This window comes from Silene latifolia, chromosome 10 (genome assembly GCF_048544455.1).
Source record: "Silene latifolia isolate original U9 population chromosome 10, ASM4854445v1, whole genome shotgun sequence".
NCBI lineage: Eukaryota > Viridiplantae > Streptophyta > Magnoliopsida > Caryophyllales > Caryophyllaceae > Silene > Silene latifolia.
Genome location: NC_133535.1, coordinates 140,134,796 through 140,206,884, shown reverse-complemented (window position 1 = coordinate 140,206,884; position 72,089 = coordinate 140,134,796). Strand labels below are relative to the sequence as shown.

The 72,089-nt window shown below is 37.3% G+C and overlaps 3 protein-coding genes across 3 annotated transcripts; all 3 read left to right on the top strand.

Annotated features, from left to right (window-relative positions):
- Positions 1 to 26,314: 26,314 nt before the first annotated feature.
- Positions 26,315 to 27,453, top strand: LOC141608356 (uncharacterized). Its single transcript, XM_074427718.1, has 2 exons — positions 26,315 to 27,036; positions 27,180 to 27,453. The coding sequence occupies exons 1-2, from the start codon at positions 26,315 to 26,317 to the stop codon at positions 27,451 to 27,453; spliced, it is 996 nt and encodes a 331-aa protein (XP_074283819.1).
- A 19,222-nt stretch (positions 27,454 to 46,675) lies between these two features.
- LOC141606040 (putative rRNA-processing protein EBP2 homolog) lies at positions 46,676 to 51,962 on the top strand. Its single transcript, XM_074425020.1, has 2 exons — positions 46,676 to 46,810; positions 50,643 to 51,962. The coding sequence occupies exon 2, from the start codon at positions 50,666 to 50,668 to the stop codon at positions 51,587 to 51,589; it is 924 nt and encodes a 307-aa protein (XP_074281121.1). The 5' UTR covers positions 46,676 to 46,810; positions 50,643 to 50,665; the 3' UTR covers positions 51,590 to 51,962.
- Positions 51,963 to 55,124: 3,162 nt separating this feature from the next.
- LOC141608355 (uncharacterized) lies at positions 55,125 to 57,326 on the top strand. The gene has a single exon (XM_074427717.1). It carries the CDS (start codon positions 55,125 to 55,127, stop codon positions 57,324 to 57,326), a length of 2,202 nt encoding a protein of 733 aa, XP_074283818.1.
- Positions 57,327 to 72,089: the final 14,763 nt, after the last annotated feature.

The following is a 72,089-nucleotide window of genomic DNA, read 5'->3' as shown; positions in this document are numbered from 1 at the left end:
ATTATTTGAATTTGAACCATCAAAACATTTTGTTGAAATATGATTCTGTTACATACATACCCCATATGTAAATATCATCAAAGTTTCTGATATGCTATATAACTTTAATATATGATTTTGTCGTCTCCACTTCAAATCCTAAGAGTCTTATCTTGTTCTTACATAGAAATTTGGTAAGCCTCCAACTATCACATTTGCCTCCCATCGATAATCAATAGATGGTAATTTCTGAAATTGTTTTATTTTTCAATTAATAGTACGCAAATGTATCATTCAGGCCATGTTCTTTCTGGCTTAATTTAAGCTCATTTTAGTTGAGCTCAGTTCAACTCATCTCTTCACAAATTAACTCTTAGTTCAGCCACATTCTATTCAGTTCAGTTCAACTCCATTTAATTCAGTTCAGTTCAACTCCATTCAATTCATTTCAATTCACTTCAGTCAATAAAAGTCTCCATTTTGCATTAGTGAGAGACTGAGAGTTGTTTTTTAGTCTTCAATTTTGAGGTTTTCATGTCATTCTAGGGTTTTGTTTCATTGGTTATTGTATAGAACACGAGTAGTTCGTTAGTGGTTCGTCGCTCATTTCTAAGATATTTGTCAATGATCTTTGAAAGTGGTAAATTATTACTTTTCTCTTATAATGAATTAAACGAAAGATCCCCTCAAAACCTGCATGAAGGACGTGTCGAATTGTTGGATTCTGATCGAGATCCTTAGTTTCCAAGAGAATTCTTATTCTTTGATTTCTATTAGATGTATTTTCAATTATACATATTCTTTTTAAATGTCGTAAGGCTATTAATGAATTCTTCTTCTCTTTCCAAAAAAAAAATACAAACAATATATACTTATAAAGCTTTATTTGGCAAAACTAGCTGAAAAGCTCAATTTGGCAAAACTGCCTACAACGCTAGCTGAAACATGAAAATTTAGATGAATGTGTTGAGCTAGAGGAAAACTTACCTTAAAATTAGGAGTTGATAAGCTAACTGATATTAAAATTACTTGGTATAATGATGTGAATGGATATTATTTTATTACGGTTGTAACAATTGGAAGGTAAAAAAGGAAGATTAAAAAGTATTACGTATCGGTTAGCTTTTTCTTACATATTATTTCATTGAATTTGTTATAACAGAAGCAAGAAAGAACAAATAAAGAACAATAAAAGACAAAATGCACAGATTTACGTGGCTCACTAACGATGTGTTAGCTACGTCCATAGGGCAGAAGGGAGAGAGTTTTATTGATATGTGAGGAGTTTTCAGGTTACAGATTCAAACGGTATGATAAGCATGACTGCTAAGTAAAGGCTTAAAAAGTTTATATAATACTCGTTAAAACCTAATACAGAATGACCTAATAAGGCCCAAGACAGACCTAGCCCAATAACAGATACGGATACCCTTTAAGTTTCGGGGGGCATAGTCGTTCGAAGCGGTGACTAACAAAATAAAGGCACAAACCCAACATAATTTTAGCTATTTTATTTGCAAAATAAGCTACTTCTCTCCCACACCTAATTAAGCTAATTGAAATTTTGGCCAAATAAACTAGATGAATTGTTGCCAAATATAGTCTAAAGCATAGTCTAGTTGCCTTAAAGATTTATGAATTTTAGGGTACTATATATAGATTATAACTAGGTTTGGTGTCCGGCTACGCCTGGGCTACCTTTATTTAACATTTAAATTTTATTTTCTATGAAATATGATTTCTCTATATTTAGTTAACACATACATTTACAATTTATATATTGAAATTATGATGAGAGGTAAATTAATCAACAAATTATGAGACACGTTTACCTCTCCCACTATTAATATTATTACTTTCACTACATCTCCTTTTAATACTCTTACGTTCACTACTTCTTCGGTTACTGTTGTTTGTTTTACTATTCCTGCTATTTTTACGGTTAACCCGTTAGTTTTGTCAAGCTCGTATATTTAAATAAATTAATATTTTCTTAAAATCGAATTGTTAATCAATTTTTCATACTCTTTCCGTTGTTCCTACTGTTACTTTCATTACATGTGTTGTGACTACTATTACTTTCACTTCTCCCGCCGTCATTATTTTTTCTTTCACTACTCCCGCATTTATTATTATTAAATTCACTACTCCCGTTGCTGCTAGTATGACTTTCACTACTCCCGTTGCTATATATTATTGTTGCTTTTACTACTCACATGGAAGGTTGCTATCATAATAGTTGATTACCTAGTTGTATTAGAGTTATATATTTAAATAAATCTGAAATATTAGATTAGAATATTATTTAAGAGCAATCATTATTATTTACTAATTAAATTACAAATCTAATGAATTATGGAATATTATATTTTTTGGAAATCTGAATTGATTTACTTACCTTTTAATAGTTTCCAAAATATAACATATATTTATATTATATTTATGTTTGTTAAATAATTTACATATTTATACTAATTAATATCATAAGTGGGGCCCGTTTATTTATGGAAAATCGCCATAATCTAATATTCTCTAAATTTATACTTTTAACCAAAACTATATAATATTTACATTGAAGTCCCTTGTTCAGGTCCTTCACACGGCGCTAGCGATTTAAACTATATAATATAATTAATGTGTATAGATTTATTTAATTACATGGAAGTCCCTTGGTTTCTGGAATTAATATATAGTATTAATTACGGTTTTTCTAACGCGGGCACACGTTAATAATTCATCATCCATCTAATTTCAGCACATCAATATATTATCAGCATTAGAATTAGGAGATAATTAGGAGATAATTATATTATCAGCATTAGAATTAGGAGATAATTAATTATCTACAATTTTTCTATTATAATTAGAAATATAATTTTCCTATTAAAAATGAGAATTAATTAATTATTTTACAATTTTCCTATTAGAAATAGGAAATAAATTAAAAATTTATGAAGGCCTTTTTTTCCTAATTATACTATTAGAATTAGGAGATAATAATTATTTAAAAATTTTATATTATAACTAGGAATATGATTTTCCTATTAAAAATGAGAATTAATTAATTATTTTACAATTTTATTATTCAAAATGATAATTAATAAATTAATTATCTACAATTTATTAATATTAAAAAATTATTCATTAGTATTTGTTCACTTCCGATTAAAAAAATGAGGTATTATGAGGCTAAAAGTGTAACACCCCCGCACACCAGAACGCCTTACCAAGGACCATTCCAGTGTATGACGGTGTCACCATCTCGGTTTCCCGAGGTAGTAGATCAAATTAGACAATACAAGGACAATATTACATTAATAGAATATCTGTCACAATACCATATTATTCAAGTCTCTAAAATAAAGTTCAACTACAATACTTGTGATTCTACATCTCTAGACCAGTAGCGTGATGACTCGTTCCCTCCAATCCCAGCAGCAGTATTCAACAATACCTGCTAAACCAACTGCTCACCATCCCCGAATGGATCACCGCAGATACCACAAAACAACACGGGGTCAGTACTGACTAATTAAATATAAGATAAGACAATAAAGTAAATAGCTGATCATCCACTATCCCAAACTCACCACCTCATACAAACACCGACTACACACGAAGTGTGTAGCCCTGCCAGATTACCCATCGCAACAGGTAATCCTCGCCGCCAGTGGGTGACCGCAGCCCATCCCCACCTAGTCCAGCTCCTCAACGAGCGACTAACAGTCCCTGTCCCTTAATGTGCACATCCCCTCCCGTGGCGGGTTCCACGGAGGGCGAACTAGGGTGTGAAGCCACTCCCGCAAGTGACTCCACCACAATCCCAATCACAGCATCGCAGCTGTCACATGACAACGCCATCATTACCACAACCACTACACTTCGATGATCAGCGGATAACAATGAATCACAATACAATCATAATCTCAAATCAATTAACAGTAGACTGAGTAGGAAACCCTACCTCATAGCAAAGCATGAAAGACTTCCATTTATAGCCACGCACGACTCCATTAAGCACCCTAACAATGATAACCATATCCTATTATACGACTATACTCAAAGAATCATTCAAGAGGACACAAAGTAGAACTCACCTAACCTTGTACATCGGTGCCCACATAGACAACCACCACCCACGTCCTCCTAGCTCCGCGAATCCCGACATTCCCATGGTAGGGGTTTAGGCTAGCTTCCTTAAGGTATGAAACTATGGAGTGATAGAGGAGGGAGATGGTTTAGGGTTAGAGAAAGAGAAACTGTCGAGGAAATGAGAAAAAAAAAATGAATCTTGCGAACTCGCATTTATAATAACGCGTCGACAGCAGCCATACTCGGTCGAGTATAGTAATACTCGGCCGAGTAGACTCCACTCGGTCGAGTATTGGTGATACTCGGCCGAGTGGTCTCCGCTAGGTCGAGTAACAACCCTATCCCTCTCCTATTACAAGTCTGATCCTACACCCATTCCTCCCTAAGGTCGGTTTGGTCAACAAGATAGGTCAATAACGTTCCTAAAGATCCTGGGTGTTACAATCTTCCCCCCTTAAAAGAACTTCGTCCCCGAAGTTCAGCCCACACGACACTCCCGCACGATTACGTACTATGACCCTAACCACCTTCACAAAGGTACACAAATTCACACTATCCATACATTACTACCAACCATCTTACTCAACAACAATCGCTTATCACAGCTACCTTTCCAAACAATAATTCATTCTCAAAACAGTATTCACCCCTATACTTACATAAGTATGCAACTGCGACACTTTACATAATGTAAGAAACCATACACAAATGTAAACTACCACGTTTCGTACGCTTATATTAAATATACAAATGCAAAGCGATACACCATCGTAAAGCAACACTCAAATTGGAAACACTACATAAATACACAATCACCACATTCCGAACACGCGATACATAAGTACACGATCACCACATTCCGAACACGCATACTAATTATTATCAATTGACTCGAATCTTTATATTACTTGACACCCGTGCACCATATAATTTCCATATTAATTGAATACGACATACATGCGGCTTAAAGAGAACATAACTGTACTCTAGTAATTCCGAATGTGAGCACACCTAACATACATATGATTCCAAATATTTCATAAAATTAAATACTTATACATGAGTAAGATACATCTTTCATAAATATAATACTTGTCATAAAAAAAATTTGAATTGAGACATCCGTGTATAGTATAATCTTCCTATTACCCGGATACAACATAGCTATCGCTTCAAGGAAACATAAACATGAATTCCAAATCATAGGTATAACTAAACACATATTTTACATATTTTTACATATTTTACATAATTAAATACTTGCTTCCGCGACATTACTCTACCCCTCTTAAAGGAACTTCGTCCTCGAAGTACACCACTAATCATATTCCCAACCCAACGCTAAAACATACTACATGACGGTGACATTACTCATAAACTCATGTAGCTCAACTTGTTTTACGATAATACATTCTTGTGACTTATAAAACCAAATACTTCAGCAACCAACATATATACTCTTATAGCGACATTTAACATATAGAATAATTGAAAAGGAACAACTCTATACGTAACCTCATTGAAACAATTATCATTGTAACCAAACATATACATACGTGTACGACTTCTTACAATGAGCACGTGGTATGACTAAATTATTACCTTCATATAATTTAAATGTCTAAGGTACTCCCCCCCTAAATCACCAACCTGTTTTATATAACAAAACATTCATAAATTTATAGTCGATACCAAAAATCAAAAATCCATGATGCCATAATGATTATCTGTGGGACGTCAACTAGTATAACATAGTAAAACAAGTATCTAACAAGCTTTATTATACGATTAGCACGTAATTATGAAATTCTCATAACAAATTTCCAATAACCTCTGAATCAGCAGTAATCGGCCGAGTATGAAGACATACTCGGTCGAGTAAGCTCTACTCGGTCGAGTATAGGAATACTCGGCCGAGTAAGCTCTACTCGGTCGAGTAGTAATCCATACTCGGTCGAGTGATGTCTGCAGAGAGCGTTCTGCCATTATTACTTAGCTATCACTAGCAACCTGCAACAATTCTTCACAATAGCTTACTACATAACAAATTTCTACCTGAAGTGACATGAAACACGTCTCCATACGTTAACCAAGTAACGGCCTTAAGGCCAAATACAATCATCCAACATAAGATACCCAATACCGATGACCATGTCCAAAGGAGAAACAATAATCCAACCAACAAAGTAAATCCATCACAACCAAGTAAATCCGACATAAACGAAATCAAAGCAAATAATCTAACAACATAAAATCAATGGCGAGGACCCTCCTCCATGCCATCATCTCCGTCAGCGCCAGAGGTACCTGCACCTGAACTCCCTGCTCCTGGAAAGCCCGCCGCTGCTGAGTAGTCCCCTCCTAGCTGACTGCCGGAGTTGGCTCCCCACGGTCCCGCGAGGTAGCCAAACTCAGTCTCCTCCGGAGGTCTCCAGTAACTCGGGTCCACCCCATAGCTGTGGAACACTCCCGTATCCACTCCCGGTCCTCTCCACCAGACAGCCGTGCTAACCGAGTCCCGATGCCCCGGTTAAGGGTCATCTCATGTAGGTTGCGAAGCACCAAAGTAGAAGAGATCCGCTCGGCCCGGCCTCATGAGGCCGCATCCTAGGGTCGTGCACCGTAGGGTACGACGTGTCGGTAGGGGTGGTAAGAGTAAGAGTCGGGGGGCAGATTATGAGGGCTCGACACAACCGGGTCTACCCTAGGTCGCCTAACCCCACGACGCTCCCTAGGGGGGGAGGTGCTGCGCCGTCCCTCGGGTGCGGTGACGGGCTCGGGTAAGTCCGGGAGAATCCGAGGGTCGATCGTAAGGCGGGGCTCGTGTCAGGAATGCCACAAGGCTCCCACTCGGCCAAATGATCAACAACGGGGAGGTGAGTCGGGTCCGGAAGCACCATCCACATAGTACCTCTCACCCTCCAAGCATACGACCCATCATCCATCTTCCTCAACCATCGGTTCGACGCCGATATTGAGCGTCCATGGTGGGTACAACCTCAACATACGCATTCCCCTCAGGAGGTGGGGCCTCAAAGTCGGTCAGTCGCTGAGCTAGGTGGGTCACTATGGCCCCGCAAGCAACAAATCGGGTCTCAGACTGTGCCATGCGCTCCAGACTAGAGCACACTATACCAGGAGCACTGTAGTAAAATGGTTTCCGGCGGTGGAGGTTAAGGTAGGACACAAGAAGCATGACTTCGTGAGAATTGAGCTTACTCACGTCCTCTCTCGAGTAAAGCAGACAGGTCAACATCCTTAGAAACATACGAAGGGAAACGTGTTGAATATCATTAATCAACATGGCACTGACGGTAGGGGCGGGGGTGCTCGGTCAAATAAGGAAGGTACCGAGGTGCACCACTTGTTCTTGGCCACGTCACTAAGGTAGTCATCATCCTCGGCCTCTAAACCCAAATGGTCAGCCAACTCATCAAGGGTAAGCTCATGGTCCTCATTCATGAGACGAAAAGAGACGGTCTTGCCCTTCCTATCATAAACAAAAGAGCTCAAAAACTCTAAGGTCAAGTGGGGGTATGATTTCTTTCTCAAGTGATACAACCCCTCCATGCCCAAAATCTTGAAAATGTGAACTATGTCTTCCTTAATCCCCAGAGTCTCAAGAATACTAGGGTTGACACAACGGGTGGGGCGAAAAGGGCGACGCATAAGAGCCACAAAAGCCTTACGATGATCGAAGTTAGCAAAAATTACCGATGGATGTGCCTCCACCGGCGGTACAACCGGTCCATCGCTACCTTGCCCAACCTCGAGTTGGACATTCCCGCGAGGTCTCTTGTTGGGTAAACCCCTAGTTTTCACCATGCTGCAAGAAAATCATTTTTAACAAAGGATTGACACTTGAAAGTTCTTAACACAAAAGACGGACTGTTTTACTTGTATATCGATTTTGGAATAAGCTTGGAAGATAAACTATCAGAAATCACCATGTATTTTACAATTCACCTAGTTCCAAGTTTTCAAATTGCTTCAAATCAGGAAATACTCATCAACAATAAGAAGAATTTCGTTTTTGCTAACCCTAGAATTCAGAAAGTGAATTTTACCTCATGAAATCAATCAACCAAAGATGTACACAAGTTCTATATGTGGTCAAATTCGAAAATCAATTAGTTTAAGACAAGATTCAGATTGTTTTTAACAAGAAATCGAAATATAGCATGTTGATACACAAAGTCTTTGAAAGCGATAAGGAATTTGAGTTTGGGTCTTACCTTAAACTGATTTTGGCAACTAAGGACAAGTGTGGCACCAAGATTTCACCCAAAAGCTTGAGAAAAGAGGAGTATGGAGTTTTAGAGAGAAGGAAAGATGAAGATGGGAGGCGGAAATAAGAAAGAAAGGCACGAATTTAGGGTTTTGTATAACCCGCATTGGCAATTGGCTCACACAAAGAACACTCGGTCGAGTGTTTGGAATACTCGGCCGAGTGTTCACTACTCGGTCGAGTGTTTAGGATACTCGGCCGAGTGTGCATTACTCGGTCGAGTACCTTTCTTACCCGGTCGAGTTTTGAAGAACAGAATAGATTATAATTCTAACAAAATGGGCACTCGGTTATGTAACTTGACACTCGGCCGAGTTTGGTCTACTCGGTCGAGTACTCGCATCTACTCGATCTAATTTTCGAAATAAAGAAGGAGTCGTAACTTTTACATTGTTCCGCAAAATCAAATAACATCGTTCGGAGTTCCGGAATTCCGGCTCGTCACAATTAAAGCTGATTCCTACCACGTAAACACACAACCGCACGTATATCTGTACATTCTTCTCCAAACAATCATCACTTCCGCTTTATCCCTCACTATACCAAGAAACTATTTTACTGTACCCATAAGGCACATGTCACAATCCAATTACGATAATTACCAAGTTTAGCTCTATATCACATCATTTCTACTTCCGCTAACCACCAGACACACGCCTTATTCACATTTGTAATACAATAATTTCACACCTAACACATTCCAAATAAAACAAATTGATTAAGTTGTCACTGATCACACATTGCAACGATTCCATATTCACTTCCACTTTTCTACACATCTAACTAACATATATCACTCTAGTAATAGATACGCACACAATAGATACACACAGCACACAACACTTAGCAATCCACGACTCACACTAGCTACCCTTTTCCCGTGTGCGGTTTAAGTCCGATGGGGCCATGATTTTGAAATGAGGGCGCCTACTCACCCAAAATCTAGCATCGGTTGGGGCTCCCAACGTACATACACCAGGTTCATTTTAATTGACACCCTATGTTCATTAATTACGTTGGTTCGGGTTCCAAAATCGTCGCTCTCGATACCACTTTTGTAACACCCCGCACACCGTAACGCCTTACCAAGGACCATTCCCGGTGTATGACGGTGTCACCATCTCGGTTTCCGAGGTAGTAGATCAAATTAGACAATACAAGGACAATATTACATTAATAGAATATATCACAATACCATATTATTCAAGTCTCTAAAATAAAGTTCAACTACAATACTTGTGATTCTACATCTCTAGACCCGAGCGTGATGACTCGTTCCCTCCAATCCCCAGCAGTATTCAACAATACCGCTAAACCAACCGCTCACCATCCCCGAATGGATCACCGCAGATACCACAAAACAACACGGGGTCAGGACTGACTAATTAAATATAAGATAAGACAATAAAGTAAATAGCTGATCATCCACTATCCCAAACTCACCACCTCATACAAACACCGACTACACACGAAGTGTGTAGCCCTGCCAGATTACCCATCGCAACAGGTAATCCTCGCCGCCAGTGGGTGACCGCAGCCCATCCCCACCTAGTCCAGCTCCTCAACGAGCGACTAACAGTCCCTGTCCCTTAATGTGCACATCCCCTCCCGTGGCGGGTTCCACGGAGGGCGAACTAGGGTGTGAAGCCACTCCCGCAAGTGACTCCACCACAATCCCAATCACAGCATCGCAGCTGTCACATGACAACGCCATCATTACCACAACCACTACACTTCGATGATCAGCGGATAACAATGAATCACAATACAATCATAATCTCAAATCAATTAACAGTAGACTGAGTAGGAAACCCTACCTCATAGCAAAGCATGAAAGACTTCCATTTATAGCCACGCACGACTCCATTAAGCACCCTAACAATGATAACCATATCCTATTATACGACTATACTCAAAGAATCATTCAAGAGGACACAAAGTAGAACTCACCTAACCTTGTACATCGGTGCCCACATAGACAACCACCACCCACGTCCTCCTAGCTCCGCGAATCCCGACATTCCCATGGTAGGGGTTTAGGCTAGCTTCCTTAAGGTATGAAACTATGGAGTGATAGAGGAGGGAGATGGTTTAGGGTTAGAGAAAGAGAAACTGTCGAGGAAATGAGAAAAAAAAAATGAATCTTGCGAACTCGCATTTATAATAACGCGTCGACAGCAGCCATACTCGGTCGAGTATAGTAATACTCGGCCGAGTAGACTCCACTCGGTCGAGTATTGGTGATACTCGGCCGAGTGGTCTCCGCTAGGTCGAGTAACAACCCTATCCCTCTCCTATTACAAGTCTGATCCTACACCCATTCCTCCCTAAGGTCGGTTTGGTCAACAAGATAGGTCAATAACGTTCCTAAAGATCCTGGGTGTTACAAAAAGGCCCTAGGCCGAACTGCGTTGTGACAAATGTGCATGCATAATACGTACTACATGGACTTTACTCATGTAAAGAGTAAAATGAACGCTGAAATATGCCCCTATGTCTTTTGTTATTGTTAATGTCATATTTAATTATACATAATACGAAGTTTATTTTTCAAATGTCATATGTATTTCTCCTACTAATTTTAAAGTTACTTCCCTCACAAATCACAATACACTTCAACTTCTATTGATAATTTATTATTATATTATTTACGTTCATTTGTCATTATATAAAAGTATATTAATCAAAATTTAAATAAGATATTCACAAATTATTGATAAGTACAAAGTTTGATACTCCCTCCATTCAACTCCACTTTGCATGTTTCTCTTTTGCACACTATTCACAATCGGACATTCAACTTCAATTTTCTCTCGATACATAAGTTAAAATAAATTCATGTGAGATCTTATTTGATTCGTCTTTAAGAGTACATTAAAAATATCTAACTTTTATAATTTTTGCAAATACGTAGCTAAAGATATTTACCGCGTAAAAGTCACGTTGGCAAACGTGATAAAGCAAACATGTAAAGTGGAGTTGAATGGAGGGAGTATCTATTTTTGAAGGAGTATTAAAAGGTAAAGAAAGTTAGTTGCTGTTAATTTGCAAATCGAAATATAATATTATGACAAATGAGTAAATGTATTGAAAAACTTTATTGTGCGATTGTTTTAAAATTTAAAGTAAAATGGTACCACGAGTAATAAAATAAATTTGAATGAGACTTGAAGGTAAATTAGATACACTTATTATAGAAATATGTATAAGGTTAAAATTCAATTCAAGCAACGATTAACATTAAAAAAAAGTAATAAAAAACACATAAAAGGATAAGAGTAGTTTTTCCCTAACATATTGAAGACCATCTCTCTCAAGCTTTTCTTCTGACAAATTTACATGCATAAAAAATGGTACTATTCAATTATATAGAGCAAACTAATTATTGTTGATGTTATATATATTTTTTTTTTTTTGTAAATTGAGCACATCATCACTATAATTTAGGGAGAGATACGAATTGGGAAAGGGTAAGACATATTCGTCATGCATAATACGATGCTTTAACCACCTTTGGGCAAAAATATAAAAAAAAAAAAAAAAAAATTAAACCTAAAAGGGAGTCACGTACTTCCCAAATCTTCTATAATTCTCTACCGCATTAATATTCTCATGAAGTTTATGACATTTATTTCATATTAATAAAAAAATGATTATACTGCTTCGTACAATTTGTGATTTATAACTTTTAGCTAACTTATTTGAACTTGCTTAAATTTATATATTTTAAGTGAAGAATATTAATTATAAATATGATAAAGATAAAGTTTGATCTTTAATTTTCTTAGAGATAAAAAAACTCTATTTTTATTTTCTTATAATATACTTCCTCCAAGTGATATGTATCTTCCCTTTCTCTAATATATGTGAGGAGTATTTTATTGAAAGAGGAAGATTGATAAAACTTGGAGGGAGTACTAATTAAATGTCATCATGTAAAACAGGAAATTACACCACAATCTACTAATTCAATATGTCGATGATCAACACTCAAAATAGCACATTTGTTATTTAAATAGTGTAAAAACTCTCAAAATGCTAAAAAAATGTTCAATCTGTCGTTATCAAACAAAACCTAAGTTTCTGCATTTTTTTTGTCATGTGCAATTTAATCTTTACAGGATGTAAAAATCATGAAGTCAGAAAGTAGCGGTTAGTTTTATTCTATTAAATTAGTTAGATGGACTTTTCAAGAGAGAGATAAAAGCTTTGCATTTTAAACCGTTTTATGTGTGAACCGAAGGGATTAAGTAGTGGGCTAAAGGTTGTTTCGAGTGGGAATGAGGTTGATTACGACGAGTTGGTTGACTAAAGATTTTCCTTACTAGATCTAGAAAAGGGATAATAATTATGAGATAATAAAATTTGAAGAAAAAAGGACAATAAAAATGAGATGGAGGTAGTAAGATTTATATATGCAAAATGAAATAAATAGCAAAGTTCGTGTATATATATAATATTCAAACTTATTCAGTTTACAAACATAGTACCCAAACACTTTGTTTGAGTATTTGGAATGGAGGTAGGGGAGGGGATGAGAAAAAGACTAAGAAAGGAAAGGAGAGAGATAAGAGGGAAGATTGTTTCTTAAACTTTTCTTTGTTGAAAGATAAATAAATTGTCTTCGATAAGGGAGACGAGGATCCATATATATCATCTAGAGTAAAGATTGGTGTTTTATGGAGGTGAATGTGATTTATGACTTCGATCTTAGATGTAAAACGTAGCAGAAAGGTAGTGATAGTGGTAGTGGATTGTAGGTTGTTTTAAGTAGTAAGAACTAATCACAGTGGCTGATGTTTTATTTTGCGGGTAAATTAGTGGGGGTGGAGGGAGGGTGCATTTATGCAAGGGTGATGAGTTTAACGAGGATAATGATAATAAATAAGGTTATTTATCAGCAAAATATCGCTTGCATTAAAACATATAGGTAACATGAATAATAACAAGAAACCTCAAAAGATCATACTGATAAACTTAATCTTGACCCCATTAATCCAAATTAAATTAAAATATTAATTCTAACAACATTGTCGAGAGCAAGGATTAGTTTTCATTGGATTGTGGATTTTTCTAGAAGTTGGGGTTTTGTTTTTCACTTGGTTGGATAAATTTGAGAGAAGTTTCGAAGACAAGGATCGATCTTTCAACGGATGAGATTGTTTTAGATCATGTATGTGAATAGGGAAGAAAAATAGGGGTCTGCGTGAAAGATTTTGTCTCAAATGAGAAGATGGGGGGGCAAGACTATTGTTATAGGAGAGTGTCATAAGTAGCCCCAGCCATGTAGTATTGCGTTGGAATTTGGTTCACATTCAAAGGTACGTCTATAGTTTGACCGGGAGATATAACATTTAACTACCTGTAAATGTTTTTACGTAACTACCATTTGACCCAACAATGATTATTGTTTTCCTTGACCAATTGAAAAAAAAAACAGGTATTAATGAACAAAATTTAAAAACTCTCAGTCCCAAGTATCATATATATAAACTTCATATTGGTTTTATTTTCTTAAAAAAACAATATTGTCGAGAGCAAGGGTTAGTTTACATTGGATGGTGGATTTTTCTAGAAGTAGGTCGGGGTTTAGTTTTTCACTTGGTTGGATAAATTTGAGATAAGTTTCGGAGATAAGGATCGATCTTTAAGGGATGAGATTGTTTTAGATCATGTGTGTGAATAGAGAGGAAAAATAGGGGTTTGCGTGAAAGATTTTGTTTCAAATGAGAAGATGTGGGCCAAGACTATTGCTATAGGGGGCATAAGCAGCCCTAGCCATGTAGTATTGCGTCGGAATTTGGTTCACATTCAAACGTACTTCTATAGTTTGACCGGGAGATATAACATTTTAACTACCTCTAAATGTTTTTACATAATTACAATTTGATCCAGCAATGATTAAATTATGGTTGTTATTCGAAAGAAGGAGATTTGTTGCATCATTTGAGTTGATTATGCAGAGTAGATATTATTGTTTTTCTTGATCAATTGAAAAACAAACAGGTATTAATGAACAAATTCTAAAAACTATCAGTCCATATTGGTTTTATTTTCCTAAAAAAAGTATTTTATTAATCAAACACTCTTTTATTCTTATGTCAATATTATGTTAACGAGAATTATTTGTTGGTCATGCGGCATACATAAAATCTTAGACATGAACGATGTACTATATGTTTATATTCCATTTTATTGTGAAATTTATCACACATTATTTTAATATCCGTGCAACGCACGAGCAAGAAAACTATTAATTAATTATTTTAGGAAGATTATTAAATATTTACATAATTAGATCATCTCTCTTTCCCAACCAATTAATTACCCTTTTTATATCTTATTTCTCTTTCTCCTCTTAAGCTTATTTCTATTCTCTTTCTTCTCTTATGCGTAAAACATTATTCATTCTCCATTAATTTAAACTGTTCGTTGTTCAATTTTATCATAGATTTCGTGATGGGTTAACAAAGGGCATAGAGTTAACTTTATTACAGCACCAGATATTGAAAGATGTGCCCTCTCTTTAGAGGTTTTTGTCAGTTTCGGAGCCTTAAATTTCCCCAAAGATGACTATTGATTGGTGTAGATTGTGAATGGACAATTGAATAATACAAATGATATCAGATGATTTCTTGATCTACACCAAACGAATAAGAATGATGCCTGGAGGTGGTTAGGAACAACTTCTCCGCCCAATTTCGAGTCGTGAGTCGGCATTTTGGGGAGGGCTGTTGGCGGGGATCGGTGGCCCATGTATACTTAGCCGTCGTTGCTTTATGTTATATGGTTTCGTTACTACTAACAATGATCGTTGGGGTGGAAGATAAAGATTGAGTGATTGAAAATCATTATTCAAATGGAAAGAGAGTTAATAGGGGAAAGATGTGAAATGAAATGAAACGTAAATAAGGATTTTTGGGAAAGTTTCCTATAACAATTATAAATAATTAATTATGTGCTGAAATTAGATGATGAGGAATTATTAACGTGTGCCCTTAGGGCACGCGTTAGAAAAACCGTTATAATTAAAGTTCACAAAAACGAAACTAGAGATTCAAGTTGGAGTTCACAAATAGAACTTTTACTTACAATAGCCGGGGAAAAAATAGTGAAAATTATGATACGAATGGTAAGACAAAAACTGAGCATATATAGATAAATAAAACGACTCCCTCCATCTCAATTTGTTGTTGCTTTTTTCAAAATTTATCTCAAAGTAACCGGTCTCATTTCTAAATTTAGTTGGTATTTACAATGCAAATCATTCATCCTTTTCAGTTCATTAAATTTTCTTAAATACAACCAAAATATAAACTATAAATGATTATTTATAACGTGTGTCCTTTAAACATCTATTATAAGAAAGATTTACAAGAATATTGCACTAAAATTCACTAAATATGATAAAGATGAGTTTAACATTTCAATTTCAAAAAAAATTGAATTTTGTATTCCTGGAGTCCGGTTTTCTAACCCGGATTCAGTTTAGGCTTTCTTGAGTGGCGTTGTATGCGTGGTGGGCTAGCAAAGTGTCTTAACGGACTTTGCGGTCCTTGTATGGTGACGTCTTTTTGATTTTATATTATTTTTACATTTTACCCCAAAAAAAAACATTTCAATTTCTCATGATAGATATATATATGTGATTTTTTAATTGGTTTTTAATAAGTGTCTTAAAAACACGCGTTACAAAAACCGCAAAGCAAATAACACATAACAACATTCATACGAGAGCGGATTCTATGTCTCATCTTATGACACTACATTTCATTATTTCTATTTTCCATAGATATTAATATTATAAAGATAAGGGCAATATTTATCTTTCCATTGACATGGCCCATGGGATTCTTACATAGTTACATAGTAGGTAAAAAAATGTAAAATTCCCAAAAGACAACAAAGGAATTCTTATCATTCTCAATTCATCATTATCATCTATTCATCTCTTATCTTTTTGACAAAAGAAAAGATTGGGAATCTTCTCCTTGCTTCAGAGGTAAAGAAAATAAATAAAAGAAAAACTAAATTTCGCATTTTCCCAACAAAAATGCACATAAAATAGATCGTTTAACACCTACAAAAGCCTACAATGAATGTGAATGTGAGTTCTTCTGAAATTAGCAGTCAAAACATGTGGTGTACGTGCTGCATTATGTAATTGGCCGGAAATGAGATGGCGATACCAAGTGGTACCAAGTCTCGGTACTACCTTTTCACATTCAACATATTGGGTCCATAGAATGATCAACCCTACATATGGGCATGCGAGACTCGGTACCACCCAGTACTAGTAAAATATGATTTACTGAATTGTTTTGTGGTGAATTTTTTTTTCCAGGAGGAAGTAAAGATACAACAATGAAAAAAAATAAATTAATATATATTCCAAGTAAAATCTCAAACTAATGTAAAAACCGGTTTACGTAGTTTTTGCAGAAAATTTATCCATAAATACACGAAAGGCTGAAATATAGTAACAGTGACCATCTTATGAGTTATGCTCGTAACCATTTTAGTTATGAGATCGTCTCATATGAGAATCTGTCAAAGAAAATACTAGACAAATAGGTAATTGGAAACAAAAATCATCATATTATATCGACTCACCAGATGACTTGAGACGGCTTTATTTGATCATCTTTAATAAAGTAACACAAGCCCTGAAAAATGCCATGTTTTCCCACAGCTTTCTTGAACTTTCCATGACAAATTGAGCAAATTCTTTAATTTTGCGTCTTATATTGTCGTCATTATTATTATTGTTACATAAAAACTGTAATAATAAGAAGGGAAAGTTCAAGAAAGCTGTGGAAAAGCATGACAGGACTTGCTTCTCTTCGAGCTTGCTCAAAATGCATGCTTCGGACAATTCTATATCTAAGACGGTTTTACAATATCTTACTGAGAACTGTTTCTAAGAGATCTTTGAAAGACTTTGAGAGTATGAATAAAGGAAAGAAGAGAAGATAATTGATTAATGGGAAAGATGTAAGAAAGATGAACGAAAATGATCGAGTTAAGGACCACTCTAGCAATATGGTATGTGAAGCAGCTTTAATTTATAGAGATGATCAGATTTGAGAAGAGGGGAAAAGTTTAATTTAAAGGGTGGAAAAATGAAATTATTAACTTGTGGGTATTACTTTTTATTTATTTGATTGATTTAACTATTTGACTTTATGAGGTTTTTAAAACAATAACTTTTGCTTACTATTTTTCCGCATGTATATTTTTTTTAACACAAAACTTTTGGTAAAACAGTTTTACAATGTTGTTGTAAAACTATATAGTAACTATCTTGATGTCCTTATTATGAAAAAGTGATGGTTGGTAAAAGTTTTTCACTATAATTATTTAGGTCAAATGTCAGTTGGTTTTATAATAAAATTTATGTAAAACAGTTTAATACAAGAATAATTGTTTTTATGATAGCAAGAAATCAATCACGGGTGGAAAAAGCGCTATATAAACATCGTTTTCTCATGTCTAATTATTGCATCGGTTCTGGTCGAACAAAATCCAGATAACATATTCACGTATATGGTATTTACAACATTAACATCGGTCGATGTAAATATCAACTTTTTTTTGTTGATCTATGTAAATATCAACTTATCTACATTGATTCTGGTCACAAAACAGATGTAAATACATCAGTCCTACTTAGAAACCGATGTACGTAAGATGTTATTTACATCGTTTTAGAACTTATGTAAATTAATAACATTATATTTACATCGATTTTTAAATAGAACGGACGTAAATATATATTTGGGACAAACCGATGTTAAAATATATCTAATTAGTCTAAACAAATACTCCCACCGTACTAATTATCTGTTTGTCTTTGATTAAAATACTCGTCACAACGAATATAAAAATACCCGATGTTCCTTCTTTCTTTTTTCGTGCTAATCAGGTTTTGTTCCCTCTTTCCTTATTTAGAAACTTTTGTGTGGTCTAAATTCAATTCTATGTAGGGTAAAGTGTTTTGTGTGGTTCAAATTCATTTCCTTATTTTATGCTAAAAAGAAAGGGGAACATTAGATTGACTAGGAGGAAGTATGTGTTAGTATTATGTAAGCTCCGATGTTTAGGAAGATACTAGTATTGGTACCCCGCTTCGCCCGGGCTACCTCTACTTACCATTATGTTTTTTTCATTAAATAAAATTACTTAAAGTTGCATAACCCATAAATTTATCATTAATATATTTTTTATAACATATCCTAAAATTATGATGAAATAAATTCTGAGACAAATTCACTATGCCCGCTATTAATATTTTACTCTTATTAATGAAACAATAGTAATAATATTTCACTACTTGCCCCGTAATCATTGTTACTTTCACTACTCCCACTGTAATTATTGTTACTGTCACTATTGCCGCATTAATATTGATAATTTCACTACTCCCGCCGTAATTATTGTTACTTTCACTATTGTCGCATTAATATTGATTATTTCACTACTCCCGCCGTAATTATTGTTACTTTCACTATTGCCGCATTAATATTGATTATCTCACTACTCCCGTTGTTGTTTCTACCACTCTCACTAATCTCGTTGATAATATTGTTACTTTTACTATTCAAATGAGTGATTACTATCATATAACTAGATCCAATGTTACTACAATTCTTTTCTTTACTGACGAAATTACTTTTACTACTTAGGAATGCAATTTTAAGAGGATTATACATTTATATAAATATATTACATATATGCATTAAATCATATCGAAAGAATTATGCAATATTATATATTATGGAATCTATCTTGAATTATTTATAACCTACTTATTATATTTTTGTATGTTAAATAATTAACATCTCTATAGATCTAATAAACTATAAAGTTTAATAAAATTGTATAGATTTTAAATTTAATAAATAATTTTATGATGATAATAATTAATACCATAAGTGTGCATGTTTATACTAATTAATTATTTTATTTTAAGGAAATTGACCCTCTTCTAGTCTTCTATAAATATTTAGGAAAATTACTAGACATCTTCTTTCTTTTAGTCTCCTTGAAATTGATCATCTTAACTAATTATTTTATTTTAAGGAAATTGACTATCTTAACTAATTATTTTATTTTAAGGAAATTGACCATGTTTATTGTTTAGGAAAATTACCAAGTTTCTATATAATTTAATTTTAACCCAAACTATATAATATTTGTATTGAGATCCCTGCATCGGGTCCATCACACGGTGCTATTAATTTAAAACTATATAGTATAATTAATTTGTATAACTTTCTTTAATTACATTGAAGTCCCTTGATTTCTGAATTTAATATATAGTATTGATTACAACACATACGAATCATATGTTAAGGCACAACATATGTGAAGAATAGCCCTCAAAAATACTAGGCCCAATTTTTAGCTTAGATTGTGTTTGACAGGAAAATTTCTAGCTTTTTCTATTCATTTAGTAAATGGGGATTGTCCTTTTCTTTAGGGTTTATAAAGAGCAGATGAATTAAGTTAAACCACCTTATCTGGCCTCCTACTACCAAATTGTAGGTAGGATGGAATAAGGCCTGGTTCTTTTGAACTTCAAGTTGTTGAACTGAACTTATATGAGCTGAACTCAACTTATAGGAGCTGAACTAAACTGAACTTATAAGGGCTGACCTGAACCGTACTTATAGAAGCCGAACTGGATTTATAAGAGCTTAACTGAACTTATATGAGTTGAACTTATAGAAGTCGAACTGAACTTATAAAAAATTTGCGTTTTATATAAGTTAATTTCGGAATTTATTTTCGCAGTACGATTTTTACTCACTGCATTACTTTTTACCTCAAACTTTCCATTTGTCTACCCTTGACTAAAAAATTTCTCACTTTTTTCTCACTACCTTATCTCTTCAAGTTCTTCAATAATATGAACATTTGAACAATAATTCGAGTATAGAGCAGACCTTAATTCATTAGTCAATTATTAATAATTAAATTGACTCTTTGTTATAGTTTTGTTCTTTTTTGAATTAGGGTTTATGATAAAAAGAATTATTTCATTAGTCAATTATTAATTGTGCTATATGTATCGTCAATTACATCGCCGGAGACATGGCCATATAGCGCCTGTGAATATGTGATATTGTATGTTGGTGGGTTAATTCATCATTAGTTAATTATCAATTTGGTACTAAACTTAAATTTAAAAAAATGAAAAAAAGAAATACTCAATCTCAATTTTGTAATACATTGGCGACCAACAAGCATGAACGATTAACAAAGTAGTACACAGACAACAACCACCATCAAACGCACCACTATAACGGTTTAATCCACCCGGTTTCCCTACCACACTCCACCACCTAACCCATCCCCTACTAAAACCCAGCGCTGGCGACCTACTCCATCCGCAAACCCCTTCGGCCAACGACGACAACTGTACGGAAATAGGGTGATGTAAAATTAGAGTAGAATGGGTATGTGAAATTAGAGAGAATAGATTAGAGAGAAATTAGAGAGAGAAAATGGGAGAGGATATGTGAAGGGTATAATTGTCAACAGTGTACTATAAATCTATAATGAGTAAAATGTGTACTGCGAAAATCAACACCTTATACAAGTAATACTACAATACATTACAATAGAAATTAATAAATTACATATTACATTTTTTTCTAACCATCTATTTCCATATTATCATCTTGCTCGTCACTTTCATCTTCAACTTCATTTTCACTGACGTCATTGAATCTATTGTCTCGTCAAATGTCTTTTACATACTATGTTATTTCGTACCTCGTACATAGCTTCCTTACGCTTTGTTTCAGACATGTCTCAATCTGTTGAGATTAATGAGATAGGTGGACTTGTGAATAAGTAATGAGTAGGCGGTTTAGCATAAACAAATTATAAGGGTCATCTTTTTTTTTTTGTTTATTATTTAAGAATAATGTGTATTGGATAATTTTAATATTGGATTGTTTTGCATTGATTTAAATGAAAAACGTACTATTTTTTTTCAATTTATTAATATTAGAAAACGAGTATGAATTTATAATTTATATAAGTTGTATAAACTTGTCTAAACTGAGTTTATAGGAGCTGAACTGAACTTATAGGAACTGAACTGAACTTATAGGAGCCGAATTGAACTTAACTGAACTTATAGGAACTGAACTTATAGGAAAGGAACTGAACTTAAAGGGGGTGACTATAAGTCCAAAAGAACATGGCATAAATCATAAAAGGCCCCGTCATCTTGTTACGGGATTAAGTCGATGACAAGACCCCCGTAGTACTATCAAAACCCTAATCCCTTAGAGATATAATCGATCAAGAGAGTAACGAAAGTTGTAACCTTCAATCTTTCAATGATAAGAATAAACTCTTGTTTTCCATATTATTTTTGGTTCTCTATATTATTATTATAGGTATGAAATTTCATGGTTTACAAATTGGCATATTTAGTGGGACGATTTTCACTCTTCATATCAATTCTTCATAAATCAAATTCAGTATAGGGTCCTGTTCTTTTGGACTGAAATTGTCTGAACTGAACTGAACTTAATGGAGCTGAACTAAACTTAATAGAGCTGAACTAAACTGAACTGAACTGAAATGAAATAAAAATATAAGATTATAATAATAAAATTAATACCAATAATAATAATAAATATTATAACAATATTATTCATTATTATTATTATTATTATTATTATTAATCTATTAATCTATTAATATAATATAATAATAATATATATATATATATATATATATAAAATAGTAATATAATAATAAATATAGTAGTAATAATAATAATATATTAGTAATATAAATGATAACATTATTAATAATAATATAATATGAAATAATACAATATATTAATTATAATAACTAAAAAATAAATACGTTAAGTATAATATAACATAAATATTATAAATAATTTTAACAAATAATAATAATTATAATAATAATAATAATAATAATAATAAATAATAAGCTTTCTCTCTCTTGTCGGTTAGAGAGATTTTTCTCTCAAGAAGGAACGACGCCATTGATGCGCAATCCTTCCTCCATGGCTAGAGGGAGAGGGCGCCCGCCAAAATCAAGCACTTCTTCAGTTTCTTGCAAGATTTCGATTCTAATGGTACTAATTTTCCTCCCTTAACTTCGAATTTTACTCTGGATAAAGCTCGTCTTCGTAGTTCTCCAGGTAGTAATTCTATGGTTTCTCGTGCTTCTTCGTCCCCTACTGTTGTTAATCCTACTCCTCCTGTTTCCCCACCTGCTGTGGACCCGCTGGTTTGTGCAAACTCGTCTGGGTCAAACTCGGGTCCTTCTCTGGAAATAGGGGAAGCCATGGATGCACCTGTCCCTCCTTTGGGGAATCCTAGTCCCAGCTTACAACAACCTTCTCCTGTTCCTTCTACTAATCCCCCTGTCTCCCCTACCCTTCCCATTCCTCCACCTTCGGGGAAAAATTAGGCGGATGTCGCTAAGGGTAAGGGTACCATAGGTATGAGCTTGTTCTTTGATGAACACAGTGCTAAGTCCACTGAAATTGACATTCTTATGGATGAGGTTCAGGATGAAGTTGAGAAATGGAAGTTCACTCTCATGGGTAATGTTCTTGGTGCTAAACCCACTCAGAAACAGGTCTCTGATTTTGTCCAGAAAAGTTGGAATCATGGTCCTTTGCCTCTTGTTCAATACTTCAAGAAAGGGTGGTTCAGTTTCAAGTTTGACACTGAAGAAGCCATGAATGAAGTCTTAAGACGAGGGCCTTGGAAAGTTGGTTCAAACTCTCTTATATTGAAGCAATGGTCTCCTTATTTCTCTTGCATCATGGAAAGTGTTGCCTTAGTGCCTACATGGGTTCTATTCCCTGATTTGGATCCTTATATGTGGACTGACTCTATCCTCAGCAACATGGCCAGCAAGATTGGCAAGCCACTCTTTGCTGACCTGCACACTACTTGCAAAGCAAGGCTCTCTTTTGCTAGGGTCCTTGTAGAAGTTGATATCTCCAAAGATTTGCCTGATCATGTTGTTATCAATGCCCCTTTCATTGGTCATTCTATTAAGAGGGTAGTCTATGAATGGCTCCCATACTACTGTCATACTTGTCACAAAATTGGTCATAATTCTGCAAACTGCAAGAGGAACAAGCCTCCTGTTCCTAAGACTCAAGATGACAAAGTGGTTGAGAAGCCTACTAAGACTGCCAAGAAGGTTTATAAGCCTGTTGTGAAACCTGTCTTGGTAGCTGCTCCTCCTGCTGTGCATCCTGCCTCAGAATGCCACTTGCTAGGTGATACCTCAGCACCATTGAGTGGGGACTCAGTTGACCAGAAGGAGGGGATGGACTCAGAATGCTCTGAGCTAGGTCCTCCTACTCTTGATGAGCCTCTTGATCCTCCTTCTTCTGGTGCTGAAATGCACTCAGAATGCAGTGTGCTAGGGCATGACACAGGTCAGGATCTGGACAGCTCTGAGTTGGGTTTTGTTGAGCCTTTCTCCCCTGTGCGAAATTCTGATTCCCCAGGTCTGCTTACTTCTCCTAATAAGTTCAATGTTTTGCAGCAGGATGTCCCTTCAAGTGATATTGATTTGGATTCTGTTCCTTTAGTGGCTGAACCCCCTAACCCACACTTAACATGATCATATCATCCTGGAATATTGGGGGCCTAAATAAGCTTGTTAAGCAAATAGAGGTTAATAAGTTTCTTACTCAGAATAAACTGGATATCCTTGGTATCTTGGAAACCAGAGTTAAGGAAAATAAGTCTCAGAGGATTTTGAGAAATAAATTTAGGGGTTATAGCTCTTTTTGCAATTATAGTAAGCACTATAATGGTAGGATTTGGCTAGTTTGGAATCCTTCCACTACCAGAGTCACTATGCTGCAGGTTCATGCCCAAGTCTTGCACTGTCATGTTCACCATTTGGCTACTGGTAGAGCTTTTCATCTGTCTATAGTCTATGGTAGCAGTTGTCTTGTCAAGAGGGCATCTCTTTGGGATAGTTTGACTGATATGGTTCCTCAGGTTGGACCCTAGGTTGTCATGGGTGATTTTAACATTGTTAGATATAGCCATGAAAAAATTGGTAACCTGCCTGCTCACTTGCCTGATATGCTGGATTTTAATAATTGCCTCTCTTCATGTGGCCTTGATGATATGCAAGGGACTGGCAATGATTTTACTTGGTTTAATAAACAAGACCCCTCTACTAGGGTTTATTCTAAGCTTGATAGGATTTTGATCAATGGGGATTGGCTTCTCACCTTTACCCAGACTGCTGCCCAATTCTTACCTCCTGGGATTTCTGATCACTATCCAGCTCTACTGACCTTCCCTGGGGATCCAGCACCTAAGAAGCAGTTCAAATTTCTTGATTGTTGGATTGATCATCCTGATTTCCATCATCAGGTTGCTGCTGCTTGGAGTAGTAGGGTCACTGGTAATTCCATGTTTAGGTTTATGGCTAAACTCAAGAATACTAGGGTTTACTTCAAACAGTTGCATGCTGCTCACTTTTCCAGTATAAATGATAGAATTGACAAGGTGAGGGCTGAGCTGAATCAATGCTTCAGTGACCTTCAACTTAACCCTCTTTCTGAGGAGCTTATCATCAAAGAGAAGGAGCTATCAATGGATTTTTGGAAACTAAAGGATGCTGAAGCTAAGATCATGATTCAAAGAGCAAAAATACATGATATTAAACTTAATGATGCTGGGTCTAAGTTCTTTTCCACAAAGATTAAGGAGAGGCAGCAGAGTCAGCTCATTGGAGAAATCCAGGACTTAGCTGGTTGTACTCATCATGGGCTCCATGAGGTGGGTGAGGCTTTTGTTGACTACTATAAGCAACTCCTTGGCTCTTCTACCCCTGTCCAGAGTATGGATCTTTCTTCTGTTGCTCAGGGAGGGTGTCTTGATGACCATGATAAGCTGCTACTCACTGAACCTGTGTCTAGGGAAGAGATCAAAGCTGCTTTATTCTCCATAGGCTCTAACCAGAGCCCTGGCCTGGATGGTTTCTCTTCTGGCTTCTTCAAAGCCACTTGGGACATAGTTGCTGATGACTTCTGCCTTGCTGTTACTGATTTCTTCAAGACTGGATACATGCCTAAGCAGGCCAATGTCACTCTTATATCCCTTATTCCCAAAAAGAAAGTGGTCCAGACTGTCAAAGATTTCAGGCCTATCTCCTGTTGCTCTGTAATCTATAAGACTATTAGCAAGATTTTGACGAATAGACTACAGAAGGTGGTGGCTAAGCTATTTGGCTATGAGCAGGCTGCTTTTGTACCTGGTAGGAGTCTCCATGAGAATGTTATGTTAACCCAGAGCTTGGTTAAGGAATACCAAAGGAAATACCTCACTCCCAGATGCATGCTCAAAGTAGATATAAGCAAGGCTTTTATTTGATTCTATTCAGTGGTCTTTCCTCTCTACTATGCTTACCACTCTGAACTTCCCTGCAGTTTTCATTAAATGGATTATGGGGTGTGTTACTGGTGCCTGGTTTACTCTTAAAGTCAACGACTCAAATTATGGGTTTTTCAAAGGCATAAGTGGAGTTAGGCAAGGGGACCCTCGGTCTCCTCTACTCTTTGTCCTCAGTATGAAGATGCTCTCTAGGCTCCTTAGGACAATGTACACCACCCAGGATGTCTCCTATCACCCTAAATGTGTGAAGCTTGGCCTCACACATCTCATTTTTGCTGATGACCTCATGATCTTCACCAGGGGAAATTTGCCATCTGTTCAGAAAGTTGCTGACATTCTGAAGCTATTTGCTAGTTGGTCTGGATTGAATGCTAATTTTGAGAAGTCTGAGGCTTATTTTGGTGGAGTCACCTCTGCTCTGAAATAGCATATTCTTAATGACATTGGACTAAAGGAAGGATCTTTCCCATTTAGATACCTTGGTCTTCCTATACACCCTTCCAGACTCACTAGTGCCATGTATGACCCCATTATTCTAAAAGTCCAGCACCTTGTTGGCAGTTGTGCAGTCAAATTCCTCTCCTATGCTGGTAAAACTGAAGTTCTCAATTCTATGGTCTATGGTTTGGAGAACTTTTGGTGTGGTAGCCTGCTCTTACCACAGAATGTTTGTGCCACCATTACAAAGTTATGCAAGCAACTGTTTTGGGGGTACCAGGAAGGCCAAAGGAAATTAATTTTTAAGGATTGGGCAAGTATCTGCAGTCCTTGGTCTGAGGGTGGCTTCCAGATTAAGAATCTTGCTATTTGGAATCAGGCCAATATGCTTAAGTGGCTATGGCATTTTGTACAAGGAACTGGTTCTATCTGGACTGCCTGGATTAGGCACTATTTCTTAGCCACTAACTCCATCTGGGATTTACAAATCCATGAATATCACTCTGAGAGCCTTCGAAATGTCCTCACTGCTAGGGATATTTGGGTCACTCACTGTGGCAGTAAGCAGAAGGCAATTGCTATGCTACTCGCTTGCACTACCAAAGGCAAATTTTTTGTTGGGAAAGCCTACAATCTCCTTAGGCCTAGATTCCCTGCTCATGCTTGTTATAGAGCAGTTCAAGATCCTTTCCTTATGTCTAGACATAAGTTTACTCTTATGTTAGCTCTCCAAAGGAAGCTTGCTACAGCTGATCGGTTTTGCAGGAGAGGGATTAGCATTGCAAAAACAGTCTTTGCTGTGTAAGCGACATCTTTGAATCGCCTAGGCATCTGTTCTTTCACTGTCCCTATTCCCAGACTGTCCTTTCTTCTCTTCTCTCCTGGATGGGCCTCAAGCTTAGTGACTTGCAGCTTAGAAGCCTTATCCTCTGGTGTCATTGCAGCAAGCCTAAGAAACATTGGAGGAATAAGTGGTTTAAATGTAGTATTGCTGCAGCCACCTATTACATATGGATGGAAAGGAATTATCGGTTATTTGAGGGCAAGGAGAGGCAAGCTCCATGCCTCATCAAGGACGTCAAGCTTTGTGTTCATGTTCTACTTTTGCACAAGTCTCCTCCTACTGCACATGCTGAAATACTAGAGGCCTTAAATGTATATAAGATTTCTCTAAGTTCTTTGTTGTTTAGTAGTTATGCTTGTAAGAACCTCATGTAATCCTTCTTTGGAAATATATGAGAATACCCTTCTTGCAAAATAAAATAAAATAATAATAATAATAATAATAATTAAAATGAATATATTATTTAATAATAAATATAATAATAATAAATATAAACATAATAATAATAATAATAATATAATAATATGAATAAATATTGATACTTTATACTACTAATATTGCCATTAATCATAATAATATAATAATAAATATATATATTAAATATATATAAAATAATAAAAATAGTAATAAAAACAATAGTAATATAATAAATGTAAAAAATATATATTAATATAATAATAAAAATATTAAATAGATTAATATAATAATGATGATAACAGTAAGCTAAAAATATAAAATAAGAATAGTGTTATTAATGTTGAAATAAACTGAACTGAACTGAACTGATCTGATCTGAACTGAACTGAACTGAACTGAACTGAACTGAATGGAGCTGAGCTGAACTTAATAGAGCTGAACTGTACTGAACTGAACTTATAAGAACTGAAATTAGTCCAAAAGAACAGGGCCTAAGAGGTTCAAGACAAAGTTATTCGAGGACGTTGGGTAATACATTCTCCCATCACATAAAAGATTTCACATGCCTTTTTAAGCGCGAAAGTGGTATTTTAACCCTACTTTAACTAATTGTGAGATTAAACCCCTTAAATTTAGATTGTAGTAATTAGGCCCCATAAGTTATACAAAAGGTGAAATTAAGCCCCTTATCCAAAATCTCATGAGAAATTCATTTTCTCATAACACAAAAACTCAATTAGGTTATATTTTGTTTAAAGAAAAGTGCAAATTTAATTATTTTTTTCAAAAAAAAAACAAAAAATGTAAACAAAGACAATATTTTAAAATTATGGAAAAATAAAAATTTTAGTTTGATTTTATTGTTTTCGAGAAAATCGTTATTTTTATTAAAAATATCTCTCTCTTACCAAAAAAAACTAAGCACATATATTTTTTGTACGTCTCATCTTTTCACAAAAAAAATGTAAATAAAGACAATGTTTTTTTTTTCGTAGAGAATTGTTAACACATTTAAGAAAAATATTCAGTTCTTTAATAAAATATTTTTATTTTTATTTTTATGAAATAATTTAAAATCTTATCTAATTGATGCTAATTCAATTTAAATTTTGATTTCATTTTAACTTTTATTTTGATTGTATATATTGTAAAAAGTGTAATCAATTTCATTTATGTAATACGGAGTATGATTTATTGAATTTATCATGAAATTTTGGATAAGGGGCTTAATTTTACCTTTTGTATAACTTATGAGGCTTAATTGCTACAATCTAAACTTAAGGGGTTTAATCTCACGATTAGCCAAAGTAATGGGGCTCAATTGCCACTTTCGCGTTTAAGAAACTACCGAACTTATTAACAATTGAATTTGTAATAATACTTTCTTTGTTCATTATTTTCTCTATTCATTGGGATGTATACATTTGATTAAAATACTTTTCCTAAATGAATAAAAGTGTACTACTAATGGAACAGAGGAAGTATGTTTTTGGAAAAACAAGTTAGTGAATTCTTTTCTATTAATTTTTATTTCATACGGTGTACACCCACCACTTCACTTTCGGTTAGGCCCGAGCCAAGTCAGTGGGGGGACCCTGCAGCAAGCACAGTATTATGTCTGAAGGTTTTAGATGGCCTTATATGACCATTTTTATGATAAAATGTGATTATTTTTACAATAAAATGCTGTAATTAATGTTCGTTCAAAAATGAACATCTGAAATAAGACTTTTTAATTCTTTTAAGCTATAAATTAAAGAAATACATGAGAAAATAGGTCCGAATTACTGGTTTACCCTCACATGGAGCCATGTGAGCAAGACCACCGTCAGTTTTGTTTATACAAAATCATAAGCATAGGAATATAGGATCGACGGTATGGCCGTATGTGAAGCCTATATGGTCCTCCAACTTTATGTTTTCCCTTCCACCAAACTCCTTAGTTATACTTCCTCCGTACCACACCAAAGGTAACACTTACTATAAATGGACATATTATACCAAATATAGCATTTCTTATTTGGCACACAACATTACCAATTTATCCTTATACCCATTTGATATTTACACAAAATGTCATTACATACCCCATTTACCAACCCACAATTACATACCCACTTATTTTTTACCTCTTTACCCTTACTTTTTTCACCTTTTCTTAAATACTCTATTTTACCTTATGTTACATTTGGTGTGATACGGAAGGAGTATAATACTCCCTCCAATTCGCTATAATGTTCCCTCTTTTCCGAAACGGATTATTCAAGTAATGTTCCCCTTTCCTTTTTTGGTAACTTTTACTCTTATTTTATTCATCTCTCTCTCCTATTACCAAATCCCACACAACTCTTTTACTCTTATTTTATTACTTTCCTTAATATTTTGGCCCCACAACTCCTTATTTAACTCCTAATAATTCATCTCTCTCTCCTATCAACAAACCCCACATTTGTCCTTTATTCATTTTTCTTAAGTATTGTGCCCATCTTAAAGGGGATCATTATGATGAATTGGAGGGAGTATATCTTTTATTTTTTTTCTGGTTTGAAACTTCTTCAAAATGTGAAGGCAATACTTGAATGATTCTTAGCATGGGTCGATGAAACATTATGTTTTTATGTATAAAATATTGTTTGGGGGTGTTAGTTGGAGTGTAGATGGCTAGTTGGTTATTCGGTTATTAAAAATCGACAAAGCCGTAACCAAATAATTTAGATGTATGATAAAGTTATTAGAGGATGATATTCACGAACCAAATTAAGCGTCTTGCTTGTGACGGGCTTTAGCCCGTCACAAGCTGAAGATCTCTCACAAAAAGGGAGAGGGGACAAGGTGGGGCACCCCCCATGTGCTTCTCACTCACCTCTCAATGGGTATTTTGTGAGAGGAAACGGTATCCGTCACAAGCTTGTGAGTTGTGACGGATATCGCCGTCTTCAATGAGATTTTGTCTTCACGATATTGGTTGTAAAGATAGCTCATGTTGTTGTTTCTAGCTTAATTTCAGCTCATTTAGTTGCAGATTCATTCAGTTTGACTCAGCTCTACTCATATTAAACATTACTTTTATTTCATTTAATTTAGTTTAATTCAATTCAACCAAAAAGAACAGGACATTTACATGATTCTCAACACCAACAACATTGCTGTCATTTTTTATGCTAAATTTTCATGTTCAAAAACTTTTGAATATAAAAATCGATAACTTTAACTATTTTGGGGAGTCCGGACAGCTAGTGCTATATATACATTGTTATAAGTAGAGCTGTTAAAAATTAAACGTAGCAGGTCAATCCGACCCAGCCGTGGTGTGTGATTGTAACACCCCATGGTGTGTGATTGTAACACCCCATGGTAACCGCTCCCGACCCGGTTTGGGCCGGGGTGTTACAAGTGGTATCAGAGCAACTCTGCGACCGTGTGGTGATCGGAGGCAGTTGTTATACGCTCCTGGAGGCAGTGGTTATACGCTCCATTGTAATCACACACCTAGCGGGGGAGGATTCTAGGTTAGCGGTTATGCTCCCAGGCGCAACGAGGACGTTGCGTTCTTCAAGTGGGGGTGATTGTAACACCCCATGGTAATTGAAGAGGTCCAGTGATAGGCTTAAATGACTAGTGCTTAAAGGGATTAGAAGTAGTACTCATATCAACAAAGTGCACTTTCTTTTATGGACATCCATGCGAAAGAACTCTAAAGTTAAGTGTGCTTGGCTGGGAGTAGTCTTAGGATGGGTGACCTCCTGGGAAGGTTCCCGGGATGCGCATGAGTGAGGACAAAGTGCGCTATAAAGGACCCGTGTTGATCTGTGGGCCATGTACACAGCCTGGTGAGTTATCATAAGTAACTGCTCCCGGCCCGGTTTGGGCCGGGGTGTTACAAGCCGGGCCTCGTGGATCGACTTCTAGCAGCCCGTTCAGCACTAAACTCGGCCCAACGTTTTCTTGGCCCGACCAAGTCTCAACGCTAAAAAATTAGAAAAAAAAAAGACGGTCCATCCTGGCCCTCCCTGTCCCGCGCTACTAAGTGGGCTGCGCTCATGCCTGACCAAACCAGCCCGGCCTGCCCTGCCTCATTTAGTGCTGTGTTTGGGCTGCTGGCACTCAGCCCGGCCCGTCCTTTGACTCGGCTTAGCCCTCACCGGCCCGACTCAGCCCTCATCAGCCCGCCCCAGTGAACAACTCTAGCTACCAGACACTAGTTAGCTCCTACTTCCAGTTGTAACCGTTTTACACAAAATTTACCCAAAATCGTACGGGAATTGATTTATGAGAAAGAAAGAGAAAAGGGAAAATAGGGTGGTAGGGTGGGCAATAAGACGTGTACAGAAGAATGGGTCAGGTCACATAATTGGGCAATCTTCAGATCGGACCAAATGGACTTGATGTTGTCAGGGCCCACCTCATCACACCCACCTGCGCCCATCAGCTTGAAATTTAGCATGTTTTCGGCTTTATTTTCTGTTCTAGATCCAGCCTTTGTGTGTCAGTTCTATTTATTTTTCAACTATTACCACAGATTTGATTGGATGTTTTTTGGTTTTGTTCATTTTTTTCTTTTTTGAAAAGTCGTAATATTCCGCGTAACAAAATATCTTAAAATTTTACCGACAAATTCACCAGACCTTTTTTCGTATATTAACTACTCCCTTTATTTAAAACCAAACACACCATTTTATTTTTTGACACTATTTATCAGTCAAGGAAATCTTTAAAGTTATGAGCAAATTAAGTAGTTAGACTTAATATCACTACCTGCTAACCATTATATTCCAAAATGTTACGAGTATATAATAATTTGGCTTCTTTTTAAATTAAATTAAGTTAAACCACTATCGTATTCGAATAATTCTAATTTTGGATTTATAACTTGAGATTTTAATTGACATTGTAGTTAGACAATAACAAAAGAAATTTTATAAAATCAGAAATATCACGTTTACCATTAAAAAGTTGGCTTAATGAGTAGTATGTTCTAAGGAGTTGTTTGGTTACCCTTAGACCCTGTTCTTTTGGACTTAAAGTCACTTAATTGAAGTTCATTTCAAATCCTATAAGTTTAGTTCAGTTCAGATCACATCCTATAAGTTCAGTTCAGATCCTATAAGTTCAGTTCAGTTCAGATTCTTTAAGTTCAGTTCAGATCATATAAGTTCAGTTCAGTTCAGATCCTTTAAGTTCGGTTCAGATCCTATAAGTTCAGATTTTATAAATTCATTTCAGAAAAGGTATATACGAAGTATTATTTTTAAAACCGATGCAAAAACATTTGACATTAATTATTCAATATATATATATACATTATTATTTTTAAAACAAAATTATCACTCCTCTCATTATTTTTTATCGTAATGTAACCGTAGTATAATGTATGAACAAACCAATGTATATAAAGTGGAAAAATGTTATTATCTTACCTTGTATTTTAGACTATATTTTCTTATCAATGTTCTCTCTTAACTGCCCACTAGTTTCTTGTAAAATTTTTGTTTAATCTCAATAAAAGTTTGCGTTTTTTTTATAATAATAATAATAACAAGAACAATAACAACAACAACAACAACAGCAGCAGCAGCAGCATCAGCAATAATAATAATAATAATAATAATAATAATAATAATAATAATAATAATAATAATAATAATTAACTTAAATTAATTTAAGTTAATTTAAATTCAGATCCTGTAAGTTCATTTCACATCCTATAAGTTCAGTTCATATCCTATAAGTTCAGTTCAGTTCAGATCCTATAAGTTCAGTTCAGTTCAGATCCTATAAGTTCAATTCGGATCCTATAAGTTCAGTTCAGTTCAGATCCTATAAGTTCACTTCAGTTCAAATCCTATAAGTTCAATTCGGATTCAATAAGTTCAGTTCATTTCAGATCCTATAAGTTCAGAAAAGTTCAGATCCTATAAGTTTAGTTCAGATCCTATGAGTTCAGTTCAGTTCAGATCTGATACGTTCAGTTCAGTTCAGATCAGATCCGTTTCAGTCCAAAAGAACAGGGTCTAAAATACATGAATTGTAATTTATTGGATTTGCATAGTCAGTGTGTTGTTTGTTTGCCCAAGGTCCCATGAGTTAAATCTCTATACGGATTCCAATTCTCCATCATGAAGGAAGTTGCTTACCTAATCCTCCAAATGACTTTTTCCCACGTAAAGTGTATAATCATGTGAATTACTAGTTTACTACTTCCCTAGAATTACAGTAAGAGGTAAATTTTATCTCATAATAAATCCAATGAAAGATCCCTCAAAAGTTATTTGAAGATACCGATAATAGGGCGAGCCGAATTGTCAGATCATGTTTTGAGATCCTTAGTTTATAAGAAAATTATTTTTCTTTGGTTTCCAATAAATTGGTTTTCGATTATACATATCCTTTGTGAGTGTCGTGTGACGTTTTATTAATGAATTATTTTTCTCTTTAAAAAAAAGAATTACATTTCCTATAATGAACCAAAAGATTCCTAAAATTCACGCTGATTCCACTACACTTGTACATTTGCATTTATAAATCAAAATTGTGTGAATTGAAATAGTTTAACCAAACAAAATAAACAAACTCCTCCAATGAAACCAATTGTTTTTGTCATTTCATTTCATGTGAATTGTATGTGGGAATTGGAATCCTGTGAGTTGTAAACTATCACAAGAGCTCAATTCCTGCATGAACCAAACAAGCACCTATAACGAACAGTGAGTACAATGTTTGTTATCCGTATGGTCATATCCATTATCCATCTACAATCCGTCAAAGCTTTACCCGTACCCGACCAACTAAAATTGTACCAGCTTTTGCTTTAATTTACTGTTGCTTTTACTCTACCTTCTCCACTGGCTTACTTGGTTACTGTCATTACAACTCAGAAATTGGAAAAGGGAGCAAGTTGATGCAACCATGACAAAAGTACAAACAGAAGCATATATTACAAAGGGGTTATTGCTCTTCTGGTGTGCCACAGTGCCAGTGAGGAGAGTTCTTGTCAGTTGTCAGCGATTTAATTGTTAAAATAAAATGTTAAATTCAAGGTTGAAAATTTCAGCCGACTATAAATGCCCCTCGTGTGCGGAAATGAATGACTGCGTACTAGTGTAAGAGAAATGACACAAGACAATAACAAGAGAATGCTAGAGGCCTAGAATTAACTAAGGGTTATTACTTACTTAGACCATCCCCAAGCAAGGTCAATTGCTTGGTCATGACCTTGCTTGGTCATGATTAATGGGGTAATTAAGGTATTTAATTGGTGACCAAAATTGTTAATTTGTGACCAAAGGTCAATTTGTGACCAAACTTGGTCACTTTGGTCACAAATTGACCACTTATGTGACCTCCCATGTGTCCAAATTTGATTGGTGGAATAATAAAAAATAATAAAAAAAAGTATATAATATGATAGTGGGGTATGATTGGGAATGTTGTGAAGTGGAAAATGATTGGGTTAATGACCTAGGTCGCGACCTTCTGCTTGGGAGGGTGAAAATAGGTCAAGGTTAATAAGGTAGAATTAAGAGTAAAATCGGGTCGTGACCTAGTTAGCGTGACCACTGCTTGGGGATGGTCTTATTAGACCATCCCCAAGCACAAGGTCGCATTAATCGGGTCACCGATATTTTTCCCCTTAATCACACCTTATTAATTTTGACCCACTTTCACCCTCCTAAGCAGAAGGTCACGACCTAACTCACCAACCCAATTATTTTTCATTTTCTAACATTTCCAATCATATACCACATTTACTACCCCACCAAAACCTCTCTCTTACTTTTTCAATTATTATTAACAAATTATAAAAAAGTTAATTTTGTATATTTAATTTTGTTAATATCTTAATATTAATAAAAAATAATCCGGATAATAAATAAAAATTAATTTTAAATCAGTATTAAAGATAAAAAAAAGGTAAAAAAAAATTATTACTTTGATAGACGGTTATATCCAATTTAACGGTCAAGGTTTAAATACATCGACATATAGTCTTGCAATCGTTAATTATTTCAAATCTTTATTTTATTATGATCTATACAAATATATCATCTTACATTATAAAACCGTCTCCTACAATAATTTAACCAAAACTTTAACAAAAAAAAATCGCACAATCCCCAAAATTGGATCGTTGGTTCCCTTTCCCAACAAAATCACTTCTACTTTCCCAAAATCCACTTCCACAACATAATTTACTGGTTTCCCTCTTTATTTTTATCTTCATCATCACCACCATCATCAATCGAAGAATACCATCATTATCATCGTTCGATCTTTTATTTTGACAATGATAGAAACCGTCATCATCGATCTTGAGTGCATCACCATCAACACCATCATCGGACATCCCAGATCTATTATTTACCCTCTTGCTCAGGTTTCTTTTATTTCTTTCTTTCTCTTTTATTTACCATCATCGATTATTTCTATGAATATCGTCGATCTCACCATCCAATTAATTTGTTTTAATTTAATTGCTGTTTTTTTTTTTAATTTGAATGTATTATGTCTAAATAAATCTGCTACTTTGGTACCTTTTTCATTATTAAATTGGCCAAAATATGTCAAATTTGATTTCATTTTGTAGACAATAAAAAAATTAAGCCAATTATTATATGCTCATTTTTTTTTTCTATTTCAATTTACTATACATTTCTCATTTAATCTAGTAATTAGCCAGTTATTGAATCTCTTACTTTTCCATAAAAATGGCAGGATGGTTTGCAGGGGGCTTACAAGTTAAATTCCTTCCGTCCTTTTCAATTTTGAAGAACAAATGAGAGGATGACATGTGTTGGGTCACCAATGTTACCAATATCTCAACTCAAGGTCACCGATTGACCCTGAGTTATTCAAGGTCACCAAATTAACATCCTAAATACTACTTAATTATGTAATTAGCATGACCCAACAAGGTCACGACCCGGTTGGTGACCTTGCTTGGGCATGGTCTTAGGGTTTGTATGGAATTCATGAAATAATCAGGGTAAATTTTATTTGGGTGATAATGAGTTCTTTGATGATAGGCTTGACATATAAGAATAATGATTATTGAGAAAATGTTTTACTCCCTTAATCATTACCCGGAGGAGGGTGAGTAATGTATTACCTCTTCATGAGGATAATCGATTCGGAAGGTGAATAGTTACTCTCATACCAAACATGAAAAATGCACCTCACATATCACTCCCCCTCTTTTACCCTCAATCCAAGCAAGCCCTTAGGATATGAAAGCGGGGATGTAGCAAATTACCCCCATTACTTTCATACTATGTGCGATTCAACCCCTTAAGTTTCACTTGTAGCAAATTAGCCCCATAAGTTTCCAAAAATGTGTAATTAAGCACAAATCAAATTTTCTATCATTTTTTTTAACTAAAATTAATATATTCTATTATAAAAATGATTTTAAAAAAATTAAATACATTATATTTCTACATATTCAACGAAAAATGCAAACCAAATTTAATTTAAACAAAAAAAATTGGTCATGTAACTTTGTAACTTCACTTAAATTCTCATATTATGAACATTTTTTCACCAAAATAAATAAATAAATTATAAAAATATATTTGAACATGTTTTTTTGATAATCAGGAATTTTAGAATTTATATTTTATTAAATATTTGGACTTTCAATAATAGTATAATAATTAATTTAGTAAATTTTATTCTTAAAAATAAGATTTGTGCTTAATTACACATTGGGAGAAACTTATGGGGGTGATTTGCTACATTAATAAGTTAGGGGGCTTAATTGCACCTAATATCAAACTTGTGGGGGTTATTTGCTATATTTTTAAGTGGTAATTATGCCCCTTAACTTTGTTCGATTGTGAAATTAGGCCCCATAAGTTTCATTTGGAGCAATTAAGCCCCTTAACTTTCACCAAAAGTGAAATTCAACTCCATTTTCTTTATTTTCACCAAATTCTTATATTAAAATTACTTTTAATACAATTTATGAAATATAAAATATTTCGTTTTGTAATTTTAGAACTTTTCTATTTATATTAAATATTGAGAATTGTTTTTTTAAAAAAAATTTATATTATATAGACAATTTTGTATTTATGTACGAATACTATATAAATTATAAACAATTTAGTAAATATGTATGTAAAATTATTCTTCAATGATTAATAAATTATGTAAAAATTCGTAAAGTTGCAATTAGTAATTTTTAGTATTTAATAAATTGTTTAATACTAATATAAAATGTTTTAATATAAGAATTTGGTGAAAATTTTAAAAATGGGGTTGAATTTCACTTTTGGTGAAACTTAAGGAGCTTGATTGCTTCAAATAAAACTTACATGGCCTAATTTAACAATTGAATAAAGTTAAAGAGCTTAATTACCACTTTCGCGTTGCAATACCAACCATTTATATAATGGAAGGGGATTGGAGAGAGAACTAAAAAGCTTAATCCTTTAACTTCGGTTTGGCAACTACCCCACTACCGTGTATACTTATGGTTTATTATCATGAATCACATAATAAAATCATAATTAAATGTTAAGAGAGTGAAAAATCTAAGCGGTGACAAACAAGTAATGCCATACCATAAATTAGAAAAAAAAAAATTAGAAATTTTTTACTGAAATTGTAAAAATTTTATTGTCCAACGGTGATGAACGCCTTTAATAACACCCCTTTTTGTACCACTGATATTAATGGAAAACCTTCATAACGATGTAGAATAACATAATGATTAGTTGTATTATACATAAAAAAAATTAAAAAATAAACAAATCTACTATATGCAAGGTTATTAACATTAACAAAAACAATCTTATTAGATTATCTATGTTAATTAACGCGTGGTTTTACAATAAATTTGTGTAAAACCTTCCAAAACCGAGCCAACATAACTACATGTACATTCGTTTGTCAAAGTTAGACAGTTTACCTATGCTCTAACTAGGGATGGTATTTCGGCGAGACCGGGGTGGGTGTAAGGCCGTAGGCTGTGCAGGCTCCTCATACCTATATCCACGAAGCAACATTAATACCTGTACCTGTAAACCTTCGCAATTATACAATAAAGTAAACCAAGAAATCAGGGGCGAAGCCAGAATTCCAAATATGGGGTAGCGAAAAAATGTACATCATAATCGTAAAAATAAAGTAAAATTCATGACGCGCGAGAATAAATTTAAGTGATGATTTCTAATTATGACAATCTAACACGAAAGAAACAAACAATAAACCGCGACAAAAACCTTATATCCAATTTTTCCATATTTTTTTATCTCGTTTCAATAGTAACTGAATGAGAGGGTCCCATTATATAAAGGATCCTGATAACAGGCGCCCCGGGGGCGTTTGATACTTTTCTTATTACATTCCAGACTACCGACAAAGCTCATGTGATTTTGTTTCATTTCAAATAATTTACTTCGTACAACACAACTATTCACCCCACCTTCACCATCACTACTGTACTAATCTACTTCAACCAGCCGAGTCGCCACCAGCACCCTCTGTCCCAATCACCACCACTGTCATCAAAACGTCACCAGCCTTATCGCCGCTTTCCGACCACAACCCTCCTCTCCATACTCAGCAACGACACTTAACCCGACCACCCAAACTTAATGCAAAACTCAGGCCCTACACCTAAACCATCGACTCGACAACAACTAAAACCACCACATGAACCACCCGTATATTGTTTTGTTTCCGAAATTTTCTCAGAAAAGATTTTATGGTTCGGTTTTACGGAACCGCGTGGTACCGTAAAACCGAACTAGAAACCCTTTTTGGGCGACTCCGTCGGTTTCGCCGCCGGAAAACAAACCATTAGACACCCTAGGTAGGGAGTGGTGAACCCTTTTGGGAATGGATTTAGCAGAGAGCTGTAGTGGTCGTTGGGGATGAAGGTTGTCGAAATGAATGGGTTATGGTGGGGCGTCGGATCCTTACCATCGTAACCGTACACGGCAGCTCCAATACCAGTTCTAAGTCGTCATTAAATTGCTGTTGGTTATAGATGTTTAGTTGGGTTAAGGGATGAGAGAGAAGCTAAAAGATAAGTTACGAAGGAAACGGAACAATAAGTCCGTAGATTGCGGCTATGAAATACTCCTAAATTTAGGATCATAAGGGTATATTCGTAAATTTGCATAGTCTAAACAAACGCCCCAGGGGCGTTCATTAACTTTTGCCTTATATAAATTACAACTCAATTATTAATATTAAATGACTTTTTTTTTTGTTTATAAAACACACCGTCTTATCACGGTATAATACAATCTTATCTATAATTCGTGACCTCTTTTTTATTGCTAAGATCAATCATGCAAATTTTTATTTTCTTAGAAAACTACTAAGGCCAAAAAAATTCAAGTGATTGAATTAAAGAGAAAAAAAGAAGCTTCTAGTACTAAACATCAATAATTAGAAAATTTTAGAAAAATAATAATCAATTAAAGAAAAAAAAAAGGCAAGTATAAAATAATTATAAATCAAGTATAAAATAATTCTCTTAAAGAGGGATTTTAATGAATTTGTTTGAGATTTCCCACCAATTAAGAAACATTTAATGAGGTTGATGAGAAATAGTCGAAACAATGAAAAAAAAAAGGTGGGTCTGGGTTTCGAACCCTTGACTTGCTGCTTGAAATTTTCTTAACCTTACCACTGGAACACACACCCTATATTGTCATTTTAGCGCTATTCTTTGTTATTATCCTATTATTATGACAGTTAGGGTAGCTGGAAATCGATTTCTCAATTAAATTTTTTTTGCTTGGGGTAGCGGCGGCCACCCTTTGCCACCGCCTGGCTTCGCCCCTGCAAGAAATTGCAGCAGAGATGCAATATTATTTAAACCTTTTACGCAAAAGCAAATCGCAGAGTCACTAAATAGAAACCAAGGTGAACAATGCATGTTTAAAAAGTCATACAAAGCAAAATGAAATGCAAATGTTGAAACAAAATGGATCACAATACCTTTTACCAAATCAAATCCAAAACGAATGAGTTTAAGCTATATGATACAGGTAAACGTCGACTATTCACCGCAGCTAACTCACTCATGGAAATCCCCACTAAACACCGACCTTCCACATATTCATTTTTTTTAGACAACTGTGTACTATTTTATAGAATAAAAGAGTGCTTACACATAACCATTACAATACCAAGTACTATTACAAACAAGGAAGGACTTGATACGGCTAATACTACTAGATAAAGCGATAAGAACACAAACTTTGGAAGAATCATGCAACAGACGAAGAAGTCGGATGCTGCTGATTTGGAAAAGTACGTCTTGTAGTCTGAAAGCTGAGGCAAAAGTCATAGCCTCATTCAGAGCTATAATGTGAAGTTGAAGATGGGAAGAGCAAGACCGTTTCAGCATGTCATGAGTGAGCTGATCATTGCGGTAGACTTTGAATGATCCAAGCATATTGATCTTGTTAAAAATAGACTTTATTCGAAAGCAATGAGAAATATGGTACGGGAACACGGGGATGGATCTGGTAGCTTCAGAGAAAGAGGAAGAAGGAGCGTAGTCTTTAGAGCAGCAATTGAAAACATGTTGTTGTTTGGAAAGAAAGAGGAAAATGCAAAAGTAGGGAGTTGTTACCATATGAAAAGCGGGTGATGTAGCGCAAGAAATTTTCAAACCAGGTGCAAAACGAGATATGAGACCATACTTCTGAACGAATTCCAAGGAGAGTGGCAGCCCAAATATGTTTGGCAAAATCACAGTCACGGAAAAGGTGGCTTAAAGTCTCACATTCTTTATGACAGAAAGAGCATATTGGATTGACAGCCAAACCTCTACGAATCAACATGTCCGCAGTAGGCAAGATACCATGAACAATTTTCCAAAGGAAAATCTTTATATGTGGTTGACAAGGGAGGCGCCATATCAGCGACCATTGGAAAATAGGGTTAACGCGAGACTGCTGATAAGAAGCAGGTGATAGTAAAGAAGAATGTAACAGGAAAGAGTAACCGGAACTAGAGGAATATATTCCGTCTTCAGTAAATTTCCAATATATGAGATCATCCGTAGGCTCAGGTGGAAGCTCTAAAGCACAGATCTTTCTTGCGAAGAGAGACTGAAAAAATTTAAAAACATTCGACTTATTCCATCGAGTTGAAAGAAGGATGAGGTCTGCAAAAGAGATATCTTGTGATTGGAACGTAGACTTAAGACATGGTTTAGAACCAACAATCCAAGCATCATTTTTTATATTAATCAATTTCCCATTCCCAAATTTCCAAGCAAAACCATCCCGGAGAAGAAAGGTATTTTTTACAACACTTTTCCAGGCAAAAGACGCCCCAGAGTATTTTGATACCTTTTCAGGGATAAGAAAATCTTTCGGATATTTTGTACGAAGGACAGAAGAAATAAGGGAATGATGTTGATGATGACAACGCCAGAATGTCTTAGCTAGTAGAGCTTGACTAAAAATACGAGCATTTCTAATTGCAAGACCACCCTCAGATTTCGGCAGCTGCATTTTTTTCGGAGATAACCAATGCTGGGCACGCTTGTTTGAAGCTTGTTTCCACCAGAAAAGATCAATTAAATAATTTATCTTTGTCGTAATTTGCAGAGGAATCGGAAGTATGGAAGCCACATGAGCAATAGATGCCATTAGAATAGAATTTATAAGAAGTAGCTTAGATGCTTGGGAAAAAGTAGATGCACCCCAAGAGAAATTTTTTGTCGAGATCTTGTCCAATAGAAACTGAAAAGATGAAGTTTTATTCCCGCCATAATCAATAGGAGCTCCAAGGTAGAGGCCAAAATTTTGCTTTGAAGGGACTTTTAAAATATTAGTAACATACTCTCGGAAGTCATCAGGTGTGTTGGGGCTGAACTTGACATAGGATTTTTGATGATTGATCATCTGACCCGATATATGACTAAAAGAAGTCAAGATATTCCGTAAAGACTCGCAACTAGTTGGAGATAAGCGGAAACACAGAAGAGCATCATCAGACCATCTCCAACCATGCTCAATACCCTTCCTCATCTCAGTCTCTCTTATCATTTCTTACTTATCCAGCTCATTATTCCTCAACTTTTCAATTTTACACCTCCAACAATAATTTACACTTATTCCTCATAACTCTCTTTCATCATTTATCTCTCTTACTTTAACATACCCCACACATTTTTTACATTAAAAATCTATTTTCGTAATTTGTTCGGGTTTTCAATTCGATAATTTATTGACTTCGGTTTTATTATAGAAAAAAGGTAAGACTTTTTTCCTTAAAAAAAAAATATTTTTTCCAAGACAATTTCTAAAACATAAAAGACATAATATTTAAAACATTATTTTACAAAGTTACATTAATACAATATATGTCAAATATTACTACCTATTTGTAGAGAAAAAAAATAGGAACTATAGTGTAATTATTTTTTTGTAAAAAAATAATTAGATATCAAGTTTTGGCAAAAATAAGAAATAAGTTAAAAATATGGACAAAAAAACACTAGTTAAATGTGTATGTATTTAATGTGTATGTACTACAAAGCAATAAAAAAAATGAAAGATGGTCCACATGAGCCCTTCATGCTCAGCGTTTGTATCCTTGCTTTGTCGCTGATTGCTTGATTCCTCAATTTGTTGAGGATTAATAATCATGGTTGGAAGCTATGTTTGCTCCTCAACTCTTCTTCCTCAATTTTGTGAGGAATGTTATCCTCATGGTTGAGGATGGTCTCAGCGTAAAGTAAGTGAGAAATGGAAGGGCTATTTCTGGAGAGCTTAATACCTTCAATAGTCCTATGGGATTCCGCCTTAATAATCATAAGAGAAAGGATCTCCATGGAGAGAATAAAAAGGTAAGGTGAAATGGGATCACCCTGACGCAAGCCACACTGAGGAAAAATACGACTAGAAGGAGTGCCGTTAATGAGCACCTGTAAAGAGACCGTTCTGACGCAAGATTTAATAAGCTTTCGGAATGCTTTTGGAAAACCATACCGCTTAAGAACATGGAACAAAAAGGGCCAGGATACTCTATCAAATGCTTTGTTCATATCTAACTTGATCGCGCCAAAGCAACGGTTGCCACGTCGACGTTGGTTGATATAAGAAAGAAGTTCGTGACCAAGAAAACCAGTGTCACTGATGAGCCGTCCAGGGAGAAATGCATTTTAATTTTGGCCGATAATACTATCAGTTATCTTGCGGAGCTTGAGAGCAATGCATTTTGCGGCAACACGGTAAATGACATTACAAAGACTGATCGGACGAAACTGGGAAATACAGTCTGGATTAGCAATCTTTTGAATAAGAACAATATGCGTATTATTCCAGGCTGGAGGGAGAAGGTCGTTGTTCAAAAACCCAAGAATGGCAGATGTGATGTCCTTATTTATAATGTGTTAGAAGAGATGGTAGAACTTAGGTGGAAAACCATCAGGGCCCGAGGACTTGTCAGGCTTCACATAAAAAAAAGCCTTTTTGACATCAGATACAGTGAAGGGCTGACAGATAAGCTTGCTGGAAGCTATCTAACTGAGGAAAGGCTAGGTCTTCAAGTTCGGAGAAAGAGGGTTTTTGCTGAGAAGATGTAAATAACTTCTGAAAGTGATTCTTAATCAAAAGCGAGAGATCCGTCTCAGAAGAAGTCCAAGAGCCCGTACTATCTTTCAAGGAGATAATTCGAAGTTTTTTCTGTCTTGCTTTGGTTCTGCTGAAAAAATATGCAGCTGGAAGGCCGTCATGTAACTAAAAATCAGATTTTGCTCTCTGTTTCCAGACGGAGTGTTGTACATTGACATCGTGTTCAGCAATTTTAAGAGTACGGAGATATGCAGAGCCAGTTGTGGAGTAGTGAATGCGAGAAGCAGAGGAAGATAAATCCTGTGAAATAGAACTCCAATCTATCATGAACTGATGACGATTTTGAATCACCCATTTGAGAATACCCGTACGGATTTGAGTAAGTCTCTGGGTAACTGAAGATGAAACAGAAGAAGTAGAGTAACTATTCCAAATAGATGAGACAAGATGTTGGATCTCGGAATGATTTAGACACCAAATATCAACACAGTAAGGCCGTTTTGGTTTCATAACTCGAGAAGATAAATCAAGGACAATAGGCGCATGATCCGACAAAATGGTGTTGAGATTATTAATATGAGCTTGTGGATAAGAGACTAAGAGAGTAGCCAATCCTGTGATGCATATCCACGATCTAAGCGCTCCAAAATAAGGCTTGAGGATTCTGTTTTATTTGCCCAAGTAAATTGAGGGCCTGAGTAAGGGAGTTCACAGAGAGGCGTATTAATTCGCCAGTCAAAAAAGGCATTCCAGCCAGAAAAGTTGGAGGATCCGCCAATTTTGTCGGAATATTGTTCAATCTGGTTGAAGTCACCAATCATACAAAGCGGAGAATAAACCAAACAAAGCTGCTTCATATCATTCAAAAAACTTCCTTTAAGCTCAGTACAAGACACACCATACATAAAAAGAGCATACCACACTTAGCTCAAATTATGATCTACAACTTTACAGAGGATGAAATTGTGATCCACTAAAAGAGGCAAAACATCGGATCTATCATCCCATTATATTCATTAAAAATGAATGATACAATAGTTATTGGGGAGTAACTCAAGTGGCATCCCAACTAGACATAGCAAACGAGTTAACCGAGTCGGGTTCAGCTCAAGTAATTTAGTTGGGGCCAGTCCAATTTCGGGTTTGCAAGAGATCGAGATCAAGTCATTTTGGGCCAACTATTATCAAATTAATTATATCTAATAATAAGTGTGCAACAACAGACATTTGGAACAAAGAACCACCAACATTAAAACCAACAATGATACCCTATCCAACATCATATGAACCACAAAATCACACCAAAATATTCAAACATGGATACAAGATGAATAAGAGGTAGAAAGTTCTTAACTTTTTACAAACAAAGAACCACACACAAATTGCTCAATTTTTCATCTAAAACCACTAGAACAATAGAAATGGAAGAACTTCATATAAAATTCTTATAATAAGTCATTTTTCACCAACCTCTAAATTTAAGAACTTTTTGCATAATTGAAGAACATTTATTTTGTTTAATATGGACCCACTGTCAGTGGCGATTCTAGAATTTGGACATTAGTCGAAGATGCAAAAAATTAACAATGATTCAAGCGATGGGAACTAACATTTATACACAAAAAAATTGTGAGGCTAAAGTTAAACACTAAATTAAAATAAAATTAGATCCAAAAAATTCAAGTAGATATAAATAAATAAAATAAAAGTTTGTGGGTATATGGTTCTTAACTGTGAAAAGAGTATGTCCGGTAATAATAAGGAAAAATTACAAATAACCACCATGTATTTGCGTATTTTTACAAATAATCATGTATTATTTGCACTTTTACAAATAACTCCCAAACTTACATCTAAACTCCCCAATCACCACCGTATATCTACCCCGACACTCGTTTTTCTTATTTCTCGACTCATTAAGTAACGTTTTATGTAAAATGCCTATAATACCCTTCCCTCTATTACTCCCAAACACACCCATGTCATTCACTCCTAAACTTATGAAACCCTAAATCCCCAAATTTCATAACACTAGAAGAAATAAAAGCATGGCCCGAACAACTAAAACCTGATTCAAACCGAATTCGATCGAGCCGTTGGCCAGGTCTAACTGACCCCACTCTATAACAGATTAACAAGTTAGATTTTTAATACACAAAGAACTCACTTCAGTGACAGTAGTGAAATCTCTACCCGTTCTCGCTTCAACTGGAACAGGTGCGCTGCAGCATATTATCCACTTGGGGTGTGCAAAATCCTGTGCGAACCGGAAGCAGAGTTAAAAATTCCGGTATGGTCTCCGATACAACACTTTTTATGATTTCGATTTCCAATCTACTCCGGGCCCGGTTTGTCCGTTCCAGATCAAAAAGATCGGAATTAATGTTATTTGATTTTTTCTTAAAATATTATCTAAAAAAAATATTGTTTGCCTACTTAATGGGTCCGATCCGGTCTAATGGACCAGATTTTTGAATGAAATTTGAAAAATTGGGTATGTAATGACAAATTTCCGGTCCAGCCGGTCATGTTCGGTCCGGTCTCAGACTGGTGAACAGCCCCAGAGGCCAGAACTACTATCAATTCATACCCGGCCCATAGTCCATCCTAGTCTTAGCCAAGCAACTATGCGTCTATGCTGTAGCCCGTAGGGTTTAGAAACCATATTCACATTCTTCAGCTTCAGCAACTCAGTTTTCTTCAGTATCACAAAACACACGGTTTTCATTCACACCCTTAATCTCTCTTCCATATTGCCTCCAAGGTTAGCCTTTTTGTCCCATGTTCTATAATAAGCTGCAAATTCTTTCTTTGTTTGGGTTCAATTGTATTTTTGTTTCAATTGCTGAATTTTGTTGATATTGTTAATTTCTGTGGTAGTTCTTTGTGAAATTTGAGAGAGTATTTTGTTAAGGTTCGTGGGTAGTGGCTAATTTAGCCAACTTTGATTGATTTTTGGCTCGGCGATTATTGTACTCCCTCTGTCCCAATCATTTGTTTACTGACAGAGTGTATGTGTTGTTTGTGCACCATGGTATTTTAGCTTCACGGGTTTTGGTTGACATAGAAATTAGTTAGCTTCATAAATAAATTAGGTTCAAGGTTGCAGTATGGTTTATATTGGGATTTTAATGGAAAATAAATCCTTTTTCGTTCATTACTAATAGGGTCTTGCTGTAAATACGATTTCAGTAGGATTAGCGAAGAAAGACGACATTTTTTTGTTAGTATATTGGATATGGCCATTATATATGGGGGTATAATGGTTCACACATAATCCAAGAGACAATTGGAGGATTGGAAATTTGAGTGGCGGATGACAGTAAGAAAGTTAATATTTTTATGTAAGGTAAATTAGCGACATTGAGCTCATTGATTATTGTTCAATGCTTCCATCCTTAGGCTTTATTATGCACGATTGCATGGTGTAGTTGTTAATCTTAGGGAGATGCTTTTATGTGACAGGCGAGACAATTGAAAGGATTCATATGGACTATTCAATCTTTGGATGTTTGTTAGATGGTGAATATATTCATTTGCTACAAGGAGAAAGGCTCATATATGATATATCTGACCTCCCTTACCTGCCGTTTACTGGAACTTACTCCATGGTTTCGATTAACTTGATAATAATTGTGTATTGGGTTGATACACCACTTTCAAGCTGTTAAGTACTTAAGTTGATTCAACTACTGCTCTGCTTCTTTGCATCTGACCTTGTATGTGTGTTAGTGCTTTCAACCTTTTTCCTTCGAAGTCATTAGTATTCATAAAGAGTTGTCCAAAAGCAGCAAAATTTTGCAAGAATAAAGTTCTGGCTGAAATGTAACCTCATATGATAATATTCACTTAATCTACCGCAATCCACGTATGTTTTGATTTAGATAACTTTGATACTTCAGACCTGTCTTAAGCCTAGAGAACCTAGTTTTAGTTCTAACTTATGAATAGTTGTTCTTATAGATTTTAGCCATATGCATAGCTTCCGTGAGGCTCTTTTAGTTTTGTTTGTAGACAATTTTTTGTTCGACCGTTTTGAGCAGTTCTTCTTTGATCAAGATTTTGTTTAAGCTGAGTTCTATTTTTTACAGGATTTGTTATCTTGCAGTGGTGCTCTATTTTCTCTGTGTTAAAAGTGTAATACTTCGCCTGACAAAGGATAAATTTCCTATCTCATTGGGTAGTAGAATTGGAACATTAATAAGTTGTTGAGGAAAATGTTAGTTGAGAACGACGCGTGAGGTCATTAATCACAATGATCCCAAATAACATAGAGAAAAGATTGATTGTAAGGAGAAAATATGAATATGTTAAAACCTAAAAAGGAAATAGGAAGTGAAAGCTGGTTGGACGGTTGGAGGGAGTAGAATCGCAGACCCTAATTTGATTTAGGTTCTGAAGATTCATTGTTCTTTGGTCTTGGATTATGATGACATAAACCAAAAAGGCTCATTGAAGTGGTTACTCCTTCTATTTGTGACATAACAGTCATTTGATCCATTTTTTGACACAGTTTTCACTTTTGATCATCCAAAAAACCAATACAGCCTTAATCTCTCTTTCGTATTGTCTCCAAGGTTAGCCTTTTTTGTCCCATGTTCTCTAATGAGCTGCAAATTCTTTCATTCTTTGTTTTCTGATACACTTCTATGCTTTTATATTATGGTTTGTTTGGCTCAATTGTATTTTTGTTTTGATCGTTGAATTTTGTTGATATTGTTAATTTCTAGGGTAGTTCTTTGTGAAATTTGAGGATTATTTTGTTAAGGTTCGTGGGTAGTGGCTAATTTAGCCAACTTTTATTGATTTTTTTGGGCTTTGCGATTGTTGTACTTTCTCCGTCTCAATTATCTGTTTACCTTCGATTAAAATATCTCACGCAAAAAATAAAAAAGTACCCAATGATTAGGGATGGAGGGAGTAAATGTTTTGCTGGTGCAGCTTGGATTTTTTTAGCTTCATGGATTTCAGTTGACATAGAAATTAGTAAGCTTCATAAATAAATTAGGTTCAAGGTTGCACAATGGTTTATTTTTGGGATTTCAATGGAAGATAAGTCCTTTTCATTTCATTAAAGATAGGGTCTTGCTGTTAATACGGTTTCAGTAGGATTATTGGAGAAAGACGGCATCTTTTTTGTTATGTTGAATTGGCAATTATATGTGGGGCTATAATGGGTTAGGCATCATCTAAGAGACAGTTGGAGGATTGGGAATTCGAGTGGCGGATGACAAAAGAAAGTTAATCCTCCAATTATGCAGACTTAGGCTTGATGTTTGAGGGTTGGGAATTCGCATTGGCGAAATGGTGAGTTAATTATTGTATGATGTTTGCAGACTTGGGCTTTATTATGGAGATGAGATTTATGTGAAAGCCTTTCGACTATTCAATCTTTGGATGTTTGTTAGATGGTAAATATGTTCATTTGTTATTGTGTTCAACTCGATGACAAGTAGATGTTCTTGTTCTTCGTGAAAATAGACTTTTCAATTGTAGTTCATGGATGGCTGTATCAGTGTTCTAGAGTACCTTAAGTAGTTCGGAGATATTACTCGGTCACTTGTTTGTATTCTGCATAAACAGAACAATGTTATTATAGTGAAATTGCAATCTGCCAAGTTATGTAGGCGGGATTACAGAGCAATCTAGCTTTTAGGTTATTAGTTGTTTGAAAATCATGGTTTCTTTCAATATCATCATTCATCACCACTGAAGGATATCTATCCAAGATTGATACCATATGAAGTCTGTATGATCACCATTGAAGGATTAAGATCCAAGACTCTAATGAATGATGTAATAGAATAGCTTTAGAGAGAAAATATATTTGAGAGAGAAAGTTGATTTATTATTATGAATCAAGTTGATATGACAGAGCCTCTAACTCTGTTTGTATAGTAATACAATGAATAGGTTGTTACTTTATAACAGACCTTTATAACCGCCTATTAGCTAACTTGTTACTAAGTTAGTAGGCTATATATACTCAATACTTTCTATTGTTACATCCTATTTATATGTCGTTAAACAAGCGGTTAGGTTCGTATACTCTATTAAATTGATAATAATTGTGTATTGTGTTGATCCACCACTTTCATGCTGTTAAGTTGTTTCATACTGCTCTGCTTCTCCATTTGACTTTGTACGTGTGTTGGTGCTTTGAACTTTTTTGCTTTGAAGTCATTAGTATTCACAAAGACTTAATTGAGGAACGACTCGTTTGTTCATTAGTCACAATTAACACAAATAACATAGAGAAAAGATTAGTTGTGTGCAGAATGTCTAAATATGTTTAAACCTAAAAAGGTAATAGGAAATAAGCTGGTTGGGGGGAGTAGAATTGCAGACCCTTAGTTGGTTTTAGGTCCGACGATTCATTATTCTTTAATTTTGGATTATGATGAAATAAACCAAAAAGGCTCATTGAAGTGGTTACTCTTCTTTTGTTTGAGAAGATGTAATGGTCATTCGATACAATTCTTGACATAATTTTACTTGTGGTCATCCGAAACAGCCTCTCTTTGTTGTATTAGTTTCATGAGAGCAATAGCTAACATTGTCATTGTTATTTACTTCTTACATTTCCTTTCTTTCAGGTAAAGTAGTAGGCAAGCAATAGATGAATGCTCTTAGCAGAAAACAACAAGAAGACGAGGAGTTAGACTCTACTTTTGACGGTATTTCCGACTCTGATCAGGATTCTGAATCAGTTGATGAAGATTCTGAATCAGATGATGAAGACGACTGCATAAAATTAAGCGAACCTTCAGAGAATGCTATTTACAACAAGGACGGTCTTCTTGATAAACTAAATGAGATCAGGTGGCCGGAGGATGTGGAATGGATACACACTCTTGCTGTTGAGATCGATCAGGATCAGGATAATGAAGTCGACATAAACGATGACCTTGCACGTGAATCGGCCATCTATACTCAAGCCTTGCAAGGAGCCAGAGTGGGTTTTGCAAAACTCGAGTCTCGGGGTCGACCCTACCTCCGGCCAATTGACTATAACGCAGTGATGATTAAATCAGATTCTCATATGGAAAGTGTGAAAACGAAGCTTTTGGAGGAGAAGAAGGAACTGGAAGAACTAGAGCAAAGGAAAAAAGACAAGGAAAATAGGACGATTGCAAAACAAGTTCAAGCTGAAAAACAAAAGGAGAAAGTTAAGGAGAAAAAAGAGCAGATTGAGTCTGTCAAGAAATTGAGGAAGGAACGCGAGAGAAGTGGGTTTGCCGATGACAAAGATGAAATGGCCGATGATAAAGATGAAAGGGGATTGCTGGTCCAGAATGAAACTGAATTTGACCAGAAAAGTACGAGACCATCTGGTGTGTCTCCTGGAGATAGGTCTGGTGGAAAGAGCCGGAAGTTGGCCGAGAAGAAAAAGAAAAGCTCGGATAAGAAGAAGAAAGAAGCCAAGTTCGGGTTTGGAGGTAGGAAAGGGTTGAAGAAGCAGAACACGACGGATACTACTAGTGACCTTAAAGGGTTTAATAGTAATGCCCATTCTGGTAAAAAGAGAAGAAAGTTATCTTAGGTTGGTTTGCGATTTTAATCTCGTTTCATCAGTCCTGACTAAGATACTCCGTATTTGTTACTAAAGTTGTCTTCGTTTTGTATTACCACTATTCCAAGCGACCCTTAGAAGTATTGAAGTTACAAACATTAGTAGCAATTTAATAGAACAGATAGCGTTTTAAGAAGGGGTTCTCGCAACAAGGCCTGAATGCAGTTTCCGACTTGCTTTTGAAGTATATTTTAGTTATGTAAGGATTTATTCAACAAACTGCAGAGTAAACGTTATGCTAATACTTGTAAAGATTTTTCCTTTTTTATTATGCCAAAATGACAACTTGTAAAGTTGTACGGAGTACGGAGTAATATATTTTTCCTGGTGAAATTTTCCATTAGAGGACTAAGTCTTATACTCTTCTCCATTTCGTTTTCATTACGTAAGAATATAGAGACATTTCCGTGAATTATAAGGATGTTTTAATAAAAAAAATGTAAAGATAACATTTGACTGTTCCTTTTTTACATTTATATATTATGAAATACGAGTATCAATTTGTCGAACATACTTCTATATTCTTAAAGGAAATAAGTTCTAGTTGAAATTTAATACTCTGTATATATTAGTACTTGATATCATTTTTTATAAATTTTAATTGAAAAGTCAAATTGACATTTATATTTTAAATAAGAGGAACGAATCATGCCTTGGTCCAGTTGAGATCACCTTATTGTCTCTCTTTCTCTATAATCGACATTTCATTCCCCAAAGACGCAAAGATTGAACAAGTACGCATTACGGAGTATTTATTACAATTACGCTATTCATTTTCGCATTTCTTTTGGTATCTTTTAAATTTATTTGCTCACAAGTTAGCAGCCAAAAAATAGAGAAGAAGCGAAGTACCCTCTACTTGAATGACGTCGTGATTTAGCTGGATACATATATGCACGCACTTTCTAGTTCCTTCCCTTCATAACTTGGTACTCCCTTTACTTGCTTGAATTCTATGCGTTTTTCATTGCGAGGTGTTCGTTTTGATTCTATATATTTCTATTTTGGCATCTCATTCATAAAAGTAGCGACACACAAGAAATAAGCATAAGGGTATTTAGTAACATTTCTACGCTAATTTTAGCTAATTTTTAATTACTTTTTGTACTTCAATCAATTTTCTTAAATCATATGCAAACTATAAACATGTGGAATTTAAATGAGCGTATCTGCATGAAGTATTTGACTGGTTTTGTGTAGTTCTGGTTGTATGAGTAAGTTAATAAGTGCTGCATAAATTGGTTTTAGGAAGATGTGGCGAATTTATAGCTAAAATATCGTCTAAGGAGAAAATAATTTGTACTATGTCTATATCCCAACTATTGGATAATATAGATAGGAAATAGTCATGAAGAAGGTTGTACGTTGTCCAGCTTTTTTTTTTTTTTTTTGACAGCTATCAGGGGTTATAGTCTTATAAATGTCATTTGACAACGCCTAAGGGTGGATGAAGGCCGACCTGACAAATAAGCGCCTTTTTTTTGATGAAATTGTCCCGAATCGAATCGAATCAACTTAATGGAGTGAATCGAATCGAATCGAACTTAATGGAGCTGAATCGAATCGATCTCAATCAATCGAATCAATCGAATCGAAATAATAATAAAAAGATAATAATAATAATAATAATAATAATAATAAATATTATAATAAAAATAATACCAATAATAATAATAAATATTATTATAATATTATCGATTAATAATAATAATATATTAATATAATCTAATAATAATAATCTAATAATAATAATCTAATAAGATATATAAAAAGTAAAGTATTAATACAATAATAAATATAGTAATAATAATAATAATAATAATAATACTCCCTCCAATCCTCTATTTTCTTCCTCTTTACTTTGGGCACAAGAATTAAAAAATAGAGTATTATATTGATAAAAAGTTGGGTGGGGTTTGGTGATAGGAGAGAGGGATGAATAATTAAGAGTTAAATAATGAATTGTGGGCCACAAATATTAAAGTAAGGAATAAAATAGGATTAAAAGAGTTGGGTGGGTGGGGTAATAGGAGAGAGGTATGAATAAAATAAGAGTAAAAAGTTACCAAAAATAGAAAGGGGAAGAAAACCTGAATAACCGTTTTAGGAAATAGGGAAGAATATGGCGAATTGGAGGGAGTATATTAGTAATATAAATGATAACATTATTAATAATAATATAATATATTAATAATAATAACTAAAAAATAAATAATAATAATAATAATATAATAATACTAATAATAATAGGTCTAATATAATAACTTATTAACATAATAATATTAAATATAATAATAATAATAATAATAATAATAATAATAATAAATATGTGATTAATAATATTAATAATAATGAGTATATTAATAAAATAATAAATATTAAATAATAACTTATTAATATAATAATAATAATAAATATGTTATGAATAATATTAATAATAATAAATAAAATAATAAAATAATAAAATAATAAATATAATATAATAATAATAATAATAAATGTATTAAATATAAATATAATAATATAAACAAGACGAATTAATTATTAATATATATAATAGTAATATAATAAATATAAAAATAATAATATAATAATAATAATAACAATAGTAAATACACTAATATAAAAATAATAATGATATCAATAAGAATAATAATAGTAATGTTGAAATAAACTAATATGAACTGAACTGAACTGAACTGATCTGAACTGAACTGAATTGAACTGAACTGAATTGAGTTGAACTGAACTGAACTGAACTGAACTGAATTGAGCTGAACTGAACTGAACTGAACTGAATGGAGCTGAACTGAACTTATTAGAACTGAAATTAAGTCCAAAAGAACAGGACCTAAGTCAATTGGGTCGGGTCTTGATCATTTTGGATATACTATACTTTTTTTTTCCCTTGTCGTGTAATTACGAGCTCGTGTCATTTCAAGCTGTTAGTTCCAAATGAACATTTTTGGGATAGTGGGAAAAAACTCTAATTAATATTGATTTGACTAACAAAAATTATTTGGCAAAATTACTTTTTATTAAGGAGTGTTGTAAACAATTAACCATTTATATTCAAGTATATAATAGTATTAAATAATTGGTATGACTTCAAATTTTATTGCTTCAGATCTTTTTGAATCACTCTCGATCATTTCGAATAGGGTCTATTATGAGTCGATGGATTGGGGTCGGTTATTTTGGGTTTGGTCATCATTGAGTTAATTATGTAGCCACCTCCCTACTTGTCAAAAGTAAGCTTTCACACACCTGGGTGATAGGGCGCCATCGTGTAGCGCCGAGATTGGATGTCACCCTCTCACATGCATCTTTTATTGAAGCGGTCCCCATTTATTGCATGTGAGAGGGTGGTGCAGAGATTGGGTGTTACCCGGTAGCGTTAACTCATTTACCAATTTCTGATGATGATGACTTCACAGGCCTCACTAGTCAGGGTTGACGAAAAATTGGCATTTGTATTTCTGAGCTCCTTTCAGCAGCAGGCGTTATGGCACTCCCTCCAACTCCACAAGCACCACCGCAACAAGGAAAAGAACAGTCGATCATCCAAACGTTAATAAATCCAAATTGGAACCCACTGCTTACAATCGAAGCTATGATGGTTGTGGCTGTTATCATGTCATGCATAATGCTCCTGGGATCCCTTAGGAAGCGTACAATCAATGGTTTCTTCAAGCTATGCATGTGGACCACTATGGTTATGACTCCTTTATTGATTTCCTACATCGTTGGCCTAATGACAAATCTAAGAAGCGGGTTGTTCCCTGTATGGGGAGTCCTGCTGCTAGCTGGGATGGCCAATTATGGCGCTATAAGCGCTTTTGAACTTGAGGACAATGAAACTGCTTTGGTTGTCTATGTGCAGGGGTTCTTGAAATGTTGCTTAGTGATTGGCTTGATTTTGGGATACAATAAAACCCAAATTCCTACTCACCTCTGGTGGCCTCTATTTATACTAATCCAGCTTGTGTTCTTCAGGCTTATTGACAGGATATTTTCTCTGGCTTTTGCGAGCAAAAAAGGTCTGCTACTAGGTATCGGTTCTAAGGTTGAAATAGTTGCAGAATTCATGGCATGGGAGGTGCAGATGACGCTCCAAGCTGAAGAAGAAGAACCAACGGCTGATCCAAAAAGCATGTATGGGTATCGATATTTGGTGGGAATGAAATATCTATGTAGCAGCCCTTTTACATATTTCCCACCTTGCTACAACAGAGATTTTGAAAAGGTAAAGGAAAATATAATTACCACCCAAGAAATTTGGCAATGTGAAGGTGATTTGTTGAAGTCAACGGGTGGGGATCCTGAAGGAAGGCTTAAGGACACATGTCTCTCTTTCGCGTTCTTTTGGATGCTCCTACGGAGATACATTGGCTATCCCTTGGCTGAAGTGGACTCGCTTGAGGAAAAAACATGGAATTTATTCCGCTACGGGCTAACACCAGAAATCTCACCAGCTACATGTGAGAGAACTTTTAGGGTGATTGAGCAGGAGCTGAGCTTCGTCTACGACTACTTCTATACCAAGAATTTCGTAATATACCTAAAGGGAACTTGGAAGATGATCGTCAGATTCCTTGTCATGGTTGCATTTTTAGTGATTGCACAATTAATCTTAAATAACCATCATGATACTCATTTCGTAAAAATCTCGGATAACCTCCCATCTATCAAGCTGGACGTTCTAATCACCAAGGTTGTTATATACGCGATGCTCATATTTGAATTAGTATTCATGGTTCATTACCTGCTCATAACACAATGGTCTAGAGTAGAATGGGTGTGCACCTATGTACGAAAGCAACTCTGGAGACGTCAAACCTGGAAAGACAAATGTTATAGATGGGCTATTGAGCATATATGCCGATATTCATTACGCAGAACTATGAAGCATTGGAAACGAGAAATTGATCAGTACTCTCTTCTCGAGTCCCATGACTACAATTTCCCCCTACACTATATTCTTAGCTGGGTTATTCCCATGGAATTATTTGATATAAACAAAGAGGGTCGAAAGGCAGGCAAATCAATCACATTTTGTCTAAATTTGAAAGCGGCACTTATATCATCTCTCCATGCAAATGGACGAAAATTGACAAATGGAATATCCTCACTCCGGAAGTATGGTGTAGATACCGATTTTTCCTGGGCTTGCAATCTTGAGACACATACCCATACCATCCTTGTCTGGCATATCGCTACTAGTTTCTGCGAGCTCAACCAACTTAATCGGCATCCTGGTAACGTGAAGTCGGATAATCTATTGGTTGCAACAAGTTTGTCAAAATACTGTGCTTACCTTGTGGCTTTTGTGCCTGAGTTGTTACCTGATCAAAGGAATATAACATTTAAAATAATCAATGGTGTAATATGGGAAGCCAATATTATTTTCAAGGAATGCTCTAACATGGAAGCTAAGTATGAAATGATGAGGTCCATGACAGGTGAATACAGAGACGCCAAGGACTTTATCATACGGAAAGGGATATGGCTTGGAAAGTCGCTCATAGATAGAATGAGCCGCGAGTCCTTGTGGGAAATGCTAGGAGAGTTTTGGGCAGAGTTACTTCTATACATGGCTCCCTCAGATGATGTCGCCGCCCATATTAAGCATCTGGCTAATGGAGGTGAGTTAATTACTCACCTCTGGACTTTGCTTACTCATGCTGGCGTCCTTAAGAGAGATTGAACTGATTACAGTGGCATGTCAATTATGTATTTATGTTTTGTTTTAGTTCAGATGATCCTGTTTCTATAGACGTTCAATTCCTCCGGGAGACGCTTGATATTAACTATTTGTTCACTTGTTTCCCTTTGTTGTCCCTTATCTGTTTGTAAGACTTCTACTCGATTGGATATAAATCCCCTAACCTTTTGGACTTAAACTATTTGAAGTGACTGAACTTATAGAACCGTACTAGAAATAGATAATTTTTTTCATAAATGGAGTTTAAAGACAAAGTATTTATGTTTTGTGTGGATTTTGCGTAAGGCGAGATCAGATCAGGGTTGATTTAAGTAGGGTTAACTAGCTCTAGTTGGTCTATATGTCAGGTCGTCAAGATGAAATATAAAGATAGGAATGCAATAAAGATAACAATAATAAGACACAGAATTTTGTACGTGGAAAACCCTTAAATGGGAAAAAACCACGGGCACCAAGCCAGGAGAGGATTTCACTATTGTATTATATTTGGCACAAATGGACGTAATTATCTAAGAATGATATGAGAATATTGTATGCTATCTTCTCTTGTTGCGTGTCTTCAAATGATTTCAAAAGGTTTCTTATATACGCTATTGTTGAACGGCTGCTTTAATCCTGACATTAATGCGGAATATTTTCCTTAATTACCCGCAATAATTCCAAATATCACGCCCTTAATTGTTGTATTAATTGCGAGATCTTCCTATTCAATGCTGCGCGTATATTCTTCTTATAATATTAGTTCTTGGTCCGATATCGTCCTGATATTTTGACCGTTGTCCTCTCCATGGCCTGGCGCTTGGCGCCTGTCTTCATGTGTCCTGATAGCTTGACGTCCTGGCACCTTGATAGTCAGGTTACGGTGAGATACTGATCAGGACGTCTGCGGATTTCCAGGCCTAACAATTGCCCTTTATCTCCTTATTTTTAATGTGTCAGGACAAAAAATGAGGAGATAACTTTAATCTCTGGAAAATTACCCAACGGTTGAATTACGCCTAGTCAGTTCCTGTAACGGCTACTTCCTTCAGTTTATGATGCGTGTAGATTTTACTGCAACCTCTTCAATGATTATCCTTCCACTTGCGGTTGAAACCCTAATTTAATCTACTATAAATACCCATTCACTTCATTAAGTTAAACTCTATCAGAATAATCTCCCTTATTTCTCTCTTAATAATCTTCTTCTCTAATTTTCCTTAATTTCCAGTTCCTTAATCTTCAATTAATCTTCATAATTTTTCAATAATGGCCGCAAAAAAGAAGTCTACCAGGGCAGTGACTCCTGGAACTCCTCCTTCCCAGAATCCTGAGGAAACTTCTTCTGAGAATTTGCCTCTTTCTTCTGCTGCTCAACCTTCCACGGTCAATAATCCGAGTGATTCTCCATTGGAGATGATCTCAATTTTTCATGGCGATTTCTAGTTCAAGCCTACGAAGTCTTTAAATGAGGATCAGTCTCTTGCAAACCACTTGAAGCCTGAGTTTGAGAAGGTGTTAACGTTGAAGGATAAGGGGATTATCCCTGCTGATGCTGAAGTCTGGGTCCCTGAGAATTCTCCTATCAGGGCTGACTGGGCTTGTCCGGGTTGGTTCTGTATTCATGACTGGGCTTTTAAGGCAGGTTGTAAGCTTCCTTTCTCCCCTCTTATGGTTGAGGTTATCAAGGAAATTGGTGTTCCGTCTTATCAGTTGATGCCCATGGTGTGGAAGGTGGTCTGTTCTGTTGAGTACCTTTGCAAGAAACACAATATCTCGTTTTCTCTTAATGATCTCGAAGGCTCGTTGTTGTCAAAACTAATGACCTGGCCGTATAAGTTTTAAGGTCAGGGCTTCCACTACCTCCCTTTTAAGCAATCTGGATAGCGGCCATGACAAGAACTGGGCTGCTGGATACATGTTTGTCAGGACCAATTCTGTGGGTCCTAATCTGGCGCATTTAAATTACGAAGCTTGTGTTGCTGGTGAGTTTTTTTATCTTTCCTCTTATCCTGCATGTTTTATTTGTTAGTGAAGAAAATAAATAATAAGTCATACCTTTCACGTGTGCAGTTGATGATTGGGTTACTGAAACTGAGTATCCCACTGCAAATATTTCTGCTTTCCTCGCTATTCCTTCTTTGGAGAGGTCTTGGCCTCTCTGTTGTGAGGCTGACCATCTTCCTCGTTCTCTGAAGGCTGATGATACTGCCAGGGTGGCAAAACCTTCAAGGGCTGTTAGTGCTACTACCTCAGGCAGTAAGTCTATCTTATCTTCTTTTTTCTTCTTACTTTGGCTCCCTGGTGATATTTAGTTTACATTGCTAATGCAGTGTTTCATGTTGTAGCTACCAGGTCATCTACTCGCCTTGCCAGATTTGGTATGGCTGACCTCTCAGCCCGGTTGGCTAAGATCAAGGAGGAAGGCTCTCAGGGAAGCGGAGATGTTGAGCCTGTTGTTTAGGTATTTTTACCCAAGTCGATTAATTAGGGTCAATGTAGTCTTACTCGTTGGTTGAGTGTATGTTTGTTTGTATGTCAATAAGTAAATAGAAAAATAAAATGCGTAATGTAAATTAACACGTGAGATTTGGTGACGCGGAAAACCCAACGTGGGAACAACCGCGGGAGGGACGGTACCCTGCCAAGTATTGCACTATATGAATAGGAGGATGATTACAATTATGACACAGAGCTAATTCTGCTGGCCCTAGGCGTCAGGCCTGCAAGATCTTGGACGAACGGATATTATCTGTTGAGATGTGATCTTGAGTGTTGATGTATAAATGCGGGTGTTCAATGAATCAATTCTTGATTTGCTTCCTTGGCTATTTATAGGGTAAGAACCCTAGATATGTCCTACCTCGAATATGGAAAGGGAATATAATTTCCATAAGGACTCTTTCCAAACCCGGACTCCCTTGCCAATTCTCCTGATCTCCCTAACTTCTCCCTAACTTCTCCCCGACACTTCTTTCCTTAATGCGGACGCCTCCTATGATGGGCTCCTAATCTTCCTTGAGCCCGTTTCCCCTTTCTCCAACTGCGGGCTTCCTTCCTTCTCATTACTTCTTTCATAGCCTTTACTTTATTAAGTGGGCCTTCTTTATTGTGCTATTTTTAGCCCAAACAGTTTGCCCCAAATTTCTTGTGAAGTACGCTTTCAAGTATCGAGCAAGGAATTTTCAAATGCCAAAAAACCCTACACCGTCTTTTTTACTCCTCCCCATGCAATCCATCACTTCAGCCGCCCTTCTCCTCTTTTCTCGCACCCAACTCCCTCTCTCCTCTTTGTAACTCCAACGTCCATCTCCCACTCTCATTAATCACTTCAAATCATTTCAAAAATACTTCTCTTTTCTTAAACCCTCAACCTTCCTTCTTTTCATCCTTTGCCGGCTCCACTGTTCATCTTCCCCGTCTTCTTTATCAGGTAATCTTTCCTCCTTCCTTCTTTAATTTTCACTTTCTCTCTCCACCATGGGCAAAACTCGTCAATCCTCTACACCTTCTAATCGTAATCTCGACCCCACTTTTCCTTCTCGGGGACTTTTTAAGCACCCCCACGACTGTGATTCTGCTTTAACTCCGGCCGATATTCCCACGATCAAGAATCTGCTTGGTCTTGGTGACGGGGTGGATATCGCCATCCTTGAACCGGGACAAAAAGCTGACGCCCTTCGTCCGGGGTGGGTTAGTTTATACCTGTACCCGTTTAGATATGGCCTCCATTTTCCTTTCCCTAAACTCATTCAAGACTTCATCTTCACCAACAATTTCGCCATGGCACAAATTTCTGCTGCCATTTGGAGAGTTCTTCTCTATTCTCTGGCTGTTGGTCAGAATACTGGTAAACCTGTCACTCTGGGTGACCTAGCCCATATGTACAACATCAGATCCCTGGGCAGGGGTCAATTCTCATTCCGGGGCCGTGGAGAGGCTCCCTTCAGACACGTGTCAAAATCCCGTGATGAGAAATGGTTTGAGGACTTCTTCTACGTGAGAAAGGACTCCATCCACCTCCGCCGACTACATTTTCGAGAAATGGGTTCTAACTTCGAGTAAGTAGTCTTCCTGTCACACCGATTTATTTTATCTCCGCTTACTAGCTTATTTCATGGTCTTCGTGCAGGCCCCCGTGACCTTACCCGTATTGGCGCCAAGATCCCCGCTCGCAAAGAACTGTTCAAAGATCTCCGAATACGAGAGAAAGTTTCCAGATTTGCTTCCTGGTTTTTCACCTGCTTCCTCCTCCAATCTTCCTCAATCAGCTCACAGTATGTCTTCTGGTAAGACTTCTGCAACCACTTTTTTTTTGCATCTTTGTTTCACGACGTTTTAAGCATTCTAAATGCCCGAGGCTATATGCGCTTGCAGGTTCAAAAGTTGATCGTTTGAAATCATCCTCCAGTGCCAAAAGAAAGAGACCTTCTCGCCAGCCACGATGTGGCCTCGCCTCCAAGAGGAGTGCTCCTGCTGCTTCCTTCCAGACTCCTCCCACGATTTCGAGTTCGCACGCACGTGAGCCCTTGGAGGTCAACCCGTTATCTCGCCATCCGCCTACTCCTCCTATCAGTCCTCGGGCTTCATCTAGCGGAGGCATTATTGCTCATTTGCCAGAGGGCTTTGGGAATGTGGACAAGGTGCCCTACTGGCCAGAGATTGATCAGCTGCTCTTTCCTCCTATTGAGGAAACGTTTTGAGTTCTCCCGGAGGAGATGGTGAAAATGACGTGCACAACGCCTTCATGGTAAATATTCTTCATTTTCTACTGTCTGATCGTCTCGCTTTACTTAGATTTCGCCTCCCGACTTCCTTGCCGACTCTTGATTTTTCCCGCCCTGACCCTTGATCGCACTCTACAACAGGAAGATGATCAATATAGTATGACGACCAGCCGTGCTACCAGCGCCAAGAACCAGGAGCTGAAGGAGACTTTTGTCGATCGGCACAAAGCAGCGGTTCGATCTGAAAGAGCGTGTGGTGGAGCTGAAGACTGAGCTTGTTGTCACCAAGAAGAAGCTGAAAGAGGGGGCGATCGGTGGCGCGCACTCGGGCGGTGTGCAATACTTTCTCTGACTCCCTCAAGCGCTCTGATGAGAAGATCAGTGAGCTGATCTCCCTGGCCACCAACGTTGTTGCCTATGCTACCTGGCGGGAAAAGATCAGCGGGATGCATGCTGCCCTCAAAGAGGCTCCTACCCAGCAGGTTATAGAGGAAGAGGAGAAGCAGCTGGAGATGCTCTACCCCACCCAACTTGATCTGAGTGTGCTGATGCCTGAAGTTGGGGAGGTGAATTCTCGCCGCACTTGGCCGAACAAGCTGGGGATGGAGTGGAATGTCCCGGATGATCTTTCTTGACGGAGCTTAGGGAGCTATGGCGGCTGAGGATGCACAGGCTGGTGCGGTACCTGAAACGAGGAGTCAGCAGGCAAAGGAGGTGCCAGAGGTGGAGGTCATTAATGTGACCGATAATTAAGTTTTTTTTTGTGTTTTGATGAACGTTTGGTAGTCTGGCCCAGAGGTGGCAGACTTTGTAATTTTTTTTTTAAAACTCTTTCTGTGGTTGCTCCGCCAAGGTGGCGGTTAAACTTTCGGCCGTACTTTTGGCCATATTTTGAAAATGCCCCTTGTCATAGTTTGGCAAGGCTTTAGCTTATATATCGTGTGCTTGTTGTTTACTTTCCCTATTTTTAGGAAATTTGCCTTGTCAGCCTGTTTGACTGATTTAGGCGAGTCCTGTCATCCTGAGAAGGCTGACGTTATGACTCAGCTAGCTGCCGTGTCAGCCTGGTGGCTGATTTAGGCGTATGCCGCAATGTAAGGAGGAGTGGCCGTGTCAACCTAGGAGGCTGATTTAGACCAGCTTGATCAGCCTGAAAAGGCTGATCCAGACTAAGCTAGCTGCCGTGTCAGCCTGATGGCTGATTTAGGCGTATGCCGCAGTTTTGGACTACTTAACCTTGTTCATGACGCAAGGTGTGTTCACCTCTTTTAAAGCCGACAGGGGCGTCATTGAGGCAAGTTTATCGTCATTCTAGGACCGATGGAGACGCTGCAGGATTATGGTAGCGCAGATATCCCTACGTTCCATGTTCGTGTGCATGCATGCTGGGGCCCTGATTAATTGCGATTAGTGCGAGCTACGTCCAGGGGGTGGTATCAGGGGTAGCTGGATATGCGTATTCATTTGTCAACAGGCTCCCTTTCGTATGTTCCACGATCACTTTGGTGAGGGTGCTCCTTGTGGAGAAAATACGTTAGGCATGTTGGAGTGCCATGTGCCTTGTCACCCCGCGTTGGCGTTGTGTCTGCTAGACATCCTTTCAAAGTACCATAGATACGAGAATTCAAAGTGGTGTACTTAGAGAAGCCCGAAAATAAGAGAATCTATTAAAATGATGTGAAGTACCTGTCACCATCTCATGGGGTACTGTGAGCAATTGTGGTCCCAGACGTTTGCTGGACCACACCATCTAATAGTAGTTTAAAATCTTAAAATAACTAGAGACACCAGAAATAAAAGCGAAATTGGCAGTATGCCTACTACCGGATTTTTATTTTAATTTTTAAAAGATGGTTTGACTTTTCATAGTACATCATTCTGAAAGCTAGAGTCTACTTATTATTAAAAGTAATATCTCTTCAGGTGAAGTATGTTCCATGGGCGTTGTATGATTTGACCGTCCATAGTCATTAGTCTGTATGCGCCATGACCAACAACTCCTTCTACCTGGTATGGTCATTCCCATTTGTAGGCGAATTTGCCTGCTTTTCGATTCTTGGTGTTTTGAAACACCTCTCGGAGAACCAGGTCTCCTACCTCCAGGAGCCTGACTTTCACATTCTTGTTATAACTCCTGGCCACAGACTGTTTGTAGGCAGCCAGACGGATTTTTGCGCTTGCTCGCAGCTCGTCAATTGTGTCCAGGCTTCTGGTCATCTCTGCATTGTTTAGTTCCCCTGTCATATTTTCATACCTGTGAGTGGGGACTAGAACTTCTGACGGAATGATCGCTTTCGCGCCAAACACCGGTGAAGGGTGTTTGGCTTGTCGCTATCTTTGATGTCGTTCGTCCGACCATAACACTAGTGGCAATTCATCCGCCCACTTTCCTCCTAACTCCCGTAACCTCCTTCTTAGATTGTCCATGATGATTTTGTTCTTTGGATTGACTTGCTCGTTGGACTTTGGAGTCCTAGGTGCTGACTTTTTTAAGGAGATGTTCCACCTGGCACAGTATCCCTCGGTATCGTTTGAGATGAATTGTGAGCCATTGTCACATATGATTTCTGATGGGATACCAAATCTGCAAATGATGTTTCGTTTTATGAATGAAATGACCTGTTTGTCCTTTACCTCCGTGAATGCTTCTGCCTCTATCCACTTGGAGAAGTAATCCGTCATTGCTAACATCCAGGTTCTATTTCCTGTGGTCCGTGGTAGAGGGCCTACTATATCCATGCCCCATGCCATGAATGGCCAGGGGGAAATGATAGGGTGCAGGGGTTCTGCTGGCTGATGGATCATTGGTGCTGAGCGCTGGCAGGCGTCACATTTTCGTGCGTATTCTGCTGCATCTACCTTCATCGTAGGCCAATAGTATCCCTGTCCGAGGGCTTTATTTGCAGGACTCCGCCCCGCATGGTTTCCATATTCGCCATTGTGGAGGGCATGCAACACGATCGTGCTTCTTCCTTGCCAGTGCACCGTAGGTAGAGGTCGCTAGCGATTTTCGAACAACGTGTCATCAATAAGTATGAATCGGAGGCCTTCACTCGAAAGCTCTCACTTCCTTCTTGTCATCCGGTAGCTTGTTATAGCGCGGCCGAGTCTAGGTAAGGTGTGCGCGATCATCTCGCTCGATCGGCTATTTGGTCTGGCTACCTGTTTGGCTGGGAGCTCTCACCTTCCTCTGTAACTGCTCGGATTTCTTTCTCGCTCTGTGGATCCTCCAGTTCGCCTCTGTCTATTTCGCCCGTCTTCTGAATAGACGGTTCCAGTATGTGTGCTATTGGAATGCTGGATAGCTCTGTTGGTTTAAATGTTGCCCCCAGGGTTGCTATGGCGTATGTTTCCACGTTCTGATCTCTAGAGATCTGTTTAAGCTTGCAAGTTTCGAATTTCCGTTTTAACTCCTTTGCTACTTTTAGGTACGCAATCATCTTCGAATCTTTGGCTATAAACTCATCATTCACGTGGTTGACTATTAATAGAGAGTCACTGGATATGAGCAGGTGCCTGACCCCTAATTTCAAAGCTAGCTTCATTCCTAATATCAAGGCCTCATACTCTGTTTCATTGTTGGTTGCCTTGAATTCACATCTTACTGCTTGCGCTATCAGGTCTCCCTGTGGTGACCGCAGGATTAATCCTACGCCTGCCCCCCTTTGGTTGGAGGCTCCGTCAATATGCATATGCCAGACTTCTGCCTCATTGCTTCCTTCTAAGGTGAGGATTTCTGTATCTGCTAGATTCTGGATGACAGGACTGAAGTCTGATACGAAGTCGGCCAATGCTCGTGATTTGATTGCTGTTCTGGGGTCATATTGGACGTCGTACCCACTGAGGTGTACAGACCATTTCGACATTCCTTTGTGATTCGGGCTTCTTCATGATAGCTTTTAGTGGGTAATTGGTCACGACATGTATAATGTGGGACTCAAAATAGGGGCGCAGTTTGCGAGATGCTACTACCAATGCTAGTACTAACTTTTCAAGGGATGTGTACCTGGTCTCTGCCGGCAGCAGAGACTTGCTCACGTAGTATACTGGCTTCTGCTCCCTTTCTTGCTCTCTAACCAGGACAGCACTCACTGCTACCTCTGTGACGGCTAGGTATAGGAATAGTGGTTCTCCTGGCTCCGGCTTTGACAGCAGCGGCGGGCTGCTGAGGTAATGCTTCAGCTCTCTGAAGGCTTGCTCGTGCTCAGAGGTCCATTCAAACTTCTGGCTTTTCCTTAGTACGTCGTAAAACAGCCTGCATTTATCTGAAGATCTTGAAATGAACCTGTTCAGGGCTGCTACCTTCCCGGCTAGTCTTTGAACATCCTTAGGCTTCTCAGGTGACTCCAGCTGTAAGATGGCTTTGATCTGCTCGATGCTGGCCTCTATCCCTCTTTGAGTTACGATATAGCCCAAGAATTTGCCAGAAGATACTCCGAAGGTGCATTTAGATGGGTTTAGCTTCATTTTGTATTCCGTGAGGGTGCTGAATATTTCTGCCAGATGCCGCATGTGATCTTTGGCCTTCTCTGATTTCACCACCATGTCATCAATATACACCTCCATTGTTCTTCCTATATGTTCTTTGAACATTCTGTTAACCAGCCTTTGATATGTGGAACCTGCATTCTTTAGGCCGAATGGCATGACGTTGTAGCAATATATTCCTCTTTCAGACATAAATGCCGTCTTCTCTTGATCTGCAGGATCCATCTTGATCTGATTGTATCCACTCCATGCGTCCAGGAATGTTAACATCTCATGTCCAGTTGTTGTGTCCACCATTGCATCAGTATGAGGCAGCAAGAATGGATCTTTAGGGCATGCTTTGTTGAGATCGGTGAAGTCCACACATACTCTCCACTTCCCATTCTTCTTAGGCACCACCACTACGTTAGACAGCCATTCTGGATATTTTACTTCTCTTATTTTCTTCGCCGCAGTGCTATCTACTTCCCCTGGTTGATTACCTTATTTCTCTCCGCTGCAAACTTCCTTCTTCTCTATTGGACGGGCTTACACTTTGGGTCCACACTAAGCTTATGTGTTATGATGGACGGATCTATTCCTGTCATGTCGTCGTGTGACCATGCAAAACAATCCATGTTATCCTGTAAGAACTTGACTAGCTGCTGTCTTAAGCTTCCTGTACATCCTGCTCCAATGAGCACGGTTCGTTCTGGGTGCAGCTTATCCAGGTTGATTTGATCCAGCTCTTCTACTGGAGGTTCGATGTATTCGTCCTGGATAGGCTGATTCTGTAATTGCTATGCGAGGGGGGGGGCGCTGGTAGTGCACTTGAGTGCCTTCTTATAGCAACCTCTAGCTTCCTCCTGATCTCCTCTTATCGTTTCTACTCCCCATGGGGTGGTGAATTTTATGCACTGGTGGTATGTTGAGGGGACTGCCTTCATCTGGTGCAACCATGGTCTTCCCAAGATGACGTTGTAAAAAGAGGGGCCATCTATAACCAGGTACCTGACTTGCTTGTTCACTCCCCCTACATAGGTTGGGATGACTATCTCCCTAGCGAGTGGCTGTTTCTCCACCGAAGCCTACTAGCGGAATAGTCTTCTTTCGCAAATCCTTCTCATTTGAACCCCATATTTTCTATGGTTTTCAGCATGATCAAGTTGACCGAGCTTCCTGTGTCTACCAAGACCTTTCTAACTGTGCAATTGGCCATTGATAAGGTGATAATAAGTGCGTCATGATGTTCTCGCTCATCGTATGCATCTCCTTCATCAAAGCCGATCTTTGGCAGTCACCGTGAGAAATTTCGCACGAATTGGGTGGCCTATCTCCTTTGGTCTCGTAGCACGTCTCTTAGCTGCTGAATATGTCAGCCCGCTTAAGTCCGAGCCTTTGTTATCACGTTTATAATTTTGGTGCATGTGGGTGGAGTCCGGCCAGCGGAGCCTACCTTATCTTCCGCTTGCCCCCACGTGGTAATAGGTGGCTCGGCTTTCCCTGTTCGTACAGCGCTTGATCTCTCTTCGTAATGTGTAGCAATCCTCAGTGTTGTGCCCAATATCCCGGTGGAATTCACACTTCTTCTTGTTGTCCTTCCTCCATGCTTGCTCTCCCTCGGTGGGTTGGGCCACCTAACTCCATCTCCCATCTCCCGAGTGCCTTCAAGATTCCTCCGATTCTGTGGTGAATCCGTATTCCGCGAGTGGGGAGTAGCCGATTTTCTTCGATTCTCGTTGACTCCCCTCCCGTATGGTCCGTACCTCTCATCCTTCTTGCTTTGGTGGTTTGCTTTCTTCCGACTTCTCCACTACCGAGGTCGGAGATACTAGGCGCGCTTAGCAAGCTGGCTCTGGCTAAGACATCTTCCTCCAACCTGATTGCGGCAGCCGCCTTCTCCTGTACTGCTTCGAAACTATGGCATGGATGCATGGTTAACTGCTTGTATAGGTCGGAGTCGTGGTGGAGGCCTCTTCGAAGGCTTCTCTCATTGTTGAGACATCACATTCTCGTATCGCCACCTTCTCATTGTTGAATCTAGTATTATATTCTCCAATGCTCTCTCCTCGCCCCCGGACGATTCTCGTATGGGTCTCCTGCGTGCTTCGTGGCTTTCTGCGCGTTTGCGCGGCGCCGAGTAAATGCGTTCACCAATTCAAAGCAAATGTAGATATCGACTGTTGGGCGGTGACAAACCATCGAAGTGTCGGTCCTGTTAGGGTGGACCCGAATCCTTTGCACATGCATGCCTCCTTAACTTGCCCTATAGCTGTTACCGTCATCATTTTATGCTTATACTGGCTGATATGATCAAAGGGGTCTGCTGTGCCGTCGAAGAGAGGCATATTTGGATTTGTGAATCCCTTTGGCATGGCTGTGATGGATATGGTGTCCACGAATGGTGAATCGGCGCGAATCGTCTAGATTTGCTTTCTCGAGCGGGGGTGGTAGCCCTGGGACCTGCTCAAGCATCTCTTTTAGCTCAATCTTCTGGCGATTGGTTATCTTGGTGAATCTGGAGTCCGTCTGTCAGCTGTCTGCATATTTCCTCCTGATCCGGGTTCTTGAAGGTTCTGACAGGTTCCGCCAGCTAAGGGGGTTGTAGTAACGATTGTCCCCTGCTACCAGTTCACTTGCTGGTTTGACTCGGATCCTGCTACGGGTGTCTGCTCGATTGTTGCGGGGCTGCTGACGGGGAGGCCACATGTTTGTGTCCCTATGCGATTAGCCATTTTGCCACTATCGGTGTGAGGTATCCTAACCCTCGTGGGGTTATTCTTCCATCGACAGATCTTTGTAACCAAATATAATCTTGTTATTAGTTCAGTTGGTATCTGCCTGCTGCCCGATACTCCCCGTGTCAGATCTATCAAAGGAGATCTTCCTTCACCTGTCCCACTTACTGGAGTGACAGACTGCTATTTTAGGATATCAATCTGTGCCCAGAGCTCTCTGTCTCTCCTTCTTGCTTCAACATCTGCTCTCCTTTGGTCTTCTCTCATGTTTTCCATAGCTTTCTGAAGATTTTCCACGCCAGTGAGCAAGATTTGTGTGGGACTAGGTGGCGGAGTGATGCCTGAACTTGCTGTTCCCTTATCTGACCTGGCCTGGGTCACGACAGCAGGAGTCCTGGGAGGTAGAGAGGCTTTTGTTGTCGGTATGATTCTTGAGGTATGTCCGGGAGCCTGCGTGGCCACTGTTGATGTTGGATTTTGGGTAGACGGTGGTGGTGGCGATGGTTGCCTGCTCCCTGACACGGCTTCAGATGCTTGCTTTTCCATTGTATATCTAGAATATCAACGATTGACGACCACAATGCCCCACGGTGGGCGCCAAACTGTTTAGGTATTTTTACCCAAGTCGATTAATTAGGGTCAATGTAGTCTTACTCGTTGGTTGAGTGTATGTTTGTTCGTATGTCAATAAGTAAATAGAAAAATAAAGTGCGTAATATAAATTAACACGTGAGATTTGGTGACGCGGAAAACCCAACGTGGGAACAACCGCGGGAGGGACGGTACCCTGCCAAGTATTGCACTATATGAATAGGAGGATGATTACAATTACGGCACAGAGCTAATCCTGCTGGCCCTAGGCGTCAGGCCTGCAAGATCTTGGACGAACGGATATTATCTGTTGAGATGTGATCTTGAGTGTTGATGTATAAATGCGGGTGTTCAATGAATCAATTCTTGATTTGCTTCCTTGGCTATTTATAGGGTAAGAACCCTAGATATGTCCTACCTCGAATATGGAAAGGGAATATAATTTCCATAAGGATTCTTTCCAAACCCGGACTCCCTTGCCAATTCTCCCTGATCTCCCTAACTTCTCCCTGACACTTCTTTCCTTAATGCGGACGCCTCCTATGATGGGCTCCTAATCTTCCTTGAGCCCGTTTCCCCTTTCTCCAACCGCGGGCTTCCTTCCTTCTCATTACTTCTTTCATAGCCTTTACTTTATTAAGTGAGCCTTCTTTATTGTGCTATTTTTAGCCCAAACACCTGTTATCGATTTAACCGGAGAACCTGATGCTCCTAAGGTCACTACTGTACCTGCTGCCCCTGCTGAAACAAGTTCAGCAGCCTAGAAAAGAAAAATTGAAGGCGTTGACATTTCTGCCCCAGTCATGGAAGTGAAGGCCAAGGTAGACAATATGGAGGCTGCCAAGGTGAAAATCAGGGATTATGCTGCTTCCAAGTCAGACGTTATGCTCACCCTTGACCCTGTTGAAACTGCTACTCAGGCGGTTGCTTCAGTGGATCACTCAGTCAGCCTTTTGGCAGACGCCCTGGCTGCTGTGGGGGAGGTACACTATCTTTACTATTATGTGTATTTTGTGCATTTTATTTTTATTATTGGAGTATAATATCCTTATTTATTCTTTCTGTTTTTGGTCAGGGTGCTGCGGCCTGTCTCCATAACGCCTATCAGGCTACTTCTTTGGTAGCCAGGATTGATCTGATGAGATCAGATTATGATAGGTTGAAGTCTGAACTGGATTTTGCACGGGCTGATCTGTCTGCTAAAGCTGTAGACTTGGTTAGAGTTCAGGCTGAGAAGGATGCTGCTAAGGCTGAGGTAGATTCAAGTAAGCGGCTCCTGCAGGAAGCTTTGGACAGGAATGAAGAGCTCACCCAGGAGAGGGATGAACTGAAGTTCAAGCTTGATGATGCTTCCCTCTATTTCTATATTAAAGGGAAGGTTGCTGCCATGTCAGAGCCTATTGAGGCCAGGGAAAAATGGAACCCTGAAGCTGAGATGGCTTTTGCTGCTTCAAAGTATCCTGACCTGTATAATATGGGAAATGAACAAGAGGTCGACTCTCCAGGGGAGCAAGATGTTGATGCTGATCCGGCCAGGGGTGGAAGTACTGGTACCTTTTCCAAGGAGAAGCAGTAATTTGATTTTCTTAGTTGGTATTTGGCCCATCCAGGGGGGATGTCCCTGGGCGAACAATTTTATTTTCTTTTTCTGTCTCTATTCAGGTCAGGGAGACTATCCCTGGCCTCTATGAATATTTTGGTGCCTTTGCCCCAGGGGGTAAGGGCTTTACTAATATAGGCATGGTGGCCTTTTTTGGCTGATTTTGCTTTTTTGACTTTGCTTGAGCCTGTGAGTTTTGCCTTTTCCAATCCTGTTGGACCTGTCAAAATTTTTCTTTGGTTAACTTGCAAAGCATTTTTGATTTATCCTGTTATTTGAACTGTCGTGAGTAATTCAACCAAGTATGGTTTTTTACCATAATGGTTGAAGGGGTGGGAAAATCGGCCTGTTAGGAGGGCTTATGTCCCCTGCCTGACTGGAGGGCTTGGTATTCGGCCTGCCAGGAGGGCTTTTAGACTGATGGTCGGGAGAGAACACCCTTGCACCTGTCTTGCTGCGTCCAGCCGTTTGTAAACATTGGCAGTAAACCTAGTCAGGCCAGGCAATTATTTCATGCCTGATTGGTCCTGACATTTACTGTATCCGGTGGTGGTTACCAACTCATCAGGCACAGTTAAGTGCAAAGTTTTGTTTTAGAATTTGATATATAGTAGAGTAGCCCTCAATCCTGAATATTTATGCA

Excerpts from the sequence above, each read along its gene's own strand:
- LOC141608356 (XM_074427718.1), top strand. The coding sequence starts at position 26,315 with ATGTATGACCCCATTATTCTAAAAGTCCAGCACCTTGTTGGCAGTTGT. Across the intron at positions 27,037-27,179 it reads GCAAAAACAGTCTTTGCTGT|CAAGCCTAAGAAACATTGGA; the intron begins GTAAGCGACATC and ends GTGTCATTGCAG.
- LOC141606040 (XM_074425020.1), top strand. The coding sequence starts at position 50,666 with ATGAATGCTCTTAGCAGAAAACAACAAGAAGACGAGGAGTTAGACTCT.
- LOC141608355 (XM_074427717.1), top strand. The coding sequence starts at position 55,125 with ATGGCACTCCCTCCAACTCCACAAGCACCACCGCAACAAGGAAAAGAA.